Here is a 72089-nt window from a genome sequence, read left to right as displayed (position 1 = left end):
TAATAAGTATTGATTCAAGTTTACAAGTAATTTTTAATCAAAATACTAACGAAAACAGTCTTGATCGAGCCAATTGTTTTTTATTGCATTTTACAATGTGAACCAAGAATTGTAAATAAAATATCATGTATATATTCAAAAGCCTAATAGCAAGGAAATTGTGGCGTTCCTTTTTCACAACAAATGTTTTATTCAAAGAGGAAATTCGGCTGAGGCTACACTCATTTTGCGATAAAAATAGTTTATGAACGAGAAATTTCTTAGCTCTAGCTTAGCTTCTTGATCTCATACCTATGTAAATCCTTATCCAAGAAGGTTTTAAATATCTATATTTGCTATGTAAATAAAAAATATTAATTGAATGTTACCAATTAGATCACAAAACTGTATTATAATAATTTTATTCATTAATAAAATTCATTGTTTTTAATTAAATTTTAAATTAAACGAAAACTAGAGAAATATTTATGCTTATATTTTTTGTATTTTATACTTAAATCATAATCAAATATGTTTGGGAATTGCTCATCATCATCAGCCGAAAAACGTCCACTGCTGGACAAAGGCCTCCCAAAAAATCTCCACGACGATCGGTGGTACGTGGTCGCCATTCCTGCCTTACCGGCCATCTGTCCGTAGAACTATGTGCCCTGCCCACTGCCACTTCAGTTTCCATTCATTTCGGCTATGTCGATGACTTTGGTCCCCTACGGATATCCTCATTTCTGATTCGATCTCGCAAAGAAACTCCGGGAATTTCACACTTCCCACGGAGTTTCCCTGGGAATTGCTATTACATTTTAAATCTTAGTTAACGCTTCAATTTTTTTTGTATTTGTATTTAAAAAGTTGACAATGCAGCTTACAATAAAAACAATGAAATTTTAATTTCAATTGATACAAAAGTTTCCTATAAAAGTTTTAAGTTGACGCAGAGTGACATAAAGTGATAATATCTTTCAGAATATTTCTTAAAGTCGATAATACAGTTTCATCGCCAAAAGATGAACGTTAGTTGAATCACTGCGGCTATTGGAATGCAGTAAACAACTTTTAAAGTCTTTAAACGGCAACAAACGAGTTAAAAAGCAATTTTCTCCAAGAATCAAAACATCCCTCGGGCGGACACTAATTGATATCGCTGGCGCTCCCTGAAACTCTATATTATTTGTGTTTCACAAATTCAGACCTTGATGGATAATAAAAATTGGAATTGAAACTTCATATGACGTTATTCATTGTATTTTCTTAGATTAACGCGATTGTAACACATTTAAATAAAAGAATTTTAAAAGGATTAGGAGTTTTTTTTTTGGAAAAGGAGTACAAACGAGCGTACGGGTCACATGGTGTTAAGTGATCACCGCCGCCCACGTTCTCTTGTAGAACCAGAGGAATCACAGGAGCGTTGCCGGCCTTTAACGGCAGTAAAAATTACACGCGTTTAAAAAGTGTTTCATTTAAATGAGGTAATTCATTTAATTATATTTTTCTTTGTGAATTGTAAACGTGATAAATTGCGAAGAAACATACTAAAAACAAGGAGTAGGTAGGTTATCATAATTGAATTTCGACATAAATTATTCAGGAAAATCCATATTTTCACTTGTATATACATCAATTTAAAGAACATAGTATGAAGATGGTACATATTTTGTCAGGATTCTTAAAATATGGAAATGCCTAATTTTAAAGTAGGTAGGTGGGTAGCCAGTGCGGTTGCAAATGGCGGCGATGGTAAAACTGCAGCGAGTGCGTCTATGAATTAAAATTTGAAAAAAAGGTAATCTATTTTTTCCATTTTTTTTACGAATAATCATTCTGTTCAGCCATGTACTATATTAGGCAGCAATTTTTTTTAAAGAAATTATGCTCTATTGAGCATAATTAAAAACCGTAATTATTATTGGTGTAAGCAAAAACATACAGTGATATTTATTCAAAGTTTCAAACATGATACCTGTGGGGTACAAGCGGACGGGGTGATTTCGGCTATCCGGTTTCACCCTGCTCCACTTACACATAAGTACCTACCTTTTTATTTTCCATTAGTTTTAATATTCTTTTTAGAGAGCCTCAACATTGCTTTTGGATGGTGCTCCACCAGCTACAGTAACTGTATCCAAGTGGTTGGATGCAACAACATATATTCTCAGAATGGATGCGTCACTTTATCGGTTCTGTTAAGCCAAGTAAAGATGACCCTGTGCGTCTAGTCTTAGATGGCCACGTTACTTACACTTAGAACTTTGAAGCTTTTGAGTTAGCTCGTGCTGATGGTTTTATAAAGCTGTGCTTTCCACCTCACTGCACGAATCGTTTACAGCCGATGTTGGTTTTATCGGGCCTTTGAGCACGTTTTACAGCTGTGACTCAATTTCAAATAGGAAATTTCTTTGGAACAGCTTATAAACGTGCTGCAACGATGCAAAATGCAGCTTCTACGTTTTCCAAAACCGTAATTTGCCCCACATTTTCACGGATGCAGATTTTGCACCATCACAGTCAACAGAAATACCACTAAGATCAAGCACAGATAAAACTACCTAGGATCCACTGCCTCGAGAAAGAACGCCGTCCCCGCCAACAGGAACATCTACAGATGGACAATCATTTTCAGCTACCAAAGGTCTCTTATTCCTCCTATTATGCCAATTCCTCACATTACAAAAAGCAAAAGACTATCGACGCGACGAGGGGAAACTGCTGTTTTAACTGAATCGCCATATAAAAATCAATTGGTGGAAAAGGCGACGCCATCAATTAATACGATATCAGTTAAATGTAAAGGTTGCGGTAAGAAGTCGGGTGAAGAAAACTCCCAAGAAGATTCCCAGTGTATAGTGTGTGGCGAAAACTACAGTAAAACTAAGTCCAGAGATGAATGGTACCAATGTACAGTTTGTCTTAAATGGGCTCACGAAGGTTGTATTAGTTGTTCTCAGTAGGAATTATTATTTTTTGTTTGCAAGAACTGCGAATAATTTAAACATTTTATATTATTCATGGTATCTGTATTCGCCCCTTTAATATAAATGACCTATCCGGTTTGACCCATAGGTATGGGGTGAAATTGGAAATATATTTTTTTTATGAATCTGTTGTATTTCCTATCCATTAAGATTGATCTGAATTTTTTGCATATCAAAGTTTTGTCAACTATATACTTAAAGACTTATGATGTTAAAAAAAAATATATAGATACTAATTTATGGCGTCTTTGTCTTAACTATCCGGTGTCCCCCCACATTCCCCTATATTATTATATAATATATTTTATAGACAACTAGCCAGTAAGTTCAAAAATGTGTTAATTCTTGAAAAAGATCATAAAAATATGAGCGATAGTTCATTCGATTTGCAATGAAGGCAAGAAAAATGTATGTTCAATTTCAATTTCAATTTATTGCAATTCCATAAATATAGTCCTTAAATATAACATTTGGAGTTAATATGTTCTAACATATAAAAAATTGCAACTGTTACTACTAATAATAATGAACAAATAGCATTTAGTTTTGACAAGTAATAAATAATATTATCATAAATTAATATTTAAAGCATTATCCAATTGTTGTCATTTTTATTGAGAGTAAATTCCTTTAAGTTTTGTCCATCCTCATCCTCAGGAGATGTTTACTCGTCAAATTCTGACAGGAGACTCAATTGAAACATGAGTCAAATTGATTAAAGACAAAACTTAACAGAATTAACACTTAATAAAAATCATAAAAGTTGGATAATTATGTACTTCCATAAAATAGCGCCTACTTCAATAATTTTTTAAGGATTTATTTATTAAATTCCGCCAACAAGGTATACACTAATATAAACACAGTATAATACAAAAAAAATAACATTCATATGGTAAGTGATGCCTCAATTATAGGCGAAAATGATATGCTATTAAATTAAATTAAGCCACAAAATAAAATAAGAACTATATATTATAAATCTATAGTTCTTATTTAAAAAAAAATATTAAATATATTATAAACCTACGAATTCAATCTTAATATAAATTTACACAAAATATTATCGAAAAATAACAATTGAGGTCATCCCTCCCTTGAAAGAACCGTTTTAATATATTTTTAAATTTGTGTAAGTTGTGATCAAGTATGTCAACTCCATCGTGATGGCTATTATATTCCTTGGTAATTCTATTCAAGGGAGAGAAATAGCTTAAATTAGATCCTGCATAATTACAGACAGAGATTATAAAAAAGATCCAAAGAAGAGGAAATTTCCTGTCATAAAGTTCCAACTCCCAGACCTCTATCTCTATTATTACTAATTAACTATTCTAATTCAACCGTTAACAGGCCGTTATACTATCCTCGCACCACCTCTTAAGGCAGTGTACCACATTAAATGTACCACACTAAATGTAGTAACAAAAATTAATTAAAACATTTGAATAAATTATGATATCGTCCAGACACTTGATAGAATATAACTCACGCTATAAATGCAGTCTAAACATCAGATCAGACAATTTTACTAAAAATAGTGTAAAGTAAAAACACAGTAAACGTAAGAAAAGAAATATAAAGAGTGTGTGATAGTTCGATACGACAGAAGTGAGAACTCCATTAAGGCGAGGTAATAAGCTGCTTACAATAATAATAATAATAATATTGACAAACTTTTTACACAAACTATCTTGCCCCAAATTAAACATATACACCCTGTGTTGCAAGACAACGATATATTTAATACAATATGCTTACTTAAATATACATAAATTCATATAAACATACATAAATACATTTAAACATCCATGACTCGAAAACAAACATCCATATTTATCATAAAATTGCTTGCACCTACCGGGATTCGAACCCGGGACCTCTAGCTTAGTAGGTAGTTTAATTGTTCTATATTCCCAAAATTATAACATTTAAAAATTATATTTTATTCTAATTTAAATACTCTGATAACTTTTGCTCTGACTCTACTTGAACGAGTGTTACATATACGAAGGTGACAGCTGAATCTTATTCAATATCCACAAAATAAAGTGTTATTTAAGCTTTTTAAAGCACTTTAGATTGAATCAGACTGAACTGCTTTTTTTCAAGAAGTTTTCACTTAAATTTCTATAAAAAGCTTAAAAACGCTCACCGGATATTGAAGTGTTAAGCTTCATGTCGAACGGAAATTGTCCGTTATTAAACCCCGACAGGCTTTGTTGTAAAAAATATCGCGCTTGTAGATAATATGTTGGTCGAGCGGTCACTCACAACTCGCCCACATATAATAATAATAATATTGACACACTTTTTACACAAATTATCTTGCCCCAAGTTAAGCGTTACAAGACAATGATATATTGAATACAATATACTTACTTAAACATACATAAATTCAGATAAATATACATAGATACATTTAAACATCCATGACTCGGAAACAAACATCCGTATTCATCATATAAATGCTTGCACCTACCGGGATTCGAACCCGGGACCTCTAGCTTTGTAGGTAGGATCGTTTATAATCGTTAATTAATTAATATAGTTCGTTTATAATCAGTGGACGATAAGTACGTAGTTACAACTGGAATGAAACAACCACTAAATGTTGACATTGCCACAATATCAGTAAAAACCGCATTTATATTAGTCTTTTTTTATGAAAATAAGGAACGAGACGAGCAGGACGTGCAGCTGATGGTAATTGATACGCCCTGCACATTACAATGCAGTGCCGCTCAGGATTCTTGAAAAACCCCAAAAATTTTGAGCGGGACTACAACTGCGCTCGTCACCTAGAGACATAAGATGTTAAGTCTCATTTTCCCAGTAATTTCACTAGCTACAGCGCCCTTCAGTTCGAAACAATGTAATGTTTACACATTACTGTTTCACGGGGGAAATAGGCGCCGTTGTGGTACCCATAATCCACCCGGCACCCTATGCAAAGGAGCCTCGGCCCTGCATTGTAATGGGCAGGGCGCATCAATTACCATCAGCTGAACGTCCTGCTCGTCTCGTCCTTTATTTTCATAAAAAAATGTAAATTTATACTAGCGGACAGATGTTATCCTGTACGCACGTGTTCAATTTGAAAAATCGGTCCAGACGTTAGGAAGAGTTCTCTAACATACACATGGACAGGAGAAATATATATGGACTGAATTGAAAACCTAAGCCATTCTCAAATTCACTGAAACACACAAAAAATTACCAAAATCAGTCCAGCCGTTTAGGAGGACTTCAGTGACAAACACACGCGTAGAAGAAATATATATATATAAATATTAATTATGCTATTTATATTTATAACATACACATACTCGTACCATAGTGTTTTATTACTATTACCGCTATAAAAAAAAAATCAATCTAGGGAATATCGAAGTTAACAACTATGGTAGTTGTTAATTGCAAATAAATAAAAAGAACAAAAATTTCAATAAGGATGACAGATGGACGGACAGGGAAGTGTACCCGTTGGTTACCGTTCGAGAAGGAAAATCTAAAAATGTTGATGAATGTTAATGAATGTTGGTGTGGAGGCGAACATTACGGGTAAATATTTTATAACGATTTGAATATTTGTTCAATTTTGATAAACAATTAGTAAACATTTTACGCATAAATTGTTGTTCCCAGTATCGTTCATTGCGGTTGATGAATGTGGAACCACATCCCAGCGTTTAGCTGATTGCGAGACACTGAAGAGAATTACGAACGATTTAATATCCGACTGTGTGACTCGATATAAACGAACGATATTTTAGCTAACATTTTGCAACTGTCAAATAGTATCAATATTAAATTTACAGTTGATTTGCCCTCGATAATATGTGTAACAAGGCATCCATTGCATTGATTACGTATCACTAAAAGTTTCCTTTTGGTATATTTTATTGAAAAATATAAATTATATTGATTTTCATTTAGTAATTTATAAAAGTACATAATATATTGAAAAAGAAATTAACTGTCCTTACAGAAGTTTTGAATTAAAAGAGAGGATTTTTGATTTAAAATATTACGTGGATAGCAGACGGCTTAGGTTGCAATTTTTAACCGACTTCAAAAAAGGAGGAGGTTCTCAATTTTTTTTCTTATGTTTGTTACCTCAGAACTTTCGGCTGGGTGAACCGATTTTGATAATTCTTTTTTTTATTTAATAGCTGGTGCTTCTCATTGCAATTGGTCCTGATCTGACAATGGCAACAACACCATAAAAGTCTTAAATTTGCTTTAAGTATGTGCGCGACAAATTTACTTCAGTCCCCCTGAACACGAGATTAATTTTTAATTTTATTTAAATTATCAGTTAATTAATGACCAGTACGTCTCTTATATGCTGCAAGTCCTAAGTCAGTAAGAAATAGACTTGCTGTTCTAACATTCAGACTTCATAAAATTGGTCACTAACTTATGCGGAAATTTATACAAATACAAAATACACTCTCACTTCATGTAAATGAACTTCCGTTATATAAATTTAAGCTTTATATTAAGGAAATTGTAATGAAGAACGCGTATTATAAGTTCAGGAATATATAGACGATAAAAATATCTGGATACAGTGAAAAATGTAAAAGAAGGATAAAACTTGCTGAGTTTTTTTGCCGGTTCTTCTCAGGCCTTCTGGTAGTCTCTTGAACCGACTCCATCAAAATTGTTTTATATTAATGTACAAATTGTACCTAAATGAATAAAGAAATTAAATTTATTCATTCACTATAATATCCAAATTATTACACAAATATTAACACGATCAAGATAAATTTTCTAGAGCTAAGAACAGTAAAGCCTTCGCGCAGCATTATTTTAAAAGTATACATATAGCTTGTATTAAATGCATCTCAGCCCTAAAATGACTGAATTCCGCTAGAACTCCTTGCTTTCAATAAGGACGAGTTTCGCGTTGGTACCAACATCAATAGGGAGATGGTGTCTAAACTATAAATATCGATAAAAGCATAGCATTCATATACATAGTTTTTTTTGTATTTTATTTGGAAGGCTTATCTTACGTATGAAAAATTTGATTGCAGAGAATATGAATGATATAAATCTTTTAAAAACTTTCAACAATTTGAAAAAGTTATTATTTTGTAAGTGTTTGTTATCTCTAATATAAAAAATTCTCGTGTCATGGTGTTAAACATTGAACTCCTCCGAAACGGCTTGACCGATTCTCATGAAATTGAGTGCATATTAGGTAGGTCTGAGAATCGGACAATATCTATTTTTCATCCCCCTAAATGTTAAGGGTGGTCCACACGAAATTTTTTTTTTAATTATATGACATTTTTTTTGTTTATGAGTCAGCATTAAAAATACATACAACTTCAAATTTTCACCCATCTACGATCAACAGTTACTTTTGTATCGCGATTTTAATATCAGCAATACAATGTTTGCTGGGTCAGCTAGTTTACAAATAAAGATATACCATCATATGACGATAGCATGAATGGGCTTGACTCAACAATACGGAGTTGATCAACGATCGACAGTATAGCTTTTGCTATTAACTTTCATCAATTGGACTTCCTGAGAGTTTATGCAAGTGGTCGACGAATATTTCTTCCTGCACTATTTTTTCTTAACATCAAATATATGTCGGGTGCCTCCAATATACATTACTATACAGATAACAGTATTATAGATGCCATTAATACAGTCCATGCAGGTATCTCTTGGGAAATCTTCGACCACTGCCAGAAGAAACGAAAAAAACTCCATTCGTCTTGTCACCTCTCTTAGACAAAGTTCTCCTTAATCACCTTAAACATCACCTAGTATCGGAACATAATCATCGGTAATACAATGCCACATTTGCTTCGAAGAAACTGGGGGTCAAAATAAGAGAACGGCAAAATTTCAAGCCATATTCTAGCGCTCTACGAAGATCAGAGGGTCTACCATCAACTTAAAATAACCGATGCGATTCCGATGCAGTTCAGTTTAGGTACCTAAACTGAATCACTAAAATTCTTACCATGAAGCGCCTTTTACTGACTGGCGTTTGGATCGCTTATGAAGAATGAACGAAATAAATTGTCTGTGGTCCGCGGTGTGAGAAAGAGATGACGCTCTACAGTCGTTGCATAAGTTTGTCTCTCTTACTCGAACCATATGCGTTGCGTTTCGAAACCTAAAATGATATGATTTTAGCGGTTTATTCCCGTCGAAAATACAAAAAATACATTGTAAAATTGCGCTTTATAGTCTCAATTTATAAACCATTAAGCCCTTTTTTGTACTTATTAAATAATAGTAATATAAATAAATATAGTTCTTTGAATTACAAATTAAATGTTTGCTTAGGTGTTTTCGTGAAAATCACGAGTTATGAACGCACCTCCATTGATGTTTGATTTGACAGGAGCACAGAGTACATTTTTTTTTATTTGTTCTTGCGAACAAGCTATAGCCCGGGCCCTTACTGCCTCGTCTTTAGTATTTTCATATTCGGTATTTATTTTCAGAATTTTATTTTACAAAAAAGTCCAATAAAGTATTCTCATCTCATCTTTCATCAATAAAATTTTCCTTTTCTGTATGTTTTCACTATTTTTTAAAATTTATTAACAACACAATTCACTTTCCTCTAAAGAAGTAGCAACTTTTTTCGAATCGCTCACTTTGACACATAAGCTATCTAGTTTAGGTTGAAATATTACCTCATGGTACGAATGAATGAACTAACTAAATCAGTTTGCGATTCAATTGACATCATTTTTGATATTCAATTGACATCATTGCGATTTTATCAGTTGATTTGACGTCAACTTAAATTGGATAGCTCTAATCACGTCGTGGTACGAATTAGCAAAGCAGTTCATTTTAGGTTGTCAATTGAATCGAAATAAGAGGTCATGGTAGGCCCGCAGGTCTTGCCACATTTTTAGTTTTGCTTTTATCTCTGGTCTTTTGCACCCCAGTATCAGCTCGAACTATTGAACCGCATGCAACACAGAGCTGCTCACTTTGATGTGGATGTAATGCTTTATGAATGGATAGATAACATGGAAAAGTAAAACATTGTACTAAATGTTACATCCTGACTTCTTCTATGTGCCCATTCTTTGAATATGATTTTCCACAAATGACTTGAAAACTGTACTTGTAAGAAGTATTTATTATAAAATGAAATATTCAATCTATATTGCCTAAGTATTAACAAAGATCAATCCATTTAAGCTGGTGATAACCAGTACAGTACAGTAAATTGCGTGAAACGGCTTTGCTATACTATGTCCCCATATATATGGAAAAAATGATATTCACAGTTCATATAATAAGCACATATGCTTGTTTTAGACCTAACTCACGTTTCGCAATAAATGTATAAATTAGTGTTGAATGTTAAAATTATAACAGACTGAACCATATTTTTAGTACTTTTTAAGCACCAAAGTACTCTATGCGGTATTACGATCTGCGATAGATATTTAAACTAATTTACAGTAGCCTACACAAGTATTATAAATCCGAGATAAACGTTAACAAAATATTAGTAGAAATAATTATCGATAAAACACTTCCCAACACTAGCGGTGCAACGTGGCGCTTACAAGATAGCCAAAATTAGATTTGTGAGCTATCAGAGCTTGGGCACGATAATATTAAGTTGGCAAACAAAGCGCGCTCGAGGATTATAATATTAGCTCTTGAATTATATTTTCATCTCAGCTGACATAAGTCCAATTATATCTACTAGTCAATGATATTATATACAATAAAGAGGTAGATATGGCACTAGCGCGCCCAAAATGTTGCAGACAAATTCAGACAATTGTCGTAATTTCATTTAGTCGGCTAATAGCAGCGAACTAAGCCGAACGTTTTCGTGGCGTGACAATAATAATCTAAAATGCCAACCTTAAGAAAATGTAAAAACTGTGTTTGCAAGATATATAAGAGTGAAGGTATTTCATACCATACGAAACTATATAAAAGAACTTCGTATTTGTATTTTATCACTATTTTATTTCTTATTTACAAATAAATCTCGAATTATTAACGAGGTGGTTCGAGCAAGATAGAGAATATGATGTCAACTGCAGCGCGACAAGGACAAAAAGTATGTGTCATAGATTAATCAACCAGAAGTGAAATCGTAGGCAGAATACATAGCGTTCGTAAGCGCTTGATTGCGAAACTTGAGTTTTCTAGTTAGTTAGGGAGCGCCTTTCTTAAATAATATTATGATGATTATAATAAGTTCTGGCTTTCAAAGTCTTATAATAAAGGTGGTATAGAATGAGATTAGTAATAGCAGGCTACTTGATATTTTATTAGTACTTAATCTTGGAATGTATGTAACGTACCAGGAGGTCTACTCGCAAATTCGACAACGACACTTTTGGGACGATACGATAATACTCCGAATATACCGCAACTACCCTGTTTGCTGCGGGATGATCGAGGTAGTATATTTGAGGACAATTTAGGAAATGATGTAAAAAAGGCGTTGTTGCAGTGAATGTAATACGAAATTTAATATTTTTTAGTAAACAAGTGCGTATAGCTGAACTATCAAACTACAAAAACAAGATTTAGGGTAGATAGCGGACGTAGACAGTAGGCTATCTGCTTGCGTAGGAGTTTTTTCAGTAACACTGCCCTTTCGGTATATCCCTTGCTAACTGCAAAAGAATCAATGGATCATTTTCTGTTTCTCCCATTATCTTATTGTAATAAACCCTCAACAGAAATACTTTCATAAATAATATAATATACAAGAAATAATAATTGTAAACATAAAACTTTTTGGGAGCCGTCGTTAGTACAATTGTAAAAATGGAACCCTTATTGTTAATACATTTCGGTTTTGTTTTCATATGTCTGTATGTTTTTTATTATTTTCTGTACAAATAATTTATACCATCACTATGGCTATATATTATAATCAAAATTAAATTATTATTTTTTAAATCAATAACACCTAATTTACCTAATTTAAATGTAGCTTTACCACTTTAAAACTTTTATTACATGGACTCATGAATTTATCGTATTTTAGGGATAAATCACGGTGTATGGTAAAAAATCATATCTGGTGAATGATTCTGTGTTTTTGCTATGCAAATACGAAGTAATTAGCAAATTAGACTTATCTCTTTTTCACTTGCGATAATTGCATTTACTATCCTTCTTTGACGTGTAATCGTAATGTAGTGTGCTATTGCAATGTTAAATTATTCATGTGTGCGTTTGTGTATCATTTACAAACACCGAATGTTGTCTAGGTAACCTATCTATACGTTTAAATATAATTTTTTTTTATTTTTTATATGGAATAGGAGGACAACCGAGCGTACGGGTCCTGTTGTTAAGTGATCACCGCCGCCCACAATCTCGTACCATGTCGTATCGTCCCGGAAACACCGCACAAGGAAGCTCATTCCACAGCTTTGTAGTACGTGGAAGAAAGCTCCTTGAAAACCGCACTGTGGAGGACCGCCACACATGATATCCTAACTTGTGGCGTGTCGTGCGAAGGTGGAATTCGGCGGCAGGAATCAGGTTAAACAGCTCTTCGGAACACTCCCCGTGATAAATGCGGTAGAAGACACACAATGAAGCGACGTCTCTACGCAACGCCAAGTGATCTAGCCGTTCAGAGCACTGTGTCCCCGACAATTCGAGCTGCTCTGCGTTGCACGCGGTCAAATGGATCGAGCTGATACTGGGGTGCGCCAGACCAAAGATGACAGCAATACTCCATGTGTGGCCGGACCTGCGCTTTGTAGAGCGCTAGAATGTGTGCCGGCTTGAAGTATTTCCGTGCTCTATTAATGACGCCCAGTTTCTTTGAAGCCAATTTGGCTTTGCCTTCCAGATGACCACGAAATTGGCAAGCGCTTGAGATTTCGATACCCAGTATTCCGATACTAGGCGAGGCTTTGAGGGAAGTGTTGTCGAAGAGCGGTGATACGACAAATGGGGTATTTTTAGTGGTAAACGCGCAACCTTGAGTCTTCTGGGGGTTAAATTGGACAAGGTTCAATTTTCCCCATTCCGCGACCTTCTCAAGAGAGGACTCGATAGAAGACATAAGTTTCTCCCGGCACTGGTCGACGATTTCCCGAGAGAGACCTGCATGGCCAGTGTATACGGCATCACCAGTGCTGTCGTCTGCATAGCAATGAATGTTGGAGGTGTCCAACATATCATTGATATGCAGAAGAAACAGCGTAGGAGATAGCACACAGCCTTGGGGCACTCCAGCATTCACGGGCTTCGGGTTCGAGCAATATCCGTCGACAACGACCTGTATGCTGCGCCCAGTGAGGAAGCTGGAGGTCCACTTGCACAAGCTCTCGGGAAGCCCAAATGATGGAAGTTTGGAGAGGAGCGCCTTGTGCCATACACGATCAAAGGCCTTCGCTATATCAAGGCTAACTGCCAGGCCTTCCCCTTGCTTTCAATAGCCGCTGCCCATCTATGTGCTAGGTATACCAGAAGATCACCTGCCGACCGACCATGGCGAAACCCGTATTGTCGATCGTTGATCAACTGGTGACCCTCTAGATATACTAAGAGCTGACGACTAATTATGCTCTCCATGATTTTGGAGAGCAGGGAGGTAATAGCAATAGGCATGTAGTTTGCCGGATCCGAACTGTCTCCTTTTTTTTGGATTGGATGGACAAGGGCTGATTTCCATGAGTCAGGGACTACGCCTTTAGAATAAGAGGGCCGGAATAAACGCGTTAGCACTGGCGTCAACTCAAGGGCACACGTTCTAAGCACGATTGGAGAAATGCCATCCGGCCCGCTCGACTTCCTGACGTCCAACGAAAACAGAGCTCGCCTAACAGTTTTCTGTCTGAACTGTACTTCAGGCATAGAGCTCTAACACCGCGGGATGGTCGGCGGTGTTTTTCCATTGTCGTCAAGAGTCGAGTTGGAGGCGAAAAGAGTGCACAAGAGATCGGCTTTCTCTTTTGCCGTATGGGCCAGGGTGTCATTCCTCATGTGCAACGGCGGCATGTACGGCTGGCTGAAGTTACCAAGAGCAGCTTTCGACAACGACCAGAACTTGCGTGTTCCGGTCGGGTAACTGGAAAGCTGCTCGCCGATTATGACGACGTGTTTTGACTTTGCACGGGCGATTTGCCGCTTAAAAATCTAGAGGCACGTTTGTATTTCCTCTTAAGAACTGTGCAGTTCGGATCCTTTGCGCCCAGCGCCGCAACCCAAGCTCGATACGCCTGTTTTTTGCAGTCAGATGCTGCTTTAACTGACGCATCGAACCAGGGCTGTGATCTGCCACCGATGGGTACTACAGAGCTTGTTATAAAAATATCCATGCCCTGCAGTATCACATCGGCTACTGCAACGGCGCAGGCACTAGGATCATCCGAAGCGAAACAAACCCTGCACCAAGGGTAGGATGCAAAAAAGGAACGCATCCTATCCCAATCTGCTGACTTGTAGTGCCAAACGCGGCGGGTCGCTGGTGGTCTGTGACGTTGGCGTCGGATAGGCACTACACTCCTGACCAGGCAATGGTCGGACGTTCCGAGAGGGGCGTCGACAAAGACCTGGTAACCATCGGGATGTGTAGTCAGCAGAAGATCCAATAAGGACGGCATGTGGCTATCCACATCCGGAAGCCGCGTTGGCGACTCGACCAATTGGGACAGACCATACGCTAATGCAAAATTATGCAGAGATCGTCCTGCGTAGTCTGTGGTACGTGATCCAACCCATTCGGCATTGTGCCCGTTGAAATCACCCAAGACTTCGATTTCAGCGGAGGGGATCTGTGCAAGCACGTCGTCAATTGCCGCTTGAACGCAGCCCATGAGATGATCGATTTCTGCGTTACCACTATGGGACCTGTAGACACACGCATAGATGCGGACGCGGTCCTCTAAATCTACGCGGAGCTAGAGAGTGGACAGGTCCCTACCCTAAAAATTGCCGAGACGGCGACAGCAGATATCCTCCCTAACGTACACACATACCCCGGCATGAGGCAAAAAATTGTGCTCAATTTTGTACCCGGGGTACGTTAAATATGGGGGTACGGGGTACGCTAGGTCGAGATATCTGCGACTCCGTAAGGAAACACAAGGCCGGCTGCGCCGTCTCAAGGTGGTGGTGGACGGCGTTTAAATTGGAGTGAATTCCCCTGATATTGCAAAAGTCCACGTTGAGTGTGGAGAGGGGTGCCGTGGTGTTACTGCCTCGTTTGTCCTTGGTCATGCGCGGTTCTGTGCCCTCCCCAGAATATGAAGGGCAGCCCGAGCTAGAGTGCGCGGGGAAGGATTCTCCGACTCTGGTAGAGCCGGTACACTCCTGGGGTAAAATTTTTTTAAGTTCCGCAGTCATATTCGTGTGGAGGGGGGGGGGGGAATGGCGACCGGTCCTCGACAAACGACATCGAAATCATTGCTACTAGTGGTCGCCCAGAGGTCACATTTCGACTATTATTTATTAAATACTTAACTTTGAATTTAATTAGGGCTTAATTAATAATAAATAAGGCATTCTATATAAGAAAGAAAGCATTATTCATTTCTTCTCCATATTATAAACATGAACTGTCTTAAATTTCAAGTTCATTTCGTAAAAAAGGTGTAGGTACAAAGTTTTTGCTTTACATATTAATATAAAGATATATTATATTTATTCGGTCTAGGGTTTGTGGTGAATTTATGGTTTTTTAAATAAAATGAAACAGGCAATACAGAATCTGAACATCAAGGGTTTCGTACTGATGAAAAAACAATAACAAATACTCAGCTCAATAAGTTGAAACATCACTGCTAATACCTATTAAATACATTAAAATATATTAGATACAGTGAAGTGGCAATGGTCAGCACACATAGTTCGATGGACAGATGGCCGTTGGCGCAGTAAAGTCCTCGAATGGCGACCACGTACCGGAAGAGGTGTGTCCCCCACAAGATGGACTGATGATCTGGTCAAGATTGCCGGAATTCTTTGGATGAGGGCAGCACAGGACCGATCGTCGTGAAAATCTTTGTGGGAGGCCTTTGTCCAGCAGTGGACGTCTTTTGGCTGATGATGATGGTATTAGATACATGTAAAATATTAATTTAAACACGATTATAGTTTGTGCATACCGATTTCAAATGATTATATTGAATATATTATTTATATAGAGAGCATGAATTGGTATAAAGAACAAAAATACAAAATTGAAAACTATCATAAACACAAAATCCTATCTGGACAATACAACGTCTGAATTTGCCAAGATATTTTCTGATAGTTAAAATTCATCTTAGATATTTTGCACATCAGGTGAACCGCAATCCTTCTTAAATATAACCTAAACCGAACAGGCTTTGTAAACCCAGTAAGTAAGATGATTTGTTGATTAACGGCCGTTTTCAATTACCTATCTATCCGTAGTTTAACTTACTAGAGGTAGACAAAACTATCCATTTACGCTTACTTACATTCCAATAACCTATCGACAGATAGCATTGGACTATATCTATATTGGACATAACTATGGATAGATAAGATCTTGTCAGTAAACGGTGATAACAAAATATCCGTAACTAGAGACATGTTATTGAAAACGGTCGTAAATAAATCAAGATATTAAAGTTAAAGTAGTAAGAAATAATCAATTTGTCGTAAGTTCTTTTTTATTTCAAGCTGTCTCACTTTGGCGGTAGAAGATCAATAATATAAAAGCAATCTTGCTATTCCCGTAAATAAGCAATTTCCACCGTACATCATTAAATTAGGTCACCGGTACATTACAGGAGACATTTTTACGATCGGTCGACAAATAAAATGCCAAACGTGATTTAAGTATACTAATAAAAAGGTTTTTGGACGTAATACTTTTACTTGATAACGTTTGACTTAATAAGATATGGGTCCCGGGTTCAAATCCCGGTATGTGCAAATATTTGTACGATGAATATGGATATTTTTTTCAGAGTCATGGATGTATATAAGTGTTTATGTATGTTTAAGTATATATATTTTATTAAATAATATATCGCTGCTTGTACCCATAGTACAAGCTGTGTGCCTATTTTGGGGCAAGATAATTTGTGTAAATAGTGTGTTTTTTATTCTAGCTGACCCGGCAAACGTTCTTTTGCCATATATATTATTTAGATAAATAAAATAAAACCCAAAAAAAAGTTATATATATGTTTAATGCTAAATCATAACAAATTAAATAAATAGTTTCAGAGGTCACTATACCAAAAATGATAGAACAACACAAAATTTCATACAAATCGGTTCAGCTGTTTTGGAGGAGATTGGTAACTAACACCACGACACGAGAATTTTATATATTAGATTAGGTTCAGTGTAACAACAATTTTCTAACATTGTCATTCAATTCTCAGTTTTAATAACTTAGTGTATGTTATGTTTTAGCGAAACATGCTGGAATTAGTCGCCTTTACAGTTGGTTACGGTGAAAATCGTTGCTACAATGGTATTTATTCATTTAACATTCCAGTCAGCCGAGATATACTCGAATAAGAGACACAAATACCAGGACGTGAAATGCATAATGCATAAGAAGTATTTTCATATTTATAACACCGCGATCAAAAATGTATTAGATTCAGAATCATTAAGAGAATATTTTTAAAAAGAAAATTTTGACTGTTGCATCTCCATATATTCTTGATAAGGTTCCTTATGTTCATAAGAATATTAAGGAATTTATTAGATACTGCGTCAATCATAGTGTTTAAATGAGGAACAAATATAAACTTGTTATGCCTAAAACTCGGTTAAGTTATAAGGTTATGTATATGCTGTTGTTACATGATCACAGAAAATGCAAGAAATTTAAAAGAATTGTTAAAAAACGATTATGTGGTAATATTTATTCATGCAACTGTTGTGTTATAAGGGGTATTAAAGCACGATTGTGGTTTTGTAATAATAGTATCACATGAGTGTTTTAATACCTAATTATTAACAGTTGCGTACAAGAGTTTATCTACACCCATAATATGAATCCTCCAAACAACCAAAACAGCCAGTCCTAGTAGTAACCTTATATCATCAATTACTGATTATATTCAAATAAAGTAAGTATTAATGAAATAATTATTTATTTTAGTAGTAATTTACATTTTGTATAGTGCAATTATAAAAAATTACTTGAATATTATGTTCCTTTGTAGCAGAGTTTAAGATATCCGGCAGTGTGCTGTCAAAACTTGAATCGCTCATTTTTTCAAGAATAATGGCGGGGATTCGAATAACCTACTGTTTTTTACTATTTTTGGAGTATTCTTTGTAGAAAGTATAAGTTATAATTATAGAATGTCACTATGCCTTACAGAAAATAGCCACATCCAACAGAGTTATTCACCAATGGATAAAAAGACATAGTGGAGGGCTAAGAAATTATGCCATAGATGCAAAAATAGGATCCTAGATGAGGATGCATGGCCTAAACGTAGGTCTTTCCATCACCTTTTCGCAATTTAAAAGAAAAAAAAAGCTTCCGTATTTCTGGTCGAACTTGATGGCTGAACTAGTCAGGGTTCAACACTTAGAATAGACTAAAAGAGTGTAAAAACCGTCCATATTCCATTATAATAAGTTACTAAATTTGGTGGAGCTTTTGGTAGAAAGGGAATGAAGATGAATGTGAAAAGGACGAAAGTGATGGTGTTTGAAAGAGATGAGGAGGTGAAAGACTTCAATATCATAATTGGAGATGAATGAATTGAACAAGTGGTTTATCTGGGTTCAAAGTTTACAAGAGATGGAAAGTATGAGAGTGATATTGAAAGTAGAGTGAATGCACGAAACATGGTGAATGGAGCTTTACACTCCTTTATGAACAGGCAGAAGGAGTTAACAAGGCTCGTTTGGGTGTGGATGAGGGGGTATTAATTCCAACACTCATGTACGGAAGTGAAATTTGGGTATGGCAGAAGAAACATGATAGCAGAATAAATGCAGTTGAGATGAGAGCGTTGAGAAGTATGATAGGAGTTAAAGTTGAGTGACAAAAAAGAAATAGTGATATAAGGAAACGTTGTGGTCTGAAAGAAGATGTTGTGACAAAAATTGAGAAAGGTATGGTGAGATGGTTTGGCCATGTCGAAAGAATGAATGAAGAACGATTGACGAAAAAAGTGTATAAGGCCAGTGTGAATGACAGTGTTGGAAGGGGTAGACCTGGGCGGACGTTTCGAGACCAAATCAGGGACGTCTTGAAAAAAGGCCAGGTGAAGAGTACCCTATGCGAAACAAGTATGTAAGGATCTTAGCAAGTGGAAAGAAGTGGTCTCTGCCTAACCCTACGGGGAAGGGGATTATATGTACGTACTAAATTTGAACTACAAATTTCATACGGTAAGTACAAACCTAGACTTTTTACAAAGACTTAAACTTTTACAGTCATGCAATTACGTAATGATTAAAAATCTAGGACCTACCCTTGTAGTTGCAATTATACTTTATAGTTCAATCCAAGAATCTAGTGCTCTCCTAGCTGCAATTATTCTGGTTAAGCAATTATATAAAAACTTCACATGCATACAAAGTCCCAACTATGCTTTCAATGGCGTGCTAATTGGACACATTGTTGAAGTTTTCTGTGCAATTATTTTTATGAAAGAGATTATTTTGTGATATTTGAGAGCTGGATTGAACTAAAATATAATAAACCGGTTCTGAATTAGCGTATCAATCATTATTATTACGATGATGATGATGAATAGAATATTGTGCTTTTATTTGTGTTTTTTGTTATGCTTTTATGATTTCTTCGGTGTTGCTGAGATGATTCGATGACAGTTTTCAAATACTTATCACCTATTTCAAATGACACCTACGTAAAAAAAATATCAATAGAAAATTCCATATTGTATAACATAATAATCTCCTAATTAAAATCCAAAACAACACATATCAAAAAAAGAAAAGGACACTAGTTACGCAGGCCCAACACGGCTAAACCTGCATACGTTGCCACCCCGTACCCCGACGTAGTGCTGATCGAGCACCCATTGTCTTTTACATTTTTTAGTTTAATTATAATGTTGTTTAATCAGTCTTGTTCCAATTTACCTGTGAGTAACATTAAATATTGTTAAATAAAGTGCTTTTTAAAAACTCAATTCCCGACGCCCGATACATAACTGGCGCAGTCGAGTAGTCTCGCGGTAGCTTCTTTTCGTCGGTATAAAATCTTCCGAGTGTAAAGTAGCTGTGGTTTTCGAGCCGCTTAACGCAAGAATTAAAGAACCTCGTCGGTCGTTGGGACATCATCATCAACGCGCACGGAGACCCGGAACATTGGGAATTCACGCGCTGGGCAAGACTCGACAGCAGATGCAGATGCTGATTTGGTGAGTACTCTCGCTATTCAAGTATCCTGCTATATCTACTGTCATAGTATTGTAAAAGTTAAAGATCGTTGCGTACAGCTAATATCGCTAAATAACGGGTTACACTTACTTAGTGACAAGAAAGGTGTATCTAGGTGATAATTACCGAGTATAAGAACAATAGTGTAATCCGAAACGCAATGTCTTTCAATGAATGTGATAAGGATTTTAAATTCCTTGCCGATTTATTACCACGGTATGATGGGAACCCAAAGTTATTAAACTTTTATATTAGAGAAGTAGAGAATATTATACAACTTTTAAGTGAACCCTCCCGGGTTCACCCGGCATTTATATGTTTATTAAAAAGTTAGTTAGGAGGTGTCGCTATTGATGCGATAGCCTACGAAGAGTCGTTAATAACGTGGGACTCCATTAAGAACGCTCTAATTAGACGTCTAGGAGAACCGCGCAACGAAATCCAGGTGATGCAAGAGCTCACGCGGACCCATAGGAATAAATACGAAGATGCGGAGACATTTGGCAAACGACTCCGTGAGTTGTTAGATACTCTTTACTCGGTCGGTAAACACGGTGACCGTTCGTACTATGAGGAAATGGTTATAGAGCAATATACTAATCAATTAGATATCAATGTTTCGTTAGGAGTTAGAATAAGTAAACCGTTAACATTAGAGTCAGCAATTATGGCAGCAAGGCAGGAAGAGGCTAGGCTCGTCCACAGTAAACCTTTTTATAACGGGTCACCTGCTTCCCATTTTAAGCAAAAGGATGCCCCTAGAGTTTCGCAACAGCGGAATATTCCATCAAGGAATTTTATAGGGACGCAACCTCAGCACCACCAGCCTTCTAATATCATAAATCGTCAAAATATGTCTATACCTCCTACACCTAATTTTAAGAGAAACTTAGGTAATTTTAGGAATAGTAACAGCGCGAATTTTAGGCAATTTAATGTACCTCAAAAACAGGTAACACCTAAAATAAGTTCCGATGTTACTATGCGGTCCGTAAGAAAACCGGATACGCCCCAGTATGCTGTTCAGAACGTTTTCTATACTCAAGGTCAACCAGTATTATATGGCAATGAATGCCATAGCAACTACAATGAAGGTGAGTACCCATATCATGTAGTACAGGAACCTGAAGAGGAGTACCAGCATCTTCCTCAAACCCAGAAGATGCCAGACCAGACCTAGTGAAAATAAACTTGTTGGTCAGGGATGATCTCCCTTACGTAGAAATAGATTTAAGCTTACTAATTATATTAGATAGATTAGAAATTTTAGAAGACGCAATGACGTTTGCGCAATTAGGAGTAATGCACCCTAGTATTATAAGTCCATACAACCTTTTAAATGAAATTTTAATAATTCATAAAAAACATAAGTTTTTGCCAGTAGCAGATATAAGTTTAAATAAGATTCATGTAAAATCATATAGTACGGAACATTCTTTGACTTTTATCTTAGAAATCCCTTCCATTGATTCTAATATATATGACCTCATCCACATGTACTCCATTCCTAAGTCATCAAACCTAACTATTATTCCAAAATCCAAATACCTAGCACTTGGTAGCGATGAGTACGAATACCTGGAAGGCAAATGCAGAACAATCAACGGAAACACGCAGCTCTGCGAGATGTCCAACACAGCATCCACGAGGGCATCGAAAGATTGTATTATATCGCGAATTCAACACCGCACGTCAAACTGTACATACGCGAAAATGCAGATTAATAAAAGTATAGTGCAGAGGATCAAGGACAATACTTGGATAATTGTGCTGAGAGAAGAAACAGTCATCCACATCAAGTGTTTAGCAAAATCTACATACAAAAAGGCTTCAGGTACATTCCTACTTATCTTTACAGAGGAATGCCAAGCTGAGATATTGAATAAAACATTGAACTCAAACCGCAAAGAAAGTACATTTAATGAAGTTGTTCCACTGCCTAAAAATATTGAAAAGAGTTTACCAGTACAGTATCATATAAAATTAGAAAATATAGAACTGGACAACCTGCAGCACCTTCTGGAGACAGCCCAAGACATATCTGTCACAGAGGAACCACACTGGACCACCATGATGACAACACCAAGTTGGACTACCCTTATCCTATATGGCTTGCTGATTGCTGTTGGAGTCACAAGGATCATTAGCTGGAGGAAGTCGCATGCAGCCAAGGACACCGCTGTACAACACAGTGAGAACACTGTGGGAAGCTGCCGGGTCAGCTTCCAGCTTAAGGAGGGAGGAGTTACGCAGGCCCAACACGGCTAAACCTGCATACGTTGCCACCTCGTACCCCGACGTAGTGCTGATCGAGCACCCATTGTCTTTTACATTTCTTTAGTTTAATTATAATGTTGTTTAATCAGTCTTGTTCCAATTTACCTGTGAGTAACATTAAATATTGTTAAATAAAGTGCTTTTTAAAAACTCAATTCCCGACGCCCGATACATAACTCACTATCAGATAATTTTGTCAAAAATCATCTGTCTATAGCAAATGCCACCTCCGAGGCAACAAATACTTAATTTAATAAACTTCACAAAGACAATTATAATGACAAATACTATCTCGGCTACTGTCAACCGCAGTCCCCTTGAACGTGTGGTTAAATAAAGTACCTAAAAATAAAGATATAAACTTTAATGCAAAAACTAATGTAAAAAAACAGATAAGAATTATTACACGCGTTTTAATCCTTTGAAAAGTATTTTATTTACATATGTAACGCTCGCGTTAATCGAAGAAAATACAATATAAGATGACCTTCATGGAAAAATAACTGAAAAGGAAACAGATTTACAAAGAAAATCCTATTAATTATAACAGACAGGCCCCCGGTTGTCTTTTTATTAAAATCTGGGGCATTGAGCTTGTTAATTATTGCTCTGTTGTGTCAAATTAGGGGGCACCCAAACTCAAGGAAGATGTTAATTTCATAAGGAATCCGGTTTCCCAATCTTAAATAGACGATTACAAATTGAACGGGCGCACTCAAATGTAAGGGAAATATTTACATTGCTAAGAGTTATTAACTGGATTTAGATGAAGCTAGCGATCCGAATACTCTTATGTAATAGAGTTAGTACTAAGCGAGTGATTCTTGTTATAAATATATATTGTAATTATTATGTTTACAATAATCGGTGGTGCCATAGGTAGAACTGTTGACTCTCACCCAGAGCTCCATGTTCGATAATCGCCTGCCACGTCCCAATGTGCTTTCGGATTTCTTATTCATATGTATATTTACTGGTAAAGAGAGTATTTTATTTCTTATGAAAATAAGGGACGGGACGAGTAAGACGTTCAGCTGATGGTAATTGATACGCCCTAATTACATGTAATTACTTACGTAATTACAATGCAGTGCCGATCAGGATTCTTGAAAAACCTAAAAATTCTGAGCGGCACTACAATTACCCTTGTCACCCAAGATTTTAAATCTCATTTACCCAGTAATTTTACTAGCTACGGCGCCCTTCAGACCGAAACACAATAATATTTACACATTACGGTAGAAATAAGCGCCGTAGTGGTACCCTTAATCTAGCCGGCATCCTGTGCAAAGGAGCCGCCCACTGGTAAACGTATAGTGTATAGGCCGCAGTGATCACTGATAATTCAAATTCAAATTCAAATTCAAATATTTTTATTCAAAATAGGATTTAAAATCACTTATTGAACGTCAAAATCTACCACCCATTCAAAAGAGACCTCAGACCTGAGAAGAATGGGCGCAAGAAACTCAGCGGGCTTTTTTTTAATATAAAATATGGATTACAATGTAATATCGTAAATTAAAGAGCCTGAGGGTGTCCGCTTTATTCCGAGTCCGTGGTGTCATTAAGAAAATCGTTTATGCTATAATAACCTTTCCCACACAAACGTTTTTTAACAATTCTTTTAAATTTCGTAACACATTTGTTTTGTACATTTTCTGGGATCATATTGTAGAAGCATATACATCGCCCAACAAAAGACTTACTAACTCGACCCAACCGAGTAGTAGGCACAACAAGTTTATGTTTGTTCCTCGTGTTAACATTATGAATGTCACAGTTTCTATAAATTTCATTATTGTGAAATTGTGAATTATGAATATACAAAACATTATCAAAAATGTATTGAGAAACAACAGTCAAAATGTTTATTTCTTTAAATTTTTCTCTTAATGATTCTTTAGGACCTAGGTTATAATTCGCGCGAATAGCCCTCTTCTGCAGCACAAATATAGTATTAATATCGGCCGTACTGCCCCATAACAATATACCATAGGACATAATACTATGAAAATAACTAAAGTATACTAATCTCGCCGTATCTATGTCAGTTAACCGTCTAATTTTCTTAACCGCATATGCTGCCTATTCGCCAATCCTTCAATATGGGGGCCCCACTGCAATTTGGAATCAAGAGTAATACCACGAAATATAGCAGATTCTACTGGTTTTACCACCTCTCCATTTAATAAAATATTCGCATCTACATTTTTGACATTTGGCGCGGTGAATTTAATATATTTGGTTTTATGATTATTTAACAATAAGTTATTGGCGCTAAACCAGTACACGATGTCAGATAGAGCATTGTTTACTTCGTCATACAAAACTTGGCTTCGTTTCACTTTGAATATGAGTGAAGTGTCATCCGCAAACAATACCACCTTGTGTTTTTTTTTCTACAAGGTTAGGTAGATCATTTATATAAATTAGGAAGAGGAAGGGTCCAAGAATAGACCCTTGTGGTACCCCCATACCGAGAGGAGTCCCTCTGAATCCTATTATTTCAATATGAGATCAGAAGATCGAGTGCAGATCCTCTTATACCATAGTGGCATAGCTTCCTGACCAGCGTTGAATGTTGAACACAATCAAAAGCCTTAGATAAATCACAGAAGATACCAAGTGCATTCTGTGATTCCTCCCAGGCCTCAAAAATATTCCTGATGAGTTCAACACCTGCATCCGTAGTCGAGCGTCCCCTAGTAAAGCCAAATTGTTTTATATGAAGTAACTTATAAGTGTTAAAGTGAGTAAGCATTTGGCTTAAAATAATTTTTTCAAAAATTTTACTAAGGGTCGGCAACACCGAAACAGGGCGATAGTTATTCGGGTCAGAAGTGAGTCCCGATTTAAATATTGGTGTAATTTTACTATACTTCAGAAGGTCAGGAAACACGCCATGTTCAATACAGCTATTAAAAACTAGTGCTAGATATGGTGCTATGACGTCAATAACAGAACTTATTATTTTTACAGATATGCCCCATATATCAGCAGTTTTTTTCATTTCTAAGGATCTGAAAGTTTTAATTATTTCTGCTGGGCTAACAACACTGAATTTGAAATTTTGTTTACATTCCTTAACATTTTCCAAAAGAAGTGACTCGGCAACACTGGTGGAGGAGACAAGGGTGCTTGAGATGGAAACTGGAATGTCAGAAAAAAAAATCTCAAAAGCAGAAGCTACTTACTGCTCAGAGTGGATTTTTGTATTGTTTATTATTAGATTATATTCAAACTTGCAGTCTTTCGCTCTTCCAGATTCCCAGTTAATAACTTTCCAAGTCATTTTTATTTTATTTGAAGCATTTTTAATTATTTCTCTAATATGCATTGACTTAGCAATAGTACATACTTTCTTAAATAATTTTGAATAATTTTTCACATATACAAGGAAAGATGCATCATGATTACATGATGATCTCTCACTATATAGTTCATATAACCGTTGTCTGCTCCTATGAATACCAGCTGTTGCCCAGTTGTTAAATGACAAGAGACCACCCGAGTTGACTGTCTTTGAAGTAAATATAGAAGCAAACTCTGTTTTAATTATTTTAAATAACTTACCATACATCTCATTTGGACTACTGTTATAATTCAAATACAAGTTTGAGAGTTTTTCTGAAACATTGCCTCTATATTTCTCCATTCGCATATTGTTTACCGGAACAAACATAAACTTTTTAGTTGAAGTACATTTGTTCCCTTCAATATTAAAAGAGGCTAATTGACCGAAGTGGTCTGAGCTCAGTTTACTAATTATTGATTGAGAAATAGGTTTATAATTAGTAAAAATATTATCAATACAGCTTTTAGAGGTTCTAGTTACTCTAGTAGGTTCTAAGAAAATATTTCATAAATTATATGATTTAAACAAAGATTTGAATCTAATACTTGTGGTGGATTTTTGTAATAAGTTAATATTAAAGTCACCACAAATCATAATATATTTCTTAGATTCTGATAATTTTGATAGAACCTCCTCCAATACACTCTCAAATAACTCATATAATGCATCGGGGGGTCTGTATATGCTTACAACAATGGCACACTCAAGCTCTGCACAGGCTATTTCAATGGTACGTTCAACAGAGAGGCCCACAATATCTTTACGGTCTTTGAATTTAAATGATTTACTTATAAGTATAAGAGAGCCGCCACGTGTTGCCTTTTCTCTGCTAAACACACTTGCCACCCGATGACCACTGGAGTTAAAAATGAGCTCATATTTTCTAAGCCAGTGTTCAGTAAGACATAAGATATCAATATTTTCATGGTTCATTAGTAACTCCAGTTCCAGTTCTTTACCTAACAATCTTTGCATATTTTGGTGCATCAGGTTTATAACTTTACAATTATTATGTTTACTATTACTTGTACATTGTGTATTATATTGCTAGAGGAGTCCCCTATTGTCTTATTGACTAATTTAAATAATTTGGAACATGTTCCAAACCAGAAACTAAACTATAAGACTGCTCAATAGAAGCAATGTTTGTCAAATAATTACTTTGCTCAATAGGAGCAGAGTCCAACAAGATAGTACCATTAGGTGACATATGGCTATATGTAGCTATGGTGGTTAGTACTCTTCTCCCATAAGAAAAATTAAGATACCTACTTATACCTCGCGAATGTGATTAATTTCACGTCAATAAGATATACAACTCAAGATTCCCTTCTTCAATATCGGTTAGCTGCGTTATATTATTCTGCGCTAAGTACGATATAACTCTACACTATTTATTCTTTCACTTAGCTTAGCGACTACGGAAAGACGCGAAATTACCGTCAACCTTTAGATAAAAGCTCGAAGTGCTTTGTGCTTTACGACCGAATAACTATAGTTTAAACTGAGAATTTTCAACGAAACGACTCAAATAGTAGCTAACTGTATCTTAAAGAATATTAAAGCGTTCTCGTTGTATGAAGGTATAGTTGTACCATTTTATTTCATTTTATTTTAGCCTTCAATCAAGTATGTACTAGTTTCACCAGGAGTGCAAAAATTTGAAATGAATTTGTATTTGTTTGTATGTAAGCAACATTAAATTCAATAATCCGTTCATGCGCAAAGAGTTTCAACAGACAGCCACATTCTTATTGCTCGATGCGTGGTATATGTATGAATTTCAAAAAAAGAACATTTTCGTTTACGCGTTCCACACCGCCATAACGTCGCACGCCGTAAAAAACAGTAGGTTATTCGAATCCCCGCCATTATTCTTGAAAAAATGAGCGATTCAAGTTTTGACAGCACACTGCCGGATATCTTAAACTCTGCTGCAAAGGAACATAATATTCAAGTAATTTTTTATAATTGCACTGTACAAAATGTAAATTACTACTAAAATAAATAATTATTTCATTAATACTTACTTTATTTGAATATAATCAGTAATTGATGATATAAGGTTACTACTAGGACTGGCTGTTTTGGTTGTTTGGAGGATTCATATTATGGGTGTAGATAAACTCTTGTATGCAACTGTTAATAATTAGGTATTAAAACACTCATTTCTTAGCCCTCCACTATGTCTTTTTATCCATTGGTGAATAACTCTGTTGGATGTCCTTCCGCCGCGATCCGCTCTCGCCTCCTCACGGCTCAAGCACATCTCACCTATAACTATGTATTTAGTAACAAACCTATTTTGGATGACACCGACTCCAAAAATTACAATAATTGTAACTAGAATTAGATTGTATAAAAATACGCAATTATTTTTATAGTTTTTAGTGCATATTATATGTATTGTTTTGGAATAGTTTTTTTGAAGTCGGTTGTTTTTTTGTTATTTTTTTTTATTATTTTATGATTTTTAGTGAATTATAAGTACACTAACTAACAATTTGTCTAAATATGTGTAGATATACTAAATTTTTCAGTGCAGAAATGAACGTAAGTGCTTTGCAATTTGATTACAGACAGTTAGAAATTCTGCAACAGATCGCACCCTTACTGTAAGTCGTTAAATTAATTGATCGTCATATTCGATTACGACAATTACCTGACGATAACTATGTATGGTAGATGACTTAAATATCCGGATAGCATAAAAAAGATTCGGTCAAGTATCGTTAATTTGCTCCTAAGAATTGAAGGGTTCCGTTACTTTGTCATGGATTCTGTAATCAGAACCTTTCCAAACTCTCACCATCTGTCCATCATCTGTCTTTGAAGTATATCCTTTCCAATAAAAAAAGAATCTTAGTGTTGTTGGAAAAGTGTATGCCAGAATATTGATTGAAAGAGTAATGAATGTGACTAATGACAAGGTATGGGATGTGCAAGCGGGATATCGGAAGGGAATGGGATGTACGGATGAAGTCTTTTCCTTACGCTGCATCACTGAAAAATGTCTGGCAAAAAACCAGAGAGTATATTGCGCGTTCATAGACTTGGAAAATGCAAGAAATGGATAGGGTGAATAGAAAGGAATTATGGAAGGTCTTATCTATGTATGGGGTGGACAATTTTCAAATAAGGGCTCTGAATTCGTATTAATGGTGCCTATACGGGCACATATTCATGGATAGATGCATGAATGATGTGAGAGAATGTGGAATCAATATGGAAGGGTTATGTATATGTTAAGTGCCTCTTGTACGCCGATGATCAAGTCATTTTTTAGTCAGTTACAGAATTCGTATATTTGGGTAGCAAGTTTACAAGAGACGGAAGATATGAAGGTGAATTGAAAGGAGAGTGACTGCGGGAAATTGTGTGAATGGAGCGCTGCATGCCATTATTAACGGTCAGGCTGTGCCAATAGAGCGCGAATGGCTGTACATAATGGAGTGCTTGTCGCCACGTTAATGTATGGAAGTGAGAGTTGGGTATGGTGGAAGAAGCCTAAAAGCAGAATTAACGCTGTTGAGATGCGATCACTGCGTAGTGTGTGTGGGGTAAGACTGACTGATAGAATTCCAAATGCGATAATACAAGCGCGCTGTGGTTAGAATGACGCATCAAATATATAAGGCAAGTGTGTGGGCAAGTCGGTCGCGGGAGACCTCGTAGAATATTCGTCGACCAAATTGGGGACGTTTTGAGAAAAGGAGAGGTTCGAAGCACCCGCAACCGGCGAGCATGTATGAAAAGAGTAATGAATGTAGAGGAAGCGCGTGAGGTTTGTAAGGATAAGGTACGGTATACGGTATACAGCAAATGGCATTCTATTGTCTCTGCCTACCCCGATGGGAACAAGGCGTGAGTGTATGTGCGTGTGTAAAAAAAGAATCATCGAAATCTGTTGGCGCGATATTGAGCTATTCGTAAATTTATCATCCACTTTGCTATACGTAAGTGTACTATGGTATACTGTGTATACGGAGAGTAGAATAGGGACACATAATATTTAAATTATACTATTATATTCGGCAGTTGAAAGATGCGGCTCAGCACTTCTATAAATATAAATTATTGGAGGCGCTAAAGGTGCCTGCGTTCATACTCTCAATGAACTAATATTTCATTAGGATGAACGTGAGTAGTGGATGGTAAAGTACATATTTGCTATATATTTATGACGTGCAAATTATTCAAATACCTAATTATAATATAATCTAAGAATTTAATATTATTGTTTTATTATTTATACAATTGAAATTGTCAGATATTTAATATTATAATAAATATATTTTCAATATTATAAAAAAATATGCTATGCCAAACTTTTATTTTTAAATATTCATCTTAATCAATGCAATTATCAATCCAATTCAGGGACCTTCAACATCTTTTGTATTTTGGTAGAGTTCTGGTGACAGGCATCGTCATGCTCGCTTAATGCCACCGCTTGTGGCGGCGACGTGGGGCAGGTCGTTCCCTTCCCTTAAACATGGTCTCGGGAGGCGATGGCTGGTCCATACGTCATGCTCGTGAACGGGTGCTGCTTGTGGTGGCTGGATGATTCTCTCACCGGGAAATCTGATGTATGTTTTTTTATTTTTTTGTACATTTTTTTTAAATCAAAGTTATTATATATTTTTAAATAATAGCTAATACAATGCTCGCATAATGCCTTTATTTTATTTACGGTATGTCTAGAGTGATGCATCTACTGTATTGAACTTTAAGTATGTACTCAATAACTTTAACTATGTTTTCCTTACTCGTGTAAGACATTTAGTAATTGCTGTTTGTGTATTTTGTTGCATCACTTTGCATATATTGTAATTGAAATGATTTGTAAAATTTATTTTAAAATAAGAATCTCTAATACCATTCTGTTGTGAAAAGAGCAACCTTAGAGTTTCTTGCTCATTCTTCTCTAAGGAAATCTGCCTTCCGAACGAGCTGTAGGAAAAAAAAAGACATATTTCAAGTGTAATGCAATTTACCTACGAAATAAAAATATTTTTGTTTGTTTTGTTTGTTTGCTTGAAGATCCCTGAGTCATACAAGTGCATTTCAGGTGGGAGTATGCTCTAAGCTTGAAGGTCCCTAAGTCGAATCGGTCGTGAAAATCCGCAGCTGGTAATTGATTTCTCAGAGTGGCTGTACGAGGCAACAAGTTCCTCTCAAAACGCGTGGTTATAAAATTCCAGACGTGAACATGATGCGGGTTGAATTTTTGTGGTGGAAATCAGCTTCTGGTATCAACCTGAACTGAACCTCTGAGCACTCCCTGTGGTAAAAGTGATAGAAAATGCTCAGGTAACCCTCATCTCTACGCAGCGTCAAAGAATCAAGCCGATCGAAGTTGACTTGATTGTCGATGATCCGAGCGATTGTATGCAGTCAAATGGAAGAAGCCGGTACTGGGGAACACCATCCAGAGGTGAGAATAGTACTCGGTGGAAGCTCGAATTTGTGCCTTATATAGTTGTAAGCGTTGGCTTGAAGTGTAGAACTAGCCTCTCCCAAATTTACCAAGGCTTTTGGCCAATTTGACCTTTTTTTTCAAGTGACCACTAAACTGAACGTAAATTACCTTTACTCATAACGAATAATGAATGAAAAAACATATATAAAATACACAAGACCCGCCAACATTTCCTTGTTTGATTTTAACAATGAAGCCATACCATATTATTCGCCAATAAATACTGAGTTTCAATTAATTATAAAATATTTTTTAAAATTTAAATACATTAAATAAATATTTGTATTCAAGAGTGTTTTATAAATAGAACAGTTCTGTAATGTGACTTATTTTGATATATTACGTGCATTCATTCTTGCATTGTGTAAGACATTATCATATATTTTCAGTTTATTAGATAATACAGAAAAATCAGTCCCACAAAAACCTCACGGGCTTATCTAGGTACAGAGAGCCTTTCATTTCATGAAACCTATTCTTTTTTATTTATTTATTTACTGACACACCAACAGCATTACATACAAAACATTAATATAATTATGCTCTTAAAGGTACATAATCTGGTATGAATGCCAGTTACTGGTGCATACACCACTCTCATTGGAAGACATTAATTTAAATACAAAATAAAGTTTTTCAGGAAGTGTCTTTTAAAGCGTAATTCGATATTCATGTATATTATATCCAAAAGGATTCACTAAAATGCTCGGTTAAAAGGGCTTTCAAATGTTTTTTTCTTTATTACATTATATTTGTAATAATCTAGTTGGTTATTAGCTAACAAGGCAGCTCCGTTATTTCATTCGACACTTAAATGATCCGTTCAAAAAATCCAAGTTGCTGAAAGTAGTTAATCCAAGAATTAGTACAAGGCCGACAAACGGAAAGTGCTCATCAGTTATATCCAACTTTGTGCCACAAACCTTTGGCTTATCTTTATTGCTCTTTAGCATCTTTCTATTTTACGACAACAGTTGAAGGGTTACATTTGCATTATGTTTTCTCTAACTCTAAATTGAATATGCCATTCAAGCTGAAATGTTTCGTAATATATACGTGTTAACTGTTAATTAATGAGTTTTTTATATGTACAAGTATAAAATAATGTCACCTTTTTGTAAAACGTGAAATAAATTCACAAAAAAATGTTTTTTCAAAGATGAATGTACTTACAGTTATTTTAGTTGTTACTTCAATACATACTCTTCGTATTATGTAGTCTCCAATACTTAAATTTTAATAGAAAAAACTGGGATTTCATTATATTATCTAATTTATTATGTGTATGTTACGTTTTTTTTTATGGAATAGCAGGACAAACTAGCGTACGGGTCACCTGGTGTTAAGTGATCAAAGTAAAGAGGAAGTAGTCGAGTAGTAGAGGAGTCTCTACGCAACGACAAGTGATACAGCCGTTCACAGAGCACTGGGTCCCCGATAATTCGAGCTGCTCTGCGTTTAGTTTAGTGAGTGCTTAGTTTTTTACGATCCATCGAAGCATTTGTCCAGCAAATAAATATCTTATATCTAGCATGTAATTAATAGAGTATGTAATTGTAGAAAGATAACTATAAAATTTTGTGTTTCTGTGGCAGATTTGCTTGTACTTACCACGAAAATACACACATATATATCTATACTAATATTATAAAGCTGCAGTGTTTGTTTGTTTGAACGCGCAAATCTCTGGTACTACTGGTCCGATTTGAATGATTCTTTCAGTGTTGGGTAGTCCATTTATCGAGGAAGGCTATAGGCTATGTTTTTTTTTTCGAAATTAGGGATCCGTAATAAAATTGCTATTTTGTAACACAAGTTGTAAAATCGAAAACCTATTTTTGCGTGCGCTGCAAAAACTATTGACTATAGAACAAAATGATGTACAGGCTATAATATAGGCAATATTTTATTACTTATAAAACTATCGCGTGAATTATACTTTATATGGCAAAACAACGTTTGCCGGGTCAGCTAGTATATATATATATATACATATACCACGTGTTGAGTATTATATGGGATAGCTTCTCAAAGTACAGAATACCGAATTAAATACATTGCCGCAAACATATTATATATATCGCATCCATGTACATATAATAATATCATTGTAGGTAATACTAAATTGACAAACATCTCGAGTGGTTACAAAATACAATAAATGAAACCACCTAAAAGATATGACCAAATAAATGACCCAGACAATGTTATCGAATATTCAAAGTGAAATTTATTTGGGAAACAGAAACATATATTGTAATGGTTAGGCCCATTCTGATAGTTGCCAAGAAACTGTCAAGTAAGAATGATTGTAACGACCAAAACAAGCGTACGTTGTACATTCCCCTACAATATTATTTTGTCGTATATTAATATATTTTCTTTAACAGCAGATCAACACTTATGAAATTGTATAAACTTTTATTTTATCTTGTCAAATGCCTTGCATAGATTCAAAAAAATTAGTAATTTTGTTGATCCTAAAAAAATTCGCCAATATTTGTCGTAGCGGAATTAACACTTAAGAAAACTCAAATTTTTATTTGTCCGGAAACGTCAACAAGTGCACACCATTACTTGCTCACTCCAAGTTATTTAATTCATAAATAGTGTAAAGGGTTACCGTTCTAGTCAAAAACTTTTATTACCTTAATCTAAACAAAGTTAGTAAACCAGTGGCATAAACAGAATTACAGAAAGTGTTCAAATAGTGCAACAATAATCAATATAATTTGAAAACTAAGTGTCGAAACCATTATAAACATTTGTTATATACCTACAAGTTTATTCGTCGCGTCGCGAGCTCGCCGTCGCCTTGTCGCTGACCTGTGTACCACGAAACTGTGATTTTCGAACGATAGCGACTGTCGCAATTATAGCGGATCTATTGGTAAAGGTTCTTTTATAATATGAATTCGAAACAAAATGTTCGTTGTGCTGCTTGTACAAATACTATTAGTGATAAGAGACACATAAGTTGCTCTGAATCAAAATGTGTAAAACGATTTCATCTTACTTGTGTAAATATCACAAGTATACACACCGATTCGAAAAATACCTGGGTATGCCCAGATTGCTCGTCTGTGTCTAAAAAGGGCGCAGATAATAGTGCGACACCAGCTCAAAGAGATGAAAACGTTACGATTAGGAAACCTAAAGTGACTAACCCCACTTCAGTGAACCAATTGCAAGAACCACCGTCACACTTAACGATGTTGACAGATGAAATCCGTCTGCTTAGGGCTGATATTGGTGCAATGAAAAATGAGTTTGATGTGGCTATATTGGCACTGAGACGCACTATTGTTAAAAATGAGAAACGTCTTAAGGTAGCAGAAGAAAAAGCAACTAAGGTTGAGGACTTGTGTATGCAAAATGAAGTACTCCAAGGGCAAATAAATTCCTTATACCAAACAATGATGGCAAACGAACTAGAAATTTGTGGGATACCTGAATCGCCCAATGAAAACCCGCCTCATTTGCTCCTGACTATGGCTGCATTAGTAGGATCTAAGCTGACGGATATCGATCTCGATCATGTATTTCGAGCAGGGCCCCGAGTTCCCACCTCCAGCAAACCACCCAGGCCTTTGGTGGTGCGATTTCTACGCCGTGAAACCCGTGACCAATTCTATAAATCAGCTAAGTCAAGACGATTATCGACCGCGGATATTGGTGTTACTGGTTCACCCAAAAATATATATGTGAATGAGCGATTGACAAAAGCCAACCGAATCTTATTTCGTGAATGCAGAAAACGCTTTAAGGATGCTGGATTTAAATATTGTTGGACAAAAGGAGGCTCTATTTTGGTTAAGAAGATTGAAGGTAATGGCAAAGGCTCCGAAGTCATTAATATTAAAAAATTCGAAGATATTGATCGAGTTCTCGGTTCTCAGAATTTGCTTCCAGACCAACAGCAACAAACTACACACGACACTACATACAAAGCAGTGTATTTCCCTGACATCATTGAATAAGTTCTTCGTGATCTCTTTATGTACTTTTGATTTGCATAGTTCATTTTTGGCTTTTTATTTTGTTAATTACTTTTTCAATACAAACTATACACGAAACACACCCACAACATATAACACAACACAAAACACTCACGCTACCTTCCAAACACCAGCTGATTTATCACATTTAAATATTAACTTCACCTGTTATATCTTTCATAAATACTTAACCGAACTAGTAAATTTAAGTAAATTACATATTATATATTATACTACATCTGGACTATCTTGGCAAACGTTCAGTATGGATATTTTTCCAAATCTTATGATTGATAACCATGACAATGGCTAATTCGGAAATTCTTAGAGAACTCGATACGCCCGATGACTTTTGCCATATTGCACATAGCCCTGACTGTTGTAGAACTCTTGTTAACAATAAATTTGATATTAAAATTCTGACCTTTAATATCAGAAGTATCCAACGTAATTTCGATAGCTTTTTGGTGACCCTGTCTAGATTTATTATGCTCTTTGACGTTATAGTATTGACCGAATGCTGGATGGATACATGAGGACTAGAGTCCTCATGTATCCAGCATTACCATACCCCAAATAGAGGGATACAATTTTTTTAGAACTAATAAATACATAAATACAGAGAAGGAGGCGTAGTTGCTTATGTAAATGAACGTTGGTCACCGCAAGTTGATGAGCCCGTTTTTGAAGATGCAAATTGCTTAAAAATTACTTTAAAAAATCAACTTGTCGTACTAGCCCTATATCGATCGCCGTCATTTATAAATACATCGCCTTTTCTAGATTCTCTAGCTACAGTAATCCAAGATATTAAAGATGCTCGTTGTGTAATTGTTGCTGGGGATAATAATATTAATTTTTGCTCTAATGATGATAGTCAAATGGCTACTTGCGCGAAATATCTGTGTTTGTTAGCAGAGCTAAACCTTCAGCCTATCGTAAATAAACCTACACGAATTAATTCGTGCCTAGATCACATTCACGTAACTTCTAAGTACCACTCGGAGTCAGTTATTTACAAATCAGATATTACAGATCATGATATTGTAATTGCCGGAATAGTAACTAAAGATACCAAACAACATAAAACTTGCAGACTCACAAAGAATTATAATCTAGAGCGCATTGTAGAAGAATTAATTCATTGATATAAACAAAGCAGTATCTGTTTTTGATACTATTCTAACAAACATTATAAGCAAACATTTAGAAAAGAAACGAATAAGTCGATCCAGAATTACTTTCAAGCCTTGGATGACGCCTGGTCTAATTAGGTGTGCTAAGCACAAAGATCGCTTACATTTACACTTACGTAATAATCCCAACAATAACACGGTCAGACTCATTTACACACGTTACCGAAATTTTTACTATGATCTTTTGCGAAAACTAAAACACAAACATGAGTCATTTGAATTGGAAAAAAACAAACACGACCCTAAAAAGCTCTGGAAGAGTATAAGAACAATTTCCCACACCAAGAAAATAAATAGAACTCACCAATATTAAAGATACTGTAACGGAATCTCTGGATTATTCCAATGAATATTTTGCAGGCATAGGTAAAACTCTTGCAAACAAGATACTCACAGCATGCAATGAAACAGAAGTTTCACTCGCACAGATAATACTCGAAAATACTCCAGCGCAATCATTTTTCTTAGGACCCACTGATGAACGAGAAATTGAATCCTTGATAAGTAACTCTAATCTTGACAGTGCTCCTGGACTGGATGGAATATCAAACCGCCTTTTGAATATTAGCAAAAACTATATTACTCCCCCCTGACGAGCATATGTAATCTAAGTTTATCACAAGGCATTCTTCCTACTGCCTGGAAAATGGCTGCAATTGTTCCTATTCATAAGTCGGGTAACAAATTGAATCCTACGAACTATAGACCGATTTCTTTATTAGGATCATTCTCAAAAAATTTTGGAAAAACTAGTACACAAGCGATTGACAAGTTTTCTTGACGCACATAAAATAATATCTGACAGACAATTCGGGTTTCGCACTAAAAAATCAACGGAAAACGCTGTAGACTTAGTAACAAAAATTATTTCTTCCAAACTAGATAAGCAGCAAGCATGTATCGGTGTATTTTCGAAGGCTTTTGATACAGTCTGTATTCCTATACTTTTACGAAAACTTGAGCTCCTAGGTATTCGAGGTAATTGCCTGAACTGGTTCAAAAGCTATTTAATGTGCCGAACTCAGTGTGTTATAGTGGATCATAAGAAAAGCAATTCAAGTACAATAGATTTTGGCGTCCCCCAAGGAAGTATATTAGGCCCCGCGTTATTCCTTTTGTATATAAATGACATCAAAACTAAAGTATCCAGCTCTGACGTCATCTGTTATGCCGATGATACAGCTCTTTTATTTTACGGGAAAAACTGGGATACTGCACTACACACAGCGGAACAAGGAATGAGGAATATTGCAACTTGGCTACAAAATAATCTTCTCACCTTAAATCTCACTAAAACACAGTAAATCTGTTTCCATAAAACGAAAACTTTATCCCCTTCCCACATTTTTGATTTTAAAGTCCACACATGTCCTGTTGCTCTATCTGGCCCTTGCTCTTGCAATAGTATAAGTAGAACTACTCATATTAAATACTTAGGAGTCGTCATGGACGAAAACTTAAACTTTAAGCTACATCTTAATACAACAGCGAAAAGAGTCCGAAAGAAACCATTTATTTTGCAATCGGTCAATCTGTATTATCTTATTGTATCACCGTATGGGGAGGGGCGGCTACTTCACACATGATACTCTTAGAAAGAGCACAGAGAGCTGTCCTTAAAGTGATTTTTAAAAAACCTATTAGATACCCAACACATAAACTATATAAAGACTTAGAACTTCTTTCTGTCCGAGGTATATTTATCTTGCGTGTTATGACAAGCATGCATAAGGAGGTCTTGAATTTGCCTAATTATAAAAACCTACTAGATAGCCGTTCGTACAAGATTCCAACACCAATAATAAATACAACATTTGCAAGTAGATTTAGCCCATTCTTACATACATATATATACAACAAGGTAAATTTAACATGTTCTATTAAAAATTGCTCGGTCCATCAGGCCAAATTTAAAATACAGAGATGGTTACACACACTCACTTATGCAGACATGGAAGCTATTCTTAAAGTGATAGCTTAGCATTCATATAATGTTAATACTTTGTAACATGATTAATCAGATACTCACACTCACTTACACCCACCCTCACACACACACACACACACACACATACACACACACCCAGAGACACACACGTGTACACACACACATATACAGAGTGCACTTTTTGACCTTTCGGTTCATATTGTTAACCTTAGGATGTAAATTGGTTGCCTACAGGACAGGCTACGCTTAGTGTAGGGACCAAATATAATGTAATATTATGTGATAAATTCAATAAATTTTCTTAAATCGGCAGGTATAGCCAAATAGGCGAAATTATACATCAAGTTGACCAAACTTCAGCGTCTGGCAGCCCAAAACCAGTCTCGTGCCAGTTTTTGGAGACTCATCATATCCTGAGGATGCCTCGTGTAGAGGCGAAACACGTGTCCAATAGTTTAAGGGCAAATATTGGTGGAATTAAAACTAAAGAAAACTCAAATTTGAATAATTATGGATTTCCGCAAAGTAACGCCTACTTCAATAAAGCTTCCCAATTATTAAATGTTAAATGAAGAGAAAACCGAAATTTCTTAACGTGAATTAGTATTAAAAAAGGAGAACATAAGTCATGACTCATACTGACTGGTCTTATGAGGTCATTTGTTTGAAAATTAATGGGTGACGTAATTGTTATTAAGACTAGTTACTCCACTAAGTAACAAATTTCTAGTAATTTTGTTGTACCACCATGTGGTGTTCTATGTATAGATTACAAAAAAAATGAAAGCTGAAAATCTTATGTTAAGAAATGGCAATTTCATCTCATTAAATCTATCAACCTTTCCAAAATATTGTAAAAAAATAATAATTTAACATTCATAAGTATCCTTTTTAGTGTGTACTTAAATGAATGATTTTTATATTAAGTTAAGTTTGCTTTACTGTACCAAGGTGAAGTGCAAATGGAGGTCAGTAATTTATGTCTAGAAAGCCTTATTTGATAATGAACAAGAACGATCTAGAATTACAACAAATAACACTTAAAGAAACTAAAACCATTTTCTCGATATATCTATATGATACAAATATTTTAAATCAAAAGATCTTAACGACAGTTGATAATTGAAATATAATCAAGTATCTTAGGTTCTAGAAGACAAGAGATAACAAAGTTCCAGGAATCATCCAGAATTACAAATAACATTTAAAGACAACTGAAACCATTATATCTATAATATATCTATTTTATTTATTTTATATTATTTATTTGGAAAACCAACAGCTTTAAAACCTTAAATGGTACTTACGATAATTACAGAGAGCCAATTATAGGTTTCCACAATTAGTGCTAGAGTAGAAAAATTTAACTGACAACGTGATCATATGGAATTCGAAATTACAATTACGAAAATTTATTGAAGTAGGCGTTACTTTACGGAAATCCATAATTATACAAATGATTTGAGTATTCTTTAGAGTTAATTCCGCCAATATTTGTCTTTAAACAATTCGACACGTGTTTCGCCTCTACACGAGGCATCCTCAGGACGTGTTGTCTCGCCTAAATCTGGCACGAATGTCTCATGCCAGATTTTGGCGCTCTCTGGAGTCTCGAATTGTTTAAAGACAAATATTGGCGGAATTAACACTAAAGAAAACTCAAATCATTTGTATAATTACAATTATATTATCACCAAAGTTAAAGTTAATATAGGAAGAAGAAGCTGTAGGGTTATTAGTAAAGAATTTGTTGGCTAAGGCACGTCTTACAGAGTCTACGCTTGAACAGAAGAGATCTAAATTATTATCACTACTTGACAGATTGTTGAAGCTATTACTTGCTCGCCAAGTAAAAGTATTTCTTTTATAGTTTAGTTTAGTGTGTTGAAGTCTTAGTAAATCATGCTGTCGCAGTAATCTAACAGGGGTATTGAACTGAAGCTTAGCAAGAAGGTCTGGACAGTCAATTAGCCCTTGGACTACTTTTAAAAGGAGATTAATATCGGCTATTTCGCGACGAATCTTTAAAGGCAGGAGATGATGTTTACTGCAAAGATTGAGGTAGTCATCAGAGCGGTATGTGACTTTCACAGGATAACAAAGATGTTTGAGGAATTTCCTTTGAATATTTTCAATGCGGTTAACATACTTCAAGTATGATCGGTTCCAAACCTGAGAGGCATGCTCTAGATTGCTCAATATCTATATCGTAATAATATTTTAAATCGATAGATCTTAACGTTAGCTGCCGATTGAAATATAATCAAGTATCGTAGGTTCTAGAAGACAAGAGATAAAGCATCATCCAGAATTACAAATAACATTTAAATAAAACTAAAACAAAAATAACAGGTTGACCTGACACCATAAGCAGACCGTTCACTAGTTGACGCATGGACCAGCCAAAAGACGTATTCACGTCAAAAATGACTTGAATACGTCTGTATGTACTCACAATTTTTTTGCTATGGTTCCAGTAAATTTCATTGTCATGTTATTTATTGCTAAAGTTATTGCACAATAAATACAAAATTTGGTGAAATATATAAATAACAAGTATTACGAATACCGCTTGACAATAATATTCAAATAACGCCGAACAACAACGTTATTACCAAACAGGTTTTTCCTTAAAATATTTATAAAAAACACACGTACCACTGGAAAAATATTAAAACAGATCCTATTTGTCGAAGTGTTAAAGAACTACTCACCATAAATTATAATAATAAAATAAATATATTTAAAAGATTGGTTGATAAAGGCGAATGGACTTAATAACAGAAATTAAAACAATAATGTATGTCAAATCAAATCAAAATCAGTTTATTCACGTAGGTCACAGAAATGACACTTATGAATGTCAAAAAAAATATATTTGTCTTATTGAATCTACCGCTTTTTCGTAAAGGGTTGAGCTTATGAGAAGAAGTAGCAAGAAACTCATTGCCACTCTTTTATATTAAGATTTACATTTAAGAACATCGATTTACAAATCATTTCAAATTACAATATCTTATATATAAAATTCTCGTGTCACAATGTTCGTTCCCGTACTCCTCCGAAACGGCTTGACCGATTCTCATGAAATTTTGTGAGCATGTTGAGTAGGTCTGAGAATCGGCCAACATCTATTTTTCATACCCCTAAATGTTAAGGGTGGTCCAAACGATTTTTTTTTTTTTAATTTTCTTGACTTTTTTTTTTTTAAATTTGTTTGATTATGAGTCAGCATTAAAAATACATATAACTTCAAATTTTCACCCATCTAAGATCAACAGTTACTTTTGTATCGCGATTTTAATATCAGCAATACAACGTTTGCTGGGTCAGCTAGTAATATGTAAAATGATGCAACAGACACACTCAAACGTCAAATAGTCAATGTTTTACACGAGTAAGCCAAAAAAAAGTAATTGTAAATTAATACAAAAGTTATTGAGTACAGTAGCTGCAACATCCACATACACCATAAATAAATAAATAAAGGTATTCTGTGAGCATTTTATAATAAATAAATAAATATGTATATATCCATACATATATATACGATTTAAATAAATTTCTTGATCAAGCATACTTTGTTTTAATTTTAATTACGATGACTTTTCGTATTATTATGATTTACGACGCACTTGATGTTAAACTTTGAATAAGCTACAGCTTTAATTAAAATTGTTGCGATACTCTTAGCAAAGTTTGTGACGTTACATGTTCCGAGTTTTTGATTGCGATTCATCTTCATAGGTAGCTAGGGTTGTCAACCTTACTTTCATAAATGTTAAAAATATATTATTTTAGATACATAAATACAGCTTAAGAAAAGGCATATATAATAACTGTATACGCAGATAATTAATAATGGTTAAATTTTATTTTAGATTTATGATTTTTTTTATGCTGGAATCTAATAGAACTTTAATTATAAACCTATTTTCTAATATTAGTATACATATTATTATTATAGGATATTACAAATCAAGGAAATTTTTAATAAAATTTTTGTAAGAAATGGCGAAGGTATTAAGATATATATAATATATGAAATTACATCACACCTTTTTGCACCCTGAAGCGTGACAATTTATAATAATAAACAAGGATTAAAATCGGTTATTAATTAATGAAAGAATAGGTACATACTTAGATAATTTATACGTCTAGATAGAGTATGACAGCTGTGAAAACGTCGAAAATTATTGAGTTTAGAACTAACCTCTATTTTGAGCAGTGCACGCACACTAACACAAAGTGTCATACAAATCGCGAGTGTAAGACGTAGCTTGTCACGCACTGTACTCTAATATTCCTGGCCTGATTTTATCGGTTGTCTAACAGCAAGAGACTCTATCAAGGCGTATGAATTATCTAAGGGTATATACATATACAAAATAAAGAAAGAGAGAAAATAATTGGTAGAAAGACATATTGACGGTTACCAACCCTATCGATACGCAACAGTTTTATATTTCATGCTTATTAAAAATCTTAGCGAGGTACTTCCAATTGTTTCATCCTCTGATTTTTTTCTGTTTTATTCTATTGATAATATGTATTTGCAAGTAAAATTTGACCTGAGAGTTGAACAAAGCAAACAAGATTTTATAAAGACACGTTACTCGAACGGTTGGCTCAGTTGGTTAGAGCACCGGCACGGAACGCCGGAGGTCGTGGGTTCGAGTCCTGCATCGTTCATAAAATTTTGTTTTCAAAATTTATTTGTGTATTAATCCTAGAAGTGAGGGTTATCACTTTAAAAACATAACATGCAAATATATTTTCCATTACAATAATAAATCTACACTGTATCAAAATTAAACGCTGCTTTAATGTAGTTGGGACATTGTATGCATGTCACGCATTTATATACTTGTGAAGCCATTTTAAATGCAACTGCGAGCGTCCTACAACTTTGTATAAGTATACTTTTAAGCATTTAGGCGAAACGTTATTGAAATTTGAAATATAAAATACGAGAGTATTTTTTTTTAATATTTCCGATTTAGATTTTAATACCAAAGCTCTGTACATAAGGCAGTGTCATTGCAAATTTAATTATGATTCATCATTGGTATTTTAAACTTGTTTTGTAGTTTTGGTTATATCATTTACAAACTCAAATCAAAAACATTGATTAAATAAACTCAAAATAAGACATTAGTCATATTTACATACAGATAAATTGCACCATTTGTGACCAAGTGAGAGGAGTTGTTTAAATGATAAGAAATAGTAAACATCTCATTTGAATTCTTGAAACAACATTTAACTGTAATATTTAAATAATTAATCTATACTAATATTATAAAGCTGCAGTGTTTGTTTGTTTGTTTGTTTGAACGCGCTAATCTCTGGTACTACTGGTCCGATTTTAATGATTCTTTCAGTGTTGGGTAGTCCATTTTATGTTTTTTTGTTTTCAAAATTAGGGATCCGTAATAAAATTGCTATTTTGTAACACAAGGTGTAAAATCGAAAACCTATTTTTGCGTGCGCTGCAAAAACTATTGACAATAGAACAAAATGATGTACAGGCTATAATATAGGCAATATTTTATTGCTTATAAAACTATCGCGTGAATTATACTTTATATGGCAAAACAACGTTTGCCGGGTCAGCTAGTGTATTATATGATGCACGAAAATAATTACGCGTTTTAAATTAAAATTTAAAAAAAAAAACGAAATCAGAAATCTCAATTAGTTCTGAAAGCATCTGTAGATACAGTTATCTGCACATTATATAAACAAATAAACGTATTATGCAGTTAAGCGACATGTGAAGTAATTTTTAGGAGGGATTAGGGATAGAAGTCTTTAGCGTTATAATATATAAGTGGCCGTCCGCGATTTCGTTACTGTAGATTCACTGGCTTACAATGTAATCTGAGCATTGAACTGCATCTTGTTCTATATCAGTTTCAATTTTCATTTAGTGCGCGGAAATTTTATTTATTTACTAAAGAAATTAATCAAAGTCAATTCGTGCATCAGATTTAAAACTGACGTCAAAAAGGAACCTTTATGTCTCTATTTAAGAGAAAATAAATGAAGTTTACAATTTTACAAATTTTGTTTAGTTTCTAGGGGCGGTCTATTTATTTAGACCCAACTTAATGGTCCTTCTGTCTTAAGTTATTTCGTAATTAGCTTACCTAACAACATCTTATAGTGACCATTAAATTAAATTTGTACCCAAAGATAAACGATGCGGAACTCGAACTCGCGACTTCTCGGGTTTCCACCGAGCGCTCTTCCACTGAGCCAATGATTCGAGTGATGTATGGTTCATAAATCTTGGTATGTCTTGTTCAACTCTCAGGTTGTGGCTTCATCTACAGGATCTACCTTATAGTCGACTAGCTGATACCCCTCGATGTCGTTCGCGTACATATTTTTACATCTTGAGTTACATCATTGGATTTTTAGTAGGGATTGAAAATGTAATGTACCCTATATCAGCCGGGGATAATGTAGCTTCCAAATAGTGAAAAAAATATTCAAATCGGTTCAGTAGTTGCGGAGCTTATCAATACAAACAAACAAACAATCAAATCTTTCCTCTTAAAATATATCGTATGGATAACCTGCTCAACCCCCATAATTGCATATTATTAGGAAATTGATTTCTTTCAATTCTTAACAATAATATATTTTTTTTAAATAATATCCCTCACTTCTGGGGTTAGTAAGATTAAATTTTGGTTAGACATCGCACTAAACAATCTCATTTAATATAATAATAATATGTACTACTTGTGAGATATATTGTGTTTTCATGTGATGGCCAAGTTAATCTATTTTTGTAAAACAATATTACAAGACAATCTACGAGTTAGGCTGACATGGTTTGGACATGTCGAGAGAATGAATGTAGAACGATTGACGAAGAAAGTGTATAAGGCCAGCCTGAATGAAAGTTTTGGAAGGGGTAGACCTAGGCGGACGTTTCGATATCAAATCAGGGACGTCTTGAAAAAAGGCCAGGTCAAGAGTACCCTAAACCGAAGAGCGTGTATGAAAGGAATAATGAAAGTGGATGAAGCGAAACAAGTATGTAAGGATCGTAGCAAGTGGAAAGAAGTGGTCTCTGTCTACCCCTACGGGAAAGAGGCGTAATAATATGTATGTATGTATGTAAGTTTCATGAATAAGTATCACTGGAAAAATTTGAATTTCTTCACCATACAATGTACCCAATGACCATTAATTCTGAAGACCTCTGACAACGTGTGTTAAAAATTACATGATAATAGCACAGATAAAAGTCTTTACCATTTTATGACACCTTTGTGTCAAAACAAAAACAAACATTTGCTGTAAATACAGTAATTTTTGATTTTTTTATGCGATTTATGTTCCTATATATTTTCGTATACATTTTAAATTCAACATTATTTTAAATAAAATTGTAACAAGTCACAGTATGTTTCACAAAATATAGTATTTGAATATTTCCGTGGATGTTTCATGTACCGCTTCTACGTTGCTCGTGATAGCATTTTGACAGGTGTCTGATAAGGCGGGATGGAAAAAGCGAAAAAGGTTTCGCTAACGTTGTACATTTTCCGCAAATATTTTGGACATAAAATCAGAAATGATATTTGTATTTATGCTTCTTCTGTTATTTTTTATTTATAATCAATGCAATTTTAATATCGATTGTGAATATTATGTCTACTTTAGATTAAAATAATACCTACTTGGTTCGAGATTTCAGAGTAAAATTTTTGCAGATTCTAAATTCAAAAATGTTATCTGTGACATTTCAAAAATATCTTTAAATGATTGCTTTTTTCTTCGGCTAGGATCGTAAAAATTTCATCTTTTTTTAGGAGAAAAAGAAAACGAAAACTGGTTTTTATACGGTAATGGTAAGTGAACATATATAGCGGATACATCGATATTAATTTCACGACTTCTGTCCATACAGTTCGTAAATTATTTGTATGTAAGTTTAGTCAATAAAATGTAGTCATAATAATTATGTTTCTTAGTTTTATAATATATATATAATAATCTTAAATAATAATATTTTCAAACCAAATCATTTCACCATTATTACTTGTTAGCGTATATATTTTTACCTGTAATTGTTTGTTACATTAAGCACATTATATTTAGTCTGTATTATAAATATATAACGCATCAATGTAAACAAATGTTGGTATTTCTAAATAAATAAATAAATAAAACATTGTAATGGCTGGCACCAGGTCAAACGTTGAAACAATGCCTTAAGTGAAGCTTATCCATAGGACAATGGTGGTAACTGTTTGGAAGTCACTTCCTTCTGTGATTGAACAGATTTGTATCAAACAATAATCTAAAATTAAAGCTAATTAGTTATTCCCTAGATCCAAACAAACATGAAACAATGATAAACTGCTTCTTTATTAAAGAATCAAAATACATTTTCATGAATACATCATCATTAGTTGATAAGTCCAGCAATAAACTAGTAAGTATTAAAGTTCTTAATAATTCTACTAACTACTCTGTGAGACTTTATTAATAACGCTTACCTTGTATTTCATTTTTATCAGAGTTATGACATTGAAACTCGTTTCAAAAATACTTTACTTAAATATTTCCACGGTTAGCAGGCCGGTAAATAGGTTCTGATAAAATTTTGACAGGCATGGTACGGATAAGGCAGGTAACATTTTTGCTTTACTTTTAAATTTCCTCGCAAAATATTTTAAACATTTTTAGATTTGAAAATAAGAAATTATCTTATAATTATTATAAATAGCAGCCCAGTGTACAGAATGTTCTTTATGGTTTGTAAAGTGGCTTTAGTATATTTTAGTGCAGCCCTGCTTCACTGCGACCAATATTGTGATCTGTTGTGATACCCACTGTTAAGCTCACTGCTAAGATTGATTCTTTTCATGAATGACCTGATGTAGAAAATTTATTGAATAGTTAATTCCGCCAATATTTGTTTTTAAAACAATTCGACACGTGCTTCGCCTCTACACAAGGCATCCTCTGGACGTGTTGTCTCGCCTAAATCTCTGTCTCAGTCTCGTGCCCGATTTTGAATGTAGACGACCCATGTTCGGTATTTTTGAAAGTTCTTTGAAGAGGATGATAAGCTTGCGATCTTACTACCAATTAATATCAAAATCGTTCAAGCCATCGGTGAGAAATAAGGCATTCAGAGAGGCAAAATTTTATAATTCTTTTAATTGGAGTCATTGAGGCGTAAAATTTTTATTTATCACCAATTTTATAAAAAATGTATACTTACGGACCTGTGGGCGCTTGCGTTTAATTTTAACGAATAAGTCATCGGTCTCAGACGATGCAATATGATTGTTAATAGTCGGGATTTTTCAAACAACTTATCTATTACGAAATTTAAAAGAATTGTTAAAATACGTTTGTGTGGGAAAGGTAACCATAGCATAAACGATTTTCTTAATGACACCACGGACTGGGAATGAAGCGAACACCCTCAGGCTCTTTAATTATAAATGTTTATTTTACGATATCACATTGTTATCCATATTTTATATTAAAAAAAGCCCGCTGAGTTTCGTGCGCCCATTCTTCTCAGGTCTGAGACAGTCTCTTTTGAATGGGTGGTAGTTTTTTGACGTTCAATAAGTGATTTTAAATGCTATTTTGAATAAAAATATTTGAGTTTGAATTTGTCACTTCCTATAGAGTCTTTCTGAGGTCGACATAAGGAGATTTGCGATTTCTTAATGCCTGGTTCACCAGGAAACGGTCATCTCGAGCTTCTGTGCATGGTTCCATTGGTCGGTAAAAGGCCTTTGTCTGGAAGATCCAGGCCTTTTACTGCTGTTTCGCTTCAACTACACGCTGTTATCTTTCTATCAACCATTTAAGAGATCATAAAATAATAGTATCAAGACTTAAAACTATCCTGATAGGACATCCAAATAGGACAATCCGACAATAATTATCTAAAAATGATTTAGATTTAATTCTAAATATCAACGATTCCCGCCACGACACGCAATTAACTGCAATTTTTGTTAAAGTCCGACTATGACTTAAATTTGAATTTGAAATAAACTTTTTTATGCACCACAACACTTCATAAATGTGCCAGTAATACTCTCAAATGATTAAAACCTTTTTTGATATTGTATTTTCTGAAGGGACTCCCATATTCTTTTCACGCCCCGGGGAAGCACAGGGCGCCTCAATACAAGGGTGTCATTATATATTACATAGGCTTAAAAAATATTAAGTTGGAAAAAATGGTTATGTGAAGGACAATATCTGTAAATTTGACGTTTATTATGAAAAAGTGAGTGTTCGTTTAGGTTGTTTCGTTAGGTTAGGTGTTTTAAATTTTTTGTTGTACCGCGAATTAGGTGGAAATGTAGGTAAGTTCTGCGTCTCTTTCATTTTACTGAAATAGGGTTTGCATATCAGTGAAAATAATAATATGTTTTGGGGTTTGTTATACAGTTATACTTATCTCCATAAGTATATTCTTTTTTATTCATTATGAAGTGGCAATAAAGCAATCAAATCAATTGTTAATAATTAGATTATAAGGCACTTTAAGAAATTAAAGGCCGGCAACCCTCTTGTGATTCCTCTGTTGTTGCAAGAGAATGTGGGCGGCGGTGATCACCTAACACCAGGTGACCCGTACGCTCGTTTGTCCTCCTATTCCATAAAAAAAAACACAAATCACCTATTGTTAAACTTTCTGAATAAACTTCCTTACGCGGTGGTTTTCAGGATGATATGAAATGAGATGACCTTCGAAAATCGCGTCCAATAACCGCATTAAAAGGCTCCTGAAAAAAAAAATGCTCCTGTGATTTTTCTGTTATCCTTCACCTTAAACACTTTAACAAAAGGCGAGCTTTGGTGAAAAAAATAATTGTATTTTCCAAATCAATCTCATCCAGTTGACGTCATTATTATATTATTTTCAGTAATGGTTACCAAACGGTTGGCTGTATAATACAAAATCATTTATCAAAGGGGCTACAACAAAATATAATTTCCTTTTCTTTCGTAAAACATGTTTTATTCAAGAGGAAATTTGCCAACCCAAACTCACTTTGTGATAAAAATAGTTTACCAACGAAGGATTTCTGAGCTAAGCGATTTTATTTTGCCGTTCTCGCGTCAAGCTTGATCTTACATATTTTACGACCATGTTTGTCAAATTGCGAGGGATACAATATGTTATAAGTTGAATAAATAAAATTAATGAAGAGGTCATATTGAGTAAGTCAATCTCTTCAAACCAAACGTTTAAATATCACATGATGAAATTGTGGTACAATAGTTATATAATAATTCTAGCTGACCCGACAGACGTTCTGTACATGTTAAATTAAGTACTGTTTTTTTATGAATTTATCAATAATATTTCATAACATTAAGAATTATTTCGTAAAATGATAAATGATAATGAAATTATTTTACAGCAGAACTGTCAAACCGTGCGTCAATATATTCTCTTATAGAAAATATGTGCATACAAAACAAAATGAGACTTGACATCTTGGGTTTCAAGGTGACGAGCGCAGTTGTAGTGCCGCTCAGAATTTTTGGGTATTCTCCATGAAGTATCCCCATTAATATCCTTTCATTACTTTAGGAGTTCACTCGGAACAAACATCAGGACACTGGATTTATATATATTAATTTATATGTATAGTGATTTAACGTAACAATCATTTTAAAAATATATTTATTCATGCAGATTTACATGACAGTTATTAAGTACTAAATTTATAACATGTTGATTTTATATACTTATTAATTGCTATTCATGCGAATCTTTTAATGACGCACAACCTAGATCTAAAGTATTTAATTGGCTTGATTATTCTTTTGTGACTCCTTAACTAGCGCGATTATGAAACCGAGAGTTTTATGATAAGTGTACAAAGTGAAAACGATTGGGAACATTCTTTCCTTATTCGGCGCGTCGAGGCAATGCCACGACATACAGCCAATACTAAAATAAAGTGAAAGTTTACGTGCTTTTGTATTACTTAATTTATTGAATTTGTCATAAATACCATTGATGATTAAAAATGTTTATATTATATATAAAGAAAATGTATACAGTAAACATTTAAAACCTCTTTGTTAGTAAAAAATATTATTAAACGGTATTAAATTAACAATATGTCTTCATCATTCACATTAATTGCATTAAGGCAGGTACGTACATATATTTTAGCCTTCATTTCACCAATGACAATTCAAACTGAGTTTAAGAAAACTCAGTCGTACTTAAACTAGTTAAAATGCTACTCTTTATCTTGATAAAAGACGAATTGATTTCAGTAATACATTTTGAGCCCCTTCATGTAAACTGAGTTTACGTGTCATAAACAATAAATAGAAAGTATGAAATAGCTGTTACAACTGTCATCGATAAGTATGATCAAAATCAATATTCTCATATTTTATAATATCCTCCTCTTTAAGGATCTTATTTCAAAATTCCTTAAATATTAATAGTTTTTGACTGATTAAAAAAGTTAATGGTTTATTTTTTGACTTTAATTTGTTAATTATTACTGCCTTATTTTATGTGTAATTCATAGTTTGTATACAATTTCGCAAAAGTCACTCCGAACATGTCTTTCATATTTTTAGGAGCTTTATCAGAGGGAACATGTTTTTTTATTTTACATATTATATTGTAATTGAAATGATCTGTAAAAGTCTTGATATAAAAGAGTGGCAATGAGTTTCTTGCTACTTCTTCTCATTAGCTCAACCCTTTACGAAGTAGCGGTAGATTCAATAAGAAAAATATTTTATTTTTTTTGACATTCATAAGTGTCATTTTCGTGACCTACTTGAGTAAACTGATTTTGATTTGATTTGATTTGATTTGAACTTGTTTTCTACTTATGTCACTGAATAATCATTTAAAAGATGAGACAGTTGTATTCAGAGAATTAATTAGAATAAATAAGCTCATTTAGTCTTTTTTGTATGCTTCCATATAAGTGTGTCATAACCGTTTGTTATTGTAGTTGTGTTGGTGGTCTATAAGACATTTCAGAGGCGTCATGTCTAATGTGGATATGGGACCAAACACAGAGTTACAACGTTAACAAAGTTAGCAAATTCTGTTTCTTTGTTTAAAGATCGATCGATATTAATTACCAAGTTATGCTTTGAGTCTTAGTTAGTTATGCGTTAAGAAAATTTATTGAATAAGGCGTTACTTTGCGGAAATCCATAATTATACAAATTATTTAAGTTTTCTTTAGTGTTAGTGTTAGTGTTCTCGTGCCAGATTTTGGCGAGACAACACGTCCTGAGGATGCCTCGTGTAGAGGCGAAACACGTGTCGAATTGTTTTAAAGACGAATATTGGCGGAATTAACACTAAAGAAAACTTAAATAATTTGTATAGTTATGCGTTGCCGAATAGCCATGTAAATAGGGGACTTAACGTTTTAAATGTAATTACAGATGTACATCGAATAACTTTAGTTAACAAATTGCTTAGTAATAATACAATAACAACGACCTTCGCAACTTCAACACCATTATTTATTACTTTATTATGTTATCAGTATTATTTTTTATTATCTAACATTCGAAGCAATTGTGACTGTGTTATCGCGACGGCCGTCTTCTTTAAGGGAGCTACTGTAAATCAAGTGTTGGGATTTTACCCAACTAATAATCACGAGTAGCAAATCTTTTCGGGACAAAGCACTGCACCCTTATTATGTTGATCTAGACTAAACTTTACCTTAGTTTTTTTCAGTTCTTGATACATATTAGATTTAATTAGACTAGGCATGTAATATCTAGATAAATTTTTCAAATTTTGTTCATATTACTTGTTATTAAAATTTAATTTTGTAAATGTTTCTCTGTATCTGTAGTGCTTGGTTCAAATAAAGATATATATTACTTTACCTTAAACGTTTATACAGTCATACTACCTCAAACATTCAAAGATATTTATTTTACCCGTACGACACAAGGTGCCACTTGGGTATGTCTATAAAAAAGGCGGAACTTCTATTATATAGCGTTTACCTATTGCAGTCCATAGTAAAACTTAATGTCTACTGGGAAAAGAACTGCAAATAAAAACCCAGCACAACATTAATACAATTTTATTTTACAGGCTGATATGCATTACTATTTTTTTGGTACTCCACGGTTGCTTGTCATTTTTGTTTGATGGTCAAAGGACGATGGCGAGAATGCATGTATTTGGGGACCCACTGAAAGAAGTGGCGTACATCATGGAAAATTATTAATAATTGTAGAACATAACAAAACTAAGAAAAAAGCAAATCGTAAGTAAGTCTAAAAAAGCGGGAGAAAAAAGATATATCTAAAAGTAGGATATAACCTAAAATTATTAATCAATATCTATTTTTCAATCAATAATTTGTATCTTATGTCTATGCCTAATTACTGTCTGCTAAGATAATATCATATATATGTCGAAGGCTTAAGCTAATAATTGAAGATTCACAATTCATTCTTATCGAACAATTCATTCGTATCGACTCTTTTACTATTTACCTACTGATTTTAGTATCAAAATACAATAATAATCTTATTTAACCTTATTTTGAATTACTACAGAATTGAATAGGTATAGATAATTTGACGGTATCGAACGGTATCCATATAAAAATGACTGTCATGTCAATAAAATGTAGATCTGAATTGCGCAAAACGTTCCGTTAGTGCAAGATGACTTATTTGTTAATAAATTATAATAATTTATTTCTTTTCACTCCCATATCTTAGCTCCTCAATAATTTTTGTGTAAACATCGTATAAACTTAAGTTTATATTTAATATAAACTTGTAATTGTACGATGCTTCCTTAATTTTTAAATTATGTGGGTCCATTCTCACCATTCTCCTTTGTTCAAAGTGAGTTGTTGAATAGCTACAGGTATCGCGTTGTAAAAGCGTATACCTCACCGCACAAACGAGTCAGTAACTTTACATAGCCTGCTCACAGCAGGCGCCACTTTATTCTTGTTCCTTGTATTCTCATTATGAAAAAAAATATATTAAAGTGTGAGACGTTTTTCTTTACATAGAGCACATTTTAATAGATGTATTGTGAGGCCAGAGTTAAAAGAACTTTACTAGTCATAGCTAATACTTTGATACAGAAATGATATATTGTACATCATATTAAAAAATACATAAACATACATCTATGACTCGGAAACAAACATGAAAATTCATCACATATTTGTTTTCACCTGCTGGGTTTCGAAACCGGGACTCATAGCTAAAGGTCATGGTAACTTACCACTAATATAGGTTATAAGGTCATCAGGTGCTTAATAATGTTTCTTTAAAGATCGCTTGTTATTAATTAGCTATTAACGCGTCTCCGAATTTTAAATTTACGAATAGCCTTGCTTTAATGTGCCACTTAACATTTTAATATTATTGTATTTACATTCTTATGTCATCATCTTGAGTCTCAGGGTAAAAGACGCAATGTTTGTATGGTTTATTTGTTAGTTTATTGCAGGTCCCTCTTAATATCGAATAGGTTGTTTTTTTATGAAAATAAGGGACGAGACGAGCAAAGTATTCAGCTAATGGTAATTGATACATCCTGCCCATTACAATGCAGTGCTGCTCAGGATTATTGGGAAACCCAAAAATTCTGAGCTGCACTACATTTGCGCTCGTCACCTTGAGACATAAGATGTTAAGACTCATTTGCCCAGTAATTTAGTAAAATTTTGTAAAATTACTGGGCAAATGAATACTGAAGGGCACCGTAGCTTACTAGCTAGATCGAAACACAGTAATGTTTACACATTACTGCTTCATGGCAGAAATAGGCGCCGTTGTGGTACCCATCATCAGGACAAGGCCATGAATCTAGCCGGTATTCTGTGCAAATGTGCCTCCCACTCGTAAATCGTCTGCTCATTTCGACATTGCACAAACGGTGTGTCATTACTCCTACATGACGAAAGTCAAAACTTGATAAAAGCAAGGTTAATAAAACGAGATTAAGCGATTTCTCTAGCCAAGTTTATCCACGTTAAGAAGCCGAGCTTATTCAGAGTGCCGAAATGAGACGTATTTACCTCAAAACAGGCAGTCGGAGGAACTGACGACTTCAACTGACTTTTAAATTAAATATAGTACCTACTGGACACCACAACTAAAGAAATCATAATTTTATAAATAAACTAGCTGACCCAGCAAACGTTGTATTGCTAATTGAGGTAATAAAAAAATTCAATAATTAAAATTTTTGGGTTATACAAAATAGATGACGACCGATTCTCAGACCTACCAAATATATCGTACATTAAATTTATCATACTAAGTTGTATCTTTTCTTGAATGCTGAATCATAATAAAAATAAGAAAACGTATTTAGGGGTAGGTCACCCTTATCATTTAGGGGTATGAAAAATAGATGTTGGGCGATTCTGAGACCTATCCGATTTGCACACAAAATTCCATATAAATTGCTTTAGCAATTTTGGAGGAGTTTGGTAACAAACACCGCCACACGAGAATTTTATATATTAGAACATTTTAAACTTTCATTGATATCTAAGGAAAGCGCTTCGTGCTCATAGGCACAAACATAACTGTGTTTCGGTCTGAAGGGCACCGTAGCTAGTGAAATTACTGGGCAAATGAGAGTTAACATCTTATGTGTGGTGACTAGCTCAATTGAAGTGCCACTGTGGCAAAGCGGCACTGCATTGTAATGGGTAGGGCGTATCAATTACCATCAGCTGAACGTCCTGCTCGTCTCGTCCCTTATTTTCATAAAAAAACACAGATACTATTAACACGTTAGCATGTTTATGAATATGGGCAGCAATGGTCACATTTAGAGGGTTTACTTTAACTGCACAAGCATTGAAAGTTGACGGGTCAATGTAATTCAGAACCAACAAAATCAGGAGTATGGAGTTTTTACTTCAGAAACACATATTAGTTTATTAATTGCGATAAATTTTAATAGGGGAGGCTGCTTGATACAGTTTTCCGGCTAGGTAGGTACCTCAGTGGCACCCTTTCCATTTTTCAAGCAGTAGTGTTCAAGCATTATTTGTATTTTGGTGTTAAATACCTGTTGCTAGAGAAATTACTGGGATAATGAGACTTAGCATCTTGTGTCTCTCGGTGTTGTTCAGATTCTCGATTTTATAAGCATCCTAAGCGGAGCAATTGTATCTTGCAGGCGATCCCTTAACACGTTCTTTGCCAAGACAAAATCTTGGACTTACATTTAAAATAGTCAACATTAAAAATACATTTATTTGTTTTTTTTTTCATGTGCTAATATTACTTTTATATATTTGATCTATAATTACATAAAACATAAGGTTGTATATTTATGTATGACGCTGATCAGTCATCAGGGACATACTTTTACTCAAATATGGCACACATGGCTGATAACGCGAATTCACGTGATTTGTGTTTTCAAGGCAATATGTCATTACTAGTCGAAACTGTTCCTTTATTGAATTAAGTCTTAAAGTTTTTTGCATTTGCTATTTAAGTGCAATGAAAAAATTCTTATAGGTAGTATTTGGTACGAAATACATCGACATATCTTCTGGGATTATTGGGCGTCGGCTCAAGTAGTTCATTTATCTTTAATATTTTAAAACTTTATTGTTAGGGGCAAAATAATGGTTTTTAATTGAACTAGAAACAGTATTCCAGTGTGTCGTAGATACTGCACTGGATGGCTACTGAGACGCATTGGAACTTGCCGTATCTGGGGTCAAATCAAATCAAATCAAAAATGTTTTATTTCACAGGCAAATCACACTATCTAGTTTTTTTCACATAGCTCATTTGGAAGGCAGATTTCCTCAGAGAAGAACGAGCAAGAAACTCAAAGGTTGCTCTTTTCAAAACCGAATAGGTATTACAAGTTCTTATTTTCAATGGAATTTACAAATCCTTTCAATTACAATATATGCAAAGTAAATAAATAAGGCAATATTCGAGCCTTTTATTGGCAATTATATAAATAAAATATAAGATGTTTAGTTAAAAAAATATGAAACAGACCTCCCGGTAACAGGATCATCAAGCCACCACAAGTAGCGCCCGTTCACGAGCATGGACCAGCTATCGTCTCCCTCGACCATATTTTAGGGAAGAAAACGACCCGCCCCACGTCACTGCCAAAAGCAGTGGCAGTAACGAGCATGACGTCACGAGAACTCTACCTAATAACAAAGAAGAATGTTCATCTACATATTATGCAATACTCACTGAATGCCTTTGCTTAAAATTTGGCATTTAGTTCAAATTTACATAAATAACTCATAATTACTTATTATTAATATCATTTTTTATTTAAGGTCATCGGGGGCACATTCGGTGTCGACTTGGTTGAGTTGTGGGTCGGTTGGGGCTGTTTGGGCGAGTCCCTCCTCCTTTACTCATCAGATGACTGGATAGTACTAATATTTTTCTCAGTTTTCGTTTGTTACTCATAATAAAAAAATACAAATCTTGTCGAAACATAAGGAAAAATAACAAATATCTAAACAAAAACTTGGACTGACCCGTGACTGCATGGAGCAAACTAGCGAGCGCGAACACAACAAAAATAAGATGGGTAACCGCAGGCCACGCCCACTTTTCATAAGTTCATTTCTTCCTCTAGTGGCCATAACAAAACTTAGATATTTTTACATCTATATAGACATATGACAGCTGTAAAAACATGGACAAAATTGAGTTTAGAGCTAACCTCTATTTTGTGCAATTCACGCACACTAACACAAAGTGTCATACAAATCGCGTGTGTAAACGTAGCGTGTCACGCACACTAAAGCATTAACGCAGTCTGTTTTAACCGGTTGTCTAATAGCAAGAGACTATCTAGACGTATAAATTATCTAAGGAACAAATATTAAAAACCAATGCTATACGGCCGAGGTTGTAGAGCTCGTACAAGATTGTAAGGATCAATTACGCTGTGGCCGGCATCGCGACGTCGCGTGATGTGGCAACCAACGTGTTAATAAGTACGTGATGAAAGTTTTGCTCGTCTCGCCATCTCAAAAGAAACATTTTTAAACTGTACACTACAAGTAAACAGCGCATTTACCCATTTTAGTGATAATATTTCACTTTGAGGTCTCGCCTGATACATCATATTTGGCGTTGTCCAATTGCTTACAGAGCCTTTTAGGCTGAGGAAGTGGCTCCTTGTGCAGGCAGATATCAATATTCTGCTTGACTATATGACTGTTTGTAAGTTTACTTCGTATTAATAATACTATACCAACCGCGAAATTAAACAGTTGTTCGACGTATTAATCCTGATCCACATTCACATGTTTCCTCTTTTCTTCTTTATGAAATACAATTCAATAGCCGGTTTGTAACAAAATCATAACTCTTTACTCGGCGTTAAACGTCGCCCAATTTGTTTAAAATGTTGTGACGCTTCTACAAATGATTACCTGTATCGAAATGTTATTTCCTGAAAATACAAAGTTAAATAAAGTGAACATGAAAATAGAAGTTTTAAAAGGAACACATTATCGAAAGAATCACTTTAATTTGGTTTCTTAATAAATCGGAATTCACTACTACATATACATTTTAATTAAACAGCATTGAATATACAATAGTAAAAAATGCAAGCAATTCAAATTTCACATTTAGTGCGAAAGAAGCTTATAAAAATGTAGAACTTTGTTTTATTAAAATAAAACTTGTTTTCTTTCTTAAATGAATTTTGTGCATGAACTTGCATTTTAATAAAGGTTGCAACTCATTTTATTACAATGCCCGGCTTGCAGTTGGACGGGCGAGCTTTTTATAGCTTTGTTGTTTCAGCATCAGGATATTAAAATGGAGATTTCTTACTTAAACTTTTCAAGACGGACAATGTTGATGAGACAAGAACGACAACTTTTGTAGTTGTATTAAAAAGATGCATTAGTAATCTTCTGTTAAGGCTTCTCAAAATGGTATCTCACCAAAATGCCATGCGAGTTCATTACTCTTTTGCTGTCTAATTGCAATAATGTGTTAAAAAAAAACAAAGCCACCTCCTCCTATTCTACAGGTTGTCCCAAAATTATGGGACATGAAGGGAAAGTACCTTAAATATCATAGATGAAAGAAGACTTTATGTTATTTTTAAAAGCTAGTAATTCTGCATTCAAAGGGTTTCTAAAAGTTACTTACCTCGTCTGAGACTCGAACCGAATTAAAAGTAAAAAAAAAACACCCTTACTCATATGATGCCAATTAGAAACTAAGCCAGAATTACTAACTTTTAAAAATAACATAAAGTCTTCTTTCAGTAAAATCCTTATCTACGATATTTAAGGTACTTTCCTTTTATTTATAACTTTGGGACATCCTGCATATGAAAAATCCTATTTATCCCAAAAAACGGCTGATGGGATATAAATTTATATAGAATAGTGGCAAGAAACAGGAAAGTCGATAATTATGGACCCTGACTCCAAAAATAACAATAATCGTAAGTGGAATTAGATTAATTAGGTTTTATAAAAATACACAATTATTTTTATACTTTTTGGTGCATATTATATCTATTGTTTTGGAATAGTTTTATGAAGTCTATTGTTTTTTTGATAATATTCTTTTTAGTGAATCTGAAGTACGCTAATTAATTTGTTTGAATATGTATAGATCTACAAAATTTTGCAATGGAGCAATGAACGTAAGCACATTGCAATTTGATTAAAGAATTTCGCCACATATCGCACCGTTACTGTAATTCATATGTAATTAATTCATCATCATCATTCACCGTTCAGTAAACATATCACATATTACTTAATATGTTGCATGCATAAGTTATAAAAGTATTAGCGATAAAATATATAATTTTACTCTTAAATTGCATTGCGCCAAATGTAGTATTTATAAGCTTGATGTTACTTTGTTAATCTATTTAAATTAGTAGCTGTAATATTTTGTGGTTTGCTTGTTTACACAGATACCGTATCAGCTTCACTGTTTTCATATTTAATATACAATAGGATCCCAGGGAAATCAAATGATTACAAGGATGTTTGGCTTAATAACGTTGAGTTAGCTAAAATATTAGTGTTGGTGCTTACTGAGTGTTAATATATCAATTTTAATTTATTTCTTTATTGTATAATTAACACATTTTACCTCCTTGTCAGTTGGAAGTTAAATAATTCTTAAGTATTTTGTCACTGCCATCACATAAATACTCTCTGATTTTTTCATTGTTTATTCTCTATAGAGTATATTTATTAATAAAATTTGTAATATTACACAAATAAAATTTGAAAACAAAAACATGGTTTAGATTTGAATGAGCGACATCTCAAGTCATTTTCTTAATATGCACATATTGGAGTTGAGCAGATTATCGACTGTAATAGATCCAGTAGGTGGGAGAGCCTCGCACGGAACGGGAGAGGTCTAGGTTCGAGTGCCGCCTCGCTCATATAATTATGTTTTCAAATTTTATTTGGGTATTAATCCCAGATGTGAGGGTTATCACTTTAAACACATAACAATTTGTTTAGATTTGTAATATTGCAGTAACAAACGTTCAATAAATGATTATGAATGTAACATTTGGAGAGCTGTTTGATTTTTTTTTATGACATAGGAGGACAAACGAGCGTACGGGTCACCTGGTGTTAAGTTATCACCGCCGTCCACATTCTCTTGCAACACCAGAGGAATCACAAGAGCGTTGCCGGCCTTTAAGGAAGGTGTACGCGCTTTTTTTGAAGGTACCCATGTCGTATTGTCCCGGAAACACCGCACAAGGAAGCTCATTCCATAGCTTTGTAGTACGAGGGAGAAAGCTCCTTGAAAACCGCACTGTGGAGGACCGTCACACATCCAGATGGTGGGGATGAAATCCTAACTTGTGGCGAGTCGTGCGAAGGTGGAATTCGGCGGCAGGAATCAGGTTAAACAGCTCTTCGGAACACTCCCCGTGATAAATGCGATAGAAGACACACAATGAAGCGACGTCTCTACGCAACGCCAAGAGATCCAGCCGTTCACAGAGCACTGAGTCCCCGACAATTCGTCTACGATGCATGCGGTCAAATGGATCGAGCAGATACTGGGGTGCGCCAGACCAGAGATGACAGCAATACTCCATGGGTGGCCGGACCTGCGCTTTGTAGACCGCTAGAATGTGGGCCGGCTTGAAGTATTGCCGTGCTCTATTGATGACGCCCAGCTTCTTTGAAGCCAATTTGGCTTTTCCCTCCAGATGGCTATGGAATTGGCAATCGCTCGAGATTTCGAGACCCAGTATTCCGATACTAAGCGCGGCTTTAAGAGAAGTGTTCTCGAAGAGCGGTGATACGACAAATGGGGTTTTTTTAGTGGTAAACGCGCAAACTTGAGTCTTCTGGGAGTTAAATTGGGCAAGGTTCAATTTACCCCATTCCGCGACCTTCTCGAGAGAGGACTCGATAGAAGACACAAGTTTCTCCCGGCACTGGTCGACGATTTCCCGAGAGAGACCTGCATGGCCCGTGTATACGGCATCACCAGAGCTGTTGTCCGCATATCAATGATATGTTGGACACCTCCAACATATCATTGATATGCAGAAGAAACAGCGTAGGAGATAGCACACAGCCTTGGGGCACTCCAGCATTCACGGGCTTTGGGTTCGAGCAATATCCGTCGACAATGACCTGTATGCTACGCCCAGTGAGGAAGCTGGAGGTCCACTTGCACAAGCTCTCGGGAAGCCCAAATGATGGAAGTTTTGAGAGGAGCGCCTTGTGCCATACACGATCAAAGGCCTTCGCTATATCCAGGCTAACTGCCAGGCCTTCCCCTTGCTTTTTATAGCCGCCGCCCATCTTTATGCGCCATGTGTTAGGTATACCAGAAGATCACCTGCCGACCGCCCATGGCGAAAGCCGTACTGTCGGTCGTTGATCAACTGGTGACCCTCTAGGTATACTAAAAGCTGGCGGCTAATTATGCTCTCCATGATTTTAGAGAGCAGGGAGGTGATAGCGATAGGCCTGTAGATCGCCGGATCCGAACTGTCTCCTTTTTTTTGGATCGGATGGACAAGGGCTGACTTCCATGAGTCAGGGACAACGCCTTTGGAATAAGAGTGCCGGAATAAACGCGTTAGCACCGGCGTCAACTCAGCGGCACACGTTCTAAGCATGATTGGAGAAATGCCATCCGGCCCGCTCGACTTCCTGACATCCAAAGAAAACAGAGCTCGAGTTATGTATCGGGCGTCGGGAATTAAGTTTTTAAAAAGCACTTTATTTAACAATATTTAATGTTACTCACAGAAAAATTGGAACAAGACTGAATAAACAATATTATAATTAAGCTAAAGAAATGTAAAAGACAATGGGTGCTCGATCAGCACTACGTCGAGGTACGGGGTGGCAACGTATGCAGGTTTAGCCGTGTTGGGCCTGCGTAACTCCTCCCTCCTTAAGCTGGAAGCTGACCCGGCAGCTTCCCACAGTGTCCTCACTGTGTTGTACAGCGGTGTCCTTGACTGCATGCGACTTCCTCCAGCTAATGATCCTTGTGACTCCAACAGCAATCAGCAAGCCATATAGGATAAGGGTAGTCCAACTTGGTGTTGCCATAATGGTGGTCCAGTGTGGTTCCTCCGTGACAGATATGTCTTGGGCTGTCTCCAGAAGGTGCTGCAGGTTGTCCAGTTCTATATTTTCCAATTTTATATGATACTGTACTGGTACACTCTTTTCAATATTTCTAGGTAGTGGAACAATTTCATTAAATGTAATCTCTTTGCGGTTTGAGTTTAATGTTTTATTCAGTATCTCAACTTGGCATTCCTCTGTAAGGGTAAGTAGGAATGTACCTGAAGCCTTTTTGTATGTAGATTTTGCTAAACACTTGATGTGGATGACTGTTTCTTCTCTCAGGACAATTATCCAAGTATTGTCCTTGATCCTCTGCACTATACTTTTATTAATTTGCATTTTCGCGTATGTACAGTTTGACGTGCGGTGTTGAATTCGCGATATAATACAATCTTCTGATGCCCTCGTGGATGCTGTGTTGGACATCTCGCAGAGCTGCGTGTTTCCGTTGATTGTTCTGCATTTGCCTTCCATTAGGTATTCGTACTCATCGCTACCAAGTGCTAGGTATTTGGATTTTGGAATAATAGTTAGGTTTGACGAGTTAGGAATGGAGTACATGTGGATGAGGTCATATATATTAGAATCAATGGAAGGGATTTCTAAGATAAAAGTCAAAGAATGTTCCGTACTATATGATTTTACTTTTATAGATTTTTCCAACTCATGAATCTTATTTAAACTTATATCTGCTACTGGCAAAAACTTATGTTTTTTATGAATTAATGAAATTTCATTTAAAAGGTTGTATGGACTTATAATACTGGGGTGCATTACTCCTAATTGCGCAAACGCCATTGCGTCTTCTAAAATTTCTAGTCTATCTAAAATAATTTGTAAGCTAAAATCTATTTCTACGTATATCTCTAAGAAATGTTAATGGTTGGCAATCTTATCGCTAATCCGTGATTGATTTTGGATGGTTAGAAGCAATTTATTTTGATTTAAATTTATTTTCTCAATTTGATGGCTAAATTCTTTAATGGTATTTTCGGCAAGTATCAGGGATTTGCCCTGGGTGCTCGCGATATTATTTACTTTATTATGAATATTAGAAATTTCTGCTTCGAATTTAAGTGCATCATCGTTATCCAAATTTCCTGTAATTGATTTTACTATAGAGCCTAAACCATTTACAAGGCCTCTCTTCCTTCTATTTGTGTGCGGAATAATAAAACTAATTTTCTTACTTATAAGAGATAAACTATGTACTATTTGATCTTTATACGATCTATGTCTGTCTCCAATTGATGTATCTTTTTCGGCAGCTTTAACACTCTCGAATAAAGATAAAAGTTTAATTGATGTTAAATGTAGGTACGTGACATTATAGACACATGCAAGATTAAAATAATCGACTTGTCGTAGTACTTGACCCTGTTTAAGCAAAAGGATTCCATTCTCATCATTTATAGGGACAAGCGTTACGTCGGCGGTTGTTGTGAGCACGATTGCTCCTGAGATGAGGATCCTGAAACAAGATGAGGTCTTCGTAGAAGCTTGAAGTGTACTCTGATTGATTTTGAGTTAGGGTGGCTACCTATAATTTCCGCTACGTTATTACGGTGAAGATGAATAATTTTATACGGACCTTTAAATACGGGCTTAGTTTTATCATTTCTTGCTGTCTTAGCTACTTGCTTATATACTATTTCACCTACCTTGAGCGCAATTTCTTCGGCGTTTTGGTTGCGCTTGGCGATGACAGCCTCCTTGTTCTTTGACATGTGAGCTGCTATGCATTCTTGTACGGCCTCGGTGTTCATCTTGTGTTTTATTACATAATCCTGATAAAACTCTTTGGGGTAATAAATTTCTAAAGGGTTTCGTGATGCTGTGTGTCCGAATAGAATTTCATGTGAAGTGTAATTTGTAGCTGAGTGTATAGTGTTATTATACGCAATGAGTGCGTATTTCATTATTGTCTCAGTTGTATCATCCTTATTTGTCATCTTTTGAATTCTAATTATTTCTGAAAGAGTTGAGTGTAACCGTTCTATTGGTGAATTAGAATTAGGGTTATACGGTGTTGTGAAGTGTATATGAATATTGTGTAATGCACAAATTTCTTTGATTACATCATTATCAAATTTTGTGTCTGAGTCTGTTGTGATTTGGTGTGGAAGTCCCAATGTCGATATGACTTGTAACAGTGCGTCTGCTACGTGAACACTGCTACATGCACTGATGGGAATAGCTTGAGCAAATTTAGAAAAATTATCGATTATAGTTAGAAATGTAACTCCTCCTGTCGAGTACAGATCCATGTAAAGGTGTTCCATTGGTTTTCTGAGTGTATCAGTTAATGCTAAAGCTGGTTTAAATGGATTTCGTTCATATTTCGCTTTAAGACATATGTCACATTGATTAATATATCTTTGAATCGTAAGTAACATGTTAGGCCAATGGTAATTTCGGTGTAACTGCTTATGTGTCTCTTGAATACCTCGATGGGCTGTTTTTCCTTCGTGGTATTTCTTTATTAATTCTTGTTGTTCATTTTTATTTTCAACTAAAGTTACGCGAGTTGTGCATCTAATTAATTTAGGGCCTCTATCGTTAAAGATTGTAGTATATACTCTAGAAAAGGCCAAGTATAGCTCTTCATTATAGAAATAGCAATGGAATATTCTACCTGCTATAGTGTGTTCTTTTAAGAAACGTATAATTTCCTGTTCCGTATTATTAATTGGAATAAAAACATCTTTGATGACTGTTTTAGAGTTTGTAGAGCGATTATCGACTCTATATTCGAAACCAGGGGTTGATCGTATGTGAAATTGCTTCAATTGTCTGTCTATTGCGTCTGTCAGTATTGGTATGCCTGCATTTTCATTATCAGGTTGGGTATGATTTGTACTTATTAACTGGTTCTCACTAATTGTGACTGCACTCATGCTGTCTGATTCAGCCTGAGAGAGTACAGGTACTGGTAAGTTAATGTTACTTGTGGATGGTTCAGGTTCTTCCACATTATTTTGGGCTGATTGCTCCATCTCGTTTTCTCTACGTGCATTTTCAAAAATTCTATCTATTATATTATCGTCGTAATTATCGTCAAAATTTACAGCTAAGGAATCTATGCTATTATGGAAAATTTTAACCCTAGATAATGCATCTGCATTAGTGTTTTGACGTCCATTCTTGTATATTACGTTATAATCATACTCAGCAAGCTTTAGACGCCAGCGAGTTAACTTAGAATTAGGGTCTTTTAATGACATAAGCCAAGTGAGTGGTCTGTGGTCTGTGTAAATGGTAAATTTGTTACCATATAGATAAGGTCTAAAATATTTTGTTGCCCATATAATGGCTAACAATTCTTTTTCAATAGTCGAATAACGCGATTCTGTGTCGGAAAGCGTACGTGATGCGTAGGCTACCGGCTTATCTGATCCCACTTTTCCTTGGGATAAAACCGCGCCAAGAGCTACGTCTGATGCATCTGTTGTCAATATAAAAGGTTCATCAAAGTTTGGATATTGTAAGATTGGGGCATTTGTTAAGATTTGTTTACATTTATTAAAAGAATCAATAAATTCAGCGTTGTGTGTAACTTTACTTTGTTTCTTTAGACAAAGTGTCATTGGTTTCGTAAGTTTAGCAAAATCTTTTATGAACTTCCTGTAGTATCCTACAAGTCCAAGAAAAGCTTTTATTTCTTTTTGACTTTGGGGCAATGGGAAGTTTAATACGGCTTTTATTTTGTCTTTATTTGGTTTAAGACCTTCGTCCGTTAGTTCGTGCCCTAAAAAGTTCACTTGTTTTTGTAAAAATTCAGATTTTTCAAGTTGTATTTTTAAATTATGAGTTTTAAATCTATCAAATACCTGTCTAAGTTTGTCAATGTGTTCCTGAAGGGATGTAGAAGCTATAATTACGTCATCAAGGTACGTATAAACGTTGCTAAGGCCTCTAAGTATATGGTCCATTAGCCTCTGAAACGTACTTGGTGCGTTTTTTAAGCCAAAGGGCATTCTTAAAAATTCATAATGCCCTCTCTCTGTAGAGAATGCTGTCTTTTCTATATCATTAGGGTGCATTTCCACTTGATGGTACCCACTAGCTAAATCTAATGTTGTAAAGTATTGGGCTCTTCCTAACCTATCAAGTATGTCATGTATATTAGGCAAGGGATACTTATCTTCTACTATTCTATCATTAAGACGTCTATAATCTATAACAAGACGCCACTTAACTTTACCGGACGCATCTGGTTTCTTCGGTACTATATGAGTTGGACACGACCAAGGTGATATGCTCTCTCTTATGATACCTTGTCGTAATAAGTTATCAATTTGTTTCTTTGTTTCGTCCCGTTGTTTAGGGGCTTGTCTGTAGTTACGAACAAAGATAGGGTTGTTATTTGTCAATCTTAGTTCGTGTTTCACAGCATGAGTGAAAGTTAAGGGTATGTGTTCTGAATAGAAAATTTCACGATATTGATAACATATTTTTGTTATTTCCCTTTTTTCTTCCTCATTCATGTGATTTGTACGTATTTGATTTAAATTTTCTTTTAATATTTTGTCCACGTCTGCATTTACTTTTAACGAATTTATTTTACTTATTTCAAGATTTTCGGATAATTTTTCTAACTTAATATTGGTTACAACTGGGATAAATTTATTTTCGTTATTATAGTTTATAACCGTGGTTCTGAAGGAACCATTTTTTACCGTCACAAAGGCTGCGGGTGACTCTAAGTCTTCCGACCAATAAAGTTTTTCTTGTAAATATTGGCCGTCGATGTGATGTGTTTTCACATGAACCAATTTTTCACATTTAGGACCTATTTTAATTTTCCTAATTGGTTTATTTAGGTACATCGGGATATCTACCGCCGATGTGCGCAATATATTTTTATTTAAATCTATTGTACTTTTTAGTGACCTCAATAAGTCACAACCTATAAGACCTCTATATTTTAGATCGAAATCAAATATAAGAAATTTATGACTAAGATTAATATTAAAAATTGGTGGTAAGGGTAGGTTTATTACATAATTATGACGAGAAACGCTATGAGCCGTTGATATTTCAAAAGGTTCATATTCCACATAAGGTTCATAATACGTATTAAAAATAGCATCTGAAGCAATCACACTTCGGCTTGCTCCAGTGTCAATAAGAAACTTACCTCCTAATTCGGGTATTTCTATGTAAGGGAGGTGATCCCTGACCAACAAGTTTATTTTCACTAGGTCTGGTCTGGCATCTCCTGGGTTTGAGGAAAATCCTGCTGGTACTCCTCTTCAGGTTCCTGTACTACATGATATGGGTACTCACCTTCATTGTAGTTGCTATGGCATTCATTGCCATATAATACTGGTTGACCTTGAGTATAGAAAACGTTCTGAGCAGCATACTGGGGCGTATCCGGTTTATTCACGGACCGCATAGTAACATCGGAACTTATTTTAGGTGTTACCTGTCTTTGCGGTACATTAAATTGCCTAAAATTCGCGCTGTTACTATTCCTAAAATTACCTGAGTTTCTCTTGAAATTAGGTGTAGGGGGTATAGACATATTTTGACGATTTACGATATTTGAAGGCTGGTGGTGCTGAGGTTGCGTCCCTATAAAATTCCTTGATGGAATATTCCGTTGTTGCGAAACTCTAAGGGCATCCTTTTGCTTAAAATGGGAAGTAGGTGACCCGTTATAAAAAGGTTTACTGTGTACGAGCCTAGCCTCTTCCTGCCTTGCTGCCATAATTGCTGACTCTAATGTTAACGGTTTACTTATTCTAACTCCTAACGAAACATTGATATCTAATTGATTAGTATATTGCTCTATAACCATTTCCTCATAGTACGAACGGTCTCCGTGTTTACCGACCGAGTAAAGAGTATCTAACAACTCACGGAGTCGTTTGCCAAATGTCTCCGCATCTTCGTATTTATTCCTACGGGTCCGCGTGAGCTCCTGCATCACCTGGATTTCGTTGCGTGGTTCTCCTAAACGTCTAATTAGAGCGTTTTTAATGGAGTCCCACGTTATTAACGACACTTCGTAGGCTATCGCATCAATAGCGACACTTCCTAACTTACTTTTCAATAAACATATAAATGCTGGGTGAACCCGGGAGGGTTCACTTAAAAGTTGTATAATATTTTCTACTTCTCTAATATAAAAGTTTAATAACTTTGGGTTCCCATCATACCGTGGTAGTAAATCGGCAAGGAATTTAAAATCCTTATCACATTCATTGAAAGACATTGCGTTTCGGATTACACTATTGTTCTAATACTCGGTAATTATCACCTAGATACACCTTTCTTGTCACTAAGTAAGTGTAACCCGTTATTTAGCGATATTAGCTTTACGCAACGTTCTTTAACTTTTATAATACAATATATATAATACTAGGACAGTAGATATAGCAGGATACTTGAATAGCGAGAGTACTCACCAAATCAGCATCTGCATCTGCTGTCGAGTCTTGCCCAGCGCGTGAATTCCCAATGTTCCGGGTTTTCGTGCGCGTTGATGATGATGTCCCAACGACCGACGAGGTTCTTTAATTCTTGCGGTTTAGCGGCTCGAAAACCACAGCTACTTTACACTCGGAAGATTTTATACCGACGAAAAGAAGCTACCGCGAGACTACTCGACTGCGCCAGTTATGTATCGGGAATTAAGTTTTTAAAAAGCACTTTATTTAACAATATTTAATGTTACTCACAGAAAAATTGGAACAAGACTGAATAAACAATATTATAATTAAGCTAAAGAAATGTAAAAGACAATGGGTGCTCGATCAGCACTACGTCGAGGTACGGGGTGGCAACGTATGCAGGTTTAGCCGTGTTGGGCCTGCGTAACTCTCGCCTAACAGTTTTCTGTCTGAACTGTACTTCAGGCATAGAGCTCTGACACCGCGGGATGGTCGGCGGTGTTTTTCCGTTGTCGTCAAGTGTCGAGTTGGAGGCGGAAATAGCGCACAGGAGCTCGGCTTTCTCTTTTGCCGTATGGGCCAGGGTGTCATTCCTCACGTGCAACGGCGGCATGGACGGCTGGTTGAAGTTACCAAGAGCAGCTTTCGACAACTACCAGAACTTGCGTGTTCCGGTCGGGTAACTGGAAAGCTGCTAGCCGATTTTGACGACGTGCTTAGACTTCACACGGGCGATTTGCCGCTTAAAAAATCTGGAGGCACGGTTATATTTACTCTTAAGAACTTTGCAGTTCAGATCCTTTGTGCCCAGCGCCGCAACCCAAGTTCAATACGCCTGTTTTTTGCAGCCAGATGATGCTTTAACTGACGCATGGAACCAGGGCTGTGATCTGCCACCGATCGGTACTACAGAGCTTGGTATAAAAATATCCATGCCCTGCAGTATCACATCGGCTACTGCAACGGCGCAGGCACTAGGATCATCCGAAGGGAAACAAACCTTGCCCCAAGGGTAGGATGCAAAAAAGGAACGCATCCTATCCCAATCTGCTGACTTGTAGTGCTAAACGCGGCGGGTCGCTGGTGGTCTGCGACGTTGGCGTCGGATAGGCACTACACTCCTGACCAGGCAATGGTTGGAAGTTCCGAGAGGGGCGTCGACAAAGACCTGGTAACTATCGGGATGTGTAGTCAGCAGAAGATCTAATAAGGACGGCATGCGTCTATCTACATGCGGCAGCCGCGTTGGCGACTCAACCAATTGGGACAGACCATACGCCAATGCAAAATTATGCACAGATCGCCCTGCGTAGTCTGTGGTACATGATCCAAGCCATTCGGCATTGTGCCCGTTGAAATCACCCAAGACTACGATTTTAGCGGAGGGGACCTGTGCAAGCGCGTCGTCAATTGCCGCTTGAACGCAGCCCATGAGATGATCGGTTTCTGCGTTACCACTATGGGACTTGTAGACACACGCATAGATACGGACGCGGTCCTCTAAATCTACGCGGAGCCAGAGAGTAGACAGGTCCCTACCCTCAAAATTGTCGAGACGGCGACAGCAGATATCCTCCCTAACGTACACACATACCCCGGCATGAGGCATGAAATTATGCTCAATTTTGTACCCGGGGTACGTTAAATATGACGTATCGCTAGGTCGAGATATCTGCGTCTCCGTAAGGAAACACAAGGCCGGCTGCGCCGTCTCAAGGTGGTGGTGGACGGCGTTTAAATTGGAGTGAATTCCCCTGATATTGCAAAAGTCCACGTTGAGCGTGGAGCGGGGTGCCGTGGTGTTTCTGCCTCGTTTGTCCTCGGTCATGCGCGGTTCTGTGCCCACCCCAGAATACGAAGGGCAGTCCGAGCGAGAGTGCTCGGGGAGGGATTCTCCGGCTCTGGTAGAGCCGGTACCCTCCTGGGGTAATATCTCTTTGTGGACCGGTCTCATATTTTGTTGGGGGGAGGGCGTGGGGGTAAGGGATGGCTTCCGGTCCTCGACACTAACCTATGCGAAACGTAGCGGCACTAGGCCGCTACTTCACGCCGGTATTCTGTGCGAGTGTGGTAATTAACCCGGACGAGTCTGGCCCGATTGTGCTGACGTCATAAGACGATTATTATTAAGATGATTATTCAGGCTTACCAATTTAAAAATGTAATATCCATACCTTGCACTTGTAACTAGAAATACGGTATAATTTCTTAGGAGATGCGATGATGTCTGCAAATTATCTCCAAATTAAAACCTATAACTACACATACCAAAAAAGAAGAGGAGACTGTCAGTAAATTTTGCCAAAAACCATCTGTTTACAGCAAATACACCACCTCCGAGGAAATAAATGGCGCTAAACTTCATAATGACAACTATGACAAATACTATCTTTGACTCACTTCATCTGCAGTCCCCCTGAAAACGAGATCTGGAAAGGTCTTGAAATGTCGGGTTAACTAAAATAAAAATTTAACTTTTACGCAAACATCTAATGTAAAACTATTACAATTACACGCGTTTTAATCCTTTAAAAGTGTTTTATTTAAATGTCTACGAAATAAATATAAATTAACATCAAGATAAATGAAATGAAATATTATACTAATATATTATTCAACGTGAATAACAAAGTCTTATTAACATCCTGAAGATATCCGGAGTACCAATCTTGAAAGGAGAAACAGAGTATTGCTTTAGACAATTTTTTAACGTGATTGTAAGTACCAGTGGGTGGCTCCTTTGCACAGAATGCAGTCTAGATTATGGGTACCACAACGGCGCCTATTTCTGCTGTGTAACAGTAATGTGTAAGCATTATTGTGTTTCTTTCTGAAGGGTGCCGTAGCTAGTGAATTTACTAGGTAAATGAGACTTAACATTCACTCTCAATGTGGCGAACGGAATTGTAGTGCCGCTCTGAATTTTGGGGGTTTTTCAAGAATCCTGAGCGACACTGCGTTGTAATGGGCCCTGCCCGTATCATGTTTTTTGTATGTCAATAGATTAACCTCCAAAATTCCAATGTTTTTACAATATCATGTCGATGACGCGAATTTCGTATTATTCACAACATAAGTGATTGTAAACTACAGTTAGATATTGAATCGACATCAGATCAGTGCACCTAACTGTTTCCAATAACTATTGTGCTCATGTAAAGTTTATTTTAATTAATTTATTATTATTTGGGAAACTTACAGCTAGCTTATAACCATAACTTATGAAATAATTACATTTAATGAAGGCTACTTTAAATTTTCCACACACATATGTAAAACTATTGTTTGATTTAATATTACGCTTTAAAACCATCTTAACTTATTTACTCTGGAAGAACTTGTTGAAGTAAAGTATGCATTTATTCATGACAACACAAAACATTATATATAAAAGTAAAATTAACAAATTAAAAATAGGATGTCATGAAAGACACCCACTCAGCATTTTTGGAATTGAAATAACGATCAC

This window comes from Leptidea sinapis, chromosome 22, assembly GCF_905404315.1.
Source record: "Leptidea sinapis chromosome 22, ilLepSina1.1, whole genome shotgun sequence".
NCBI lineage: Eukaryota > Metazoa > Arthropoda > Insecta > Lepidoptera > Pieridae > Leptidea > Leptidea sinapis.
The sequence above is the reverse complement of the archived record's forward strand: the minus strand, read 5'-3'. Positions refer to the sequence as shown.